Below are 65,840 nucleotides of genomic sequence, written 5' to 3'. Positions count from 1 at the left end.
TTTCTGGTTCAAAAAGCGACTTTGGACAGAAGTAAGAGAAAACACCCCTCTCCCCTTCCCAGCTGGTCTGACTAGCAATGTAATTTCACGGTATTAAGATTGTGTCGGGGGGAATGCTGCCCTCCTCGCTTCTGTGTTTTGTGAAACTCTCATACAAATTCCACCACCACAGCTTGGTGATATTAAAACATATACAATAAAGCAGTCAGAATGATTCTGGGAAAAGAATGCAGGTGTGTCCCGCCATTCATAATAAAAGGCAAAAGAAGTAGAAAGAAACTGTGAGACCCACAGTGCCTCCCTTTTTGGTTCTTTCTTCTGTTTTTCTCCCCAAGCACGTCTAATCAGTCACCCACCAGTTAGTCATTCCCTTTTGTAGCTGTAACAATGACTCCTTGCATTTCAAATGCTTTGCGATAAAAAAGAATGAATAATAATGCAAAATGAAGGAATTACATCTGACTGGTATTATTCCCAGCTTTATTAAATTTGCTCCGTACAAATGTTTATGAAGTCGGAGAGTTGCTTTTCCCCTGAGCCGCAAATTCCACATTAATAAGTGCTGGGGGATGGGAGCTTGAAAGGAATGAGGAAAGAAAGACCCCTCGTCAGTGGTCTTGGGTTTGTTTTTTTTTCCCAACTTTAACTCTCCCTGCTAGCTGCTTGAGCCAAGATGTGGTCTGCTTTGAATGCTACTAAAACCATGAAACCAAAATTTCCCCACTAAGTGTGGGCTTAGGCGTAATATCCAAGTTGAGCCAAAAGGCGCCTAGGAGTTCGTGTTCCAACCCTCCCCTTTATGGGCAGAGACCAGCGAGGTGAAGGGCTTTATTTGCTGCTGCGCAGCCCAGCCAGGAACCCAAGCGAGGTTTCCCGACCGTCTGCCCTCCTGACATGTGCCCCAGTCCAAATTTTAAGCAAATGCGTCTGGTTGTTAGCGTTGACTGCACACAGCACACGCCCTTTGATGTCTGCTGCCACTGTTTGGACCTAATTCTCGAAACCCTTTTGATTTACAACTGAGCAGTTCTCATTCCTGATGCCTTTTGGGCATCAGGGTGGAAGGCTGGTTGTGTCCTCTGACACCCCGAACGTTTCAAATGCCTTTGCTGTGTGCAGACTCCCCACCATATTAGTCTCTCCACCCGAGGTGGCCAGACCTAGGGCTTTACCCAGAGTCCTTTGCAACCAGGACCCTGACACTGACTAGACTCCACCGTTGTGACCTACACCATGAGAAAGAAGGCGGCCCTGCAATGTTTTACGGGAAAGGGAAGCCTCCGATGTTCAGCCAGGGCAGGGGGCGGGGAGGAGGGGCCCTGCAGTGGGTACAGTTTAAGTACCTGGGACATGATTGCTATTGGTGCTGGTGACAGTTGTGGGTTTGGCCCAGGGTAACTGGTACATTGTTATGTGGTGAGAGCACTTCCATATAGTGGGAGTGATTTCGGGGGGAGGTGGTGGGGGGAGCTTCAGCCTGCAGCCACTTGAAGCAGGATTTTGGCTTCTGGCCAGAGACTGGAGTCAGGCCGCAGTAGTGAGAACACCGAATCTCAGCCACTAGATTGGTGGCCACGCCCTGCCCGTATGGCTTTGCATAAAATGGGTTTCCACAAAGAAATGGAGAATAGTGAAACAAGCGAAGCTTTTATTAGAAGAGTGTGTGTGGATAGACACACGGTGGGCTCAGAGAGAGAGCAGCGCCCTCGGGGTAGCTGGAAGCAGCTCCTTTGCTGGCTCCATTTATTCACATACCCCAGTATCCTCCCCTGTCTGCACACACATCTCTTAGCCAAGACAGATTCTAGCGAAAAAGCCTATGAGTAGGTTGACAGCACTCCCTTTTGACCTCCAAGAAGCCTTCCTGCGCATGTATGGTTGGGAATGTCTCCTTGACCTTGAGAATGAGAAATACGTGGTGTCTCATCTGGGCAGGGCTCAGCTCCTCCTCTTCATCTTGGAGTGTCTATCCAAAGGGGACAAACTCCAGCTGTTCAGCCTAGGGCCCATCTATCTCCTGCCTCGGGAGCATATCTGAATGGTAGAAGCATCTCTGTGGAAGGAGCACCTCTGAGCAGTAGGAGCATCTCTGAGTGGTAGGAGCATCTCTGAGTGGTAGGAGCATCTCTGTGCAGTGGAAGCATCTCTGAGTGGTAGGAGCATCTCTGTGTGGTGGAAGCATCTCTGAGTGGTAGCAGCATCTCTGTGTGGTGGAAGCATCTCTGAGTGGTAGGATCATCTCTCAGTGGTAGGAGCATCTCTGTGCAGTAGGAGCATCTCTGAGTGGTAGGAGCATCTCCCTGTGGTAGGAGCATCTCTTGTGCCTTAGCAGCCTTCCTGTGCAATGGGAGTATCTCTATGGGGTGTGAGCATCCCTGTGCAGTGGCCACAGTAGTGGCAGCTTTCCCACCAGGCCTGTCATATGCGATGGTTTGAGGCACTGTTCCTGGAAAGAAAGCCTCTAGCTTGGTCCTCCCCACCTCCTGACAACTACATGCCTGCAGTCGGTCGTTTAGTCAAGTCCAACTCATTGCAACCCCATGGATTGTAGCCCGCCAGGCTCCTCTGTCCATGGGATTCTCCCTGTAAGAATACTGGAGGGGTTGCCATTTCCTATTCCAAGGGATCTTCCCAACCCAGGGATCGAACCCGTGTCTCTTGCGTCTCCTGCATTGGCAGGCGGGTTCTTTACCACTGTCCTGCATGGGAAGCCCCGACAACTCTAGGAACTCCCAACATCCTATGACAAACTCCTTCTCTGTGTAATATGCCAGAGTCTGCTTCCACGGCTTGCAAATAAGAGCCCTGCCTGGCTCTGCACCCTCCTATTTCAGACTACCCTGTCCCCCCTCCCCTGCCCAACACAGGCTGACATAAATTCCCACAGTGAAAAGAGTAATGTCAGCATGAGAAAATTTTTTTGTGACGATGTTGATGATACCTTACCTTTTTATAGTTTTTACAGCTGTTAAAGCAATTCTGAGCACTCTGCAAACACATTCGTCAATGAGAAGGGGTCTTGGGGCTGAAACCATCAGTTCATTCACCCATTATCACCTTCAGGTCAAAACCCATTAAGTGCTCGCTCGGCTGCACACTGTCAACTGCACAGAGCTTCTTCGTGAAGGACGCTCGGTAACTCGGGGTCCATCATCTTACAGCCCCTGCTCTGTGTGCGTCCACAGTGCACAGACGAGCAGAAAAACACCGCCAGTCACAGGATATTACATCTGGGAAGACCCTCACTACAGATCGGGAATCTGAGGGTGGGTGACTCGGCCCAATATGACATAGCAAGGTCATGACCAATTCAGGATCAGAACCCTGGGTCCTGGCTCTGCCCACGACGGGGTATGCAACACACGTAAATATATAAAATGCCATCACCCAGTATCAGCCTTCTCCATATCCACAGACCACCCTCCTCTGGAGTGTTTGGGAAAAGAGGAGTGTATCAGTCAGTCACGCCAGGTATGCTGCAGTAACAAACATCCCCGGTCTCAGGGGCTTACACCAACCTGGGTCTACTTCTCATGCACGCTGCCCATCCGCAGCCCCCTGAGAACCGGCCTACTCTAGCAGCCCCATCTGGATATTGCCAATCTCCACGCAGAGAAAAGGAGAGCTCTGGAGGATCTCTGCCTGGCAACGAAAAGATCCAGTGCCAAAGGGCCCCTTTGCTCAGAACTGGCTGGCCAGAGCTGGTCACAGCACACCACCTAGCCCCAAGGGGACTGGGAAGTGTGGGCCTTCTGTGTGCTTGGAACCCGAGAGCAGCTGGTATTGGGTGTAGCTCACAGCACACGGGCCCCCAGGATCTGGCTGAAACGCAGATCCAGCATCAGCTGGTGTGGGCCGGCCTGAGACTCTGCATCTGAGAGCAAAGGGGAGCGTGGTCAGGAGGGTCCCCTAGAAAACCTACAACCAACCAACCAACAAAACACAAAAATAGTGAGCCGGTCTCTCGAACCCCAGCCCTGGAGATGCAGACAGATGATCCACTGAAGAAGGGTCCATGCTAATCAACCTTCAGTAAACGATGGAACCAACATGTGCCGGGCACTGAGCTGTGGCCGAGGGCTCAGTGGGAACAGGGTAGGGGGCCTTCCTGCTGTGCGGGGCTGCCTTCTTGTGGGGAGACAAGTTAATAATGAACCCATTTTGGCAGGAGGATCTCCTAAGAACTCATGAAGCAAAACCTTCGTGCCTCTCTCGGGCTCCAGGCAGCTATATTAATAGTTTTTCCAGTCTCTCTCCACTCTGCTCTTAAAGACAACCACATGTAAGCTTCTGATCCCACAGTTCCTGTTTTCAGGTCTGAATTTCAGACTGACCAGTGTTGTGAATTGGTGGGGAAACAGGTGGCAGGGGAGGGGTGGGAGAGCAGACCACGGCTCGGGGGTGGGAGGCGGGCAGGTGGAGCAGACACAGGGCTACAGGCCTGCCTTGGCCACAGCTAGCCTGGAGCCTGGCCTGAGCTCCCTGAAGGCCAAAGTGAGACATGGTCCGTGGTGAAACCTTGGGTGCAGGGTTTGGTTCTCGGAGGGGACACCTGGGTTTCACCTTGGACCAAGGCCCACATGTCTATATCTGATAGTTCTGTGGATCTAGAGGCACCAGAAATACCTGGTCTTTGAATCTGAGTTCCCTGGTCCCGAGTTTTCATTCATAATTTACCAATTCATAGCAAGACACTTTGATGCACAGCACCTTAAACTTTTTCTGAACAAGGTTGGGTATAAAACATGGACACGCTCAAGGCCCCCCTTGGCAGCATGCCCCTTAATGGGGGGCTTGGGGATAGCCCAGGCTGGAGACCCCGCCTGAGTGCCCCAGAGCTGCTGTGGGACCTGGGTTCAGCACCTACACCCCCTGGGCTTCTGTTTCCCTACTGCCGTGGATGCGCGTCAGGTGTCTGGGGGTGCCCTTCCTCCCAAGGTGGAGCAACCTGTCAAAGAGCTCAGAGGCTCCTGCAGACAAAGGTCATGCCTGATCGTGGGGCCATGTGCCAGCCGGTGTCAGAGCCCCCAGGGATCAGATGGGCCTGGGGTGCTCAGACCTCCAGCGCTGGGGAGGTGAGGGCAGAACAGGGCCTAAGGGGCCCTCCCCGCCAAGGGCAGAGCGCAGGCAGCCAGCTCCCCACCTCGACCACAGCTCCCCACCTCGACCACCGCCCTCTGCCCGGTCCTTCAGTCTAGAGGGGACCCGTCCCATGATGCACTTGCCCCATCCCAAGCAGGTCCCAGGCCCGGCCCAGGGTTCCGTACGGGAGCTGGGAGCCGGGAGCCAAGCAGGCTGCTTCAGCAATCTCAGCCCCACCAGCCAAGCTGAGTGGCTACATCCTTCTTGGTCCTCGGACCAGGAACAGGCTCCTGGCCCCATCTCCCAAGCCTGCTCTCTTGGCCACTTCTCCCAGGGACCTTCTCGGTGCTAGAGCAGTCACGAGGCCCCGTGTGGTCAGAACATCCCTTAGATCAGACCGCAAAGCTGAGCTCCTGCACGGCCGCCCCCTGGGAACCCCACCCTGGGCTGGAGCAGGGGCTCCTGGCTTGTCTCCCACCAGGAGACACCGCACCCGACAGCTCCACGTGCAGACCCCCAGAGGCTGATGCTTGCCACCAGGCATCCACGTGGCAGTACGCATCACACCAGCTCACCCGCCCTGGGTCCATCCTGTTGTCTGCTCATACGTCACCCAGCCCTCACGTCCAGCCAAAAACTGACTCCACAGGAGGGGAGCCCTTGGAATGGGTCACGGTCTCCCCCCACCCCTGGCCAGAAGGCCCCCATCCGGTGGCTCAGAGCTGACCTGGGAGCCTGTCCCCTCCAAGAACAGGAAGGGGAGGCCCTGCTGAGCCGGTGAGTGGCCTGGGGCTGAAGACCCTGCAGAGATGTCCGCGTGGCCTGGTGTCGCAGACACAGCTCCGGAGCCAGGTAGACAGGTTTTATTCCACCCAATCCCTGCCCACAGCTGCCCTGGGCAGAGCAAGGGCAGGCTGCTTGGAGGGTCTGGGGCAGAGTGGAGTACAGGTGGTCTCGCTGTGGCCCCAGGCGAGTGACAGAGGGAAGGTGGGTCGGCCATCCACCCTGGGGTCGCTCCAGGGGCCTGGCCAAGCTGAGGGGTTCACAGTCTCCGTGGTGTGGATGCTGGAGGGCTGGGGTGCAGGCCATGCCCAGACACGCACACAAGGCTGCCAGGCACCTGCTGGGCCCCCAACGCCCCAGAACAAAGGTGCTGGGGGTGGGTGGGGGAATCTGGCAACAGTCTTTCTGACAAAGACAGGAATGCCAAAGTGGCCGAGGTCGACAGGAGTCTGGACGGGAGAGTAGAAAACGCTCGCGCTCACGCACTGCACACACACGCGGGTTCGGTAGAATCGCGAGGCTAGAGTCACACAACGCTCTGCCGGCCCCCCGCCCCCTCAAACTCGGACGTGCCTGAGCCTCCGCCCCGGCCAAAGTCAATGAAGATCCCCTCTGAATCCGAGTCGACCGACTCCAGGATCTGGTCGACCAGGTTCTCGGGGCTGGAAGAGGCAGGGGAGCCGCGGGCCGCACCCGGGCCAGGCTTGGGGGGCTGGGCCGGCGGGTACAGTCTGTTGGGGCAGGGTCCCGACGGGGGCGACGACGGGGAGGTGCCAAAGGCACCAGCGGGCCCCGGGCCGGGCGTGTCGGCGAAGCCCTGGGGCTCGGGGCAGGACGTCATCTCGGAGACCGAGTGCCGCCGGATCCCCGCGCCGCCCGCCGCCGCGCCCTCGGCCTCGTGCTCCGCCACGGGGTTCAGCAGCGGCGTGTTGTAGCTCTTGGAGCGCACCACCGGGTTCTTGGCCAGGACGTCCCCAGAGCGGGAGCGCCGCAGGTAGTGCTTCTCTGCGGAGAGACAGGCGGAGAGGGCGTCAGCAGGCATGGCCAGCCAGGCGCGGAGCAACCCCGGTTCCTGCAACCATCACGCGCCCGGCTCTGCACCGAGCGGCCGCTCCAGGGAAGGGAGTCCGAGCCCCGCACCCACGGAACCTGCGGCCATCCCGGGGGCGGGGGTCCCTCCTCCTCTCCGCGGCCCGCCCCCTCAGCCTGGACGGGGCGGGGCTCGACGGAATCGCCCGTTGGCACACGCGCACCTGGTGCACGGACCTCCACGTTCCGACCCGCGGGAAGTCACCAGGCCCAAGCACTTGCTACACGCCAGCACCTACCTAGGCGGACAGAGTCCCCACCCTCAGAGCTGCGGTCCTACTGTGTGTGTGTGTGGGTGGGGGGAGAAACCCCTTTTGGGGGCCACAGCTCAGGCAGTGGCAAATGCTGAAATGGGGCAGAGGATGAGGGCAGGGCTGGGGTTTATTCTTAACCCCGGGGAGAGGACGGCCATGGGGGCGGGGCGCAGTCTCCCCAGCTCAGGACTTGCGGTTCCATGCAGCGACCACCAGGTGGCAGGGATGAGCGTGGCCAGCGGCCCACGGGCCATTCCTGGACCACGGAAGACAGGCTCCCTCTTGGCCTGGCAGGGGTCTCGGGATCCAGGGCCGCACGAGCCGGGGCGGCGCAAAGCTTTCCTCCAGCTGCTGGGGCCCACCTGAGCGGAGGCATGCCGCTGGGCAGGTTTCAGACCTGCAGGTGGATGGGCCCTCTGGACATACAATGTACAGCTGGCCCCCGGGTCCTCTTCACGTACCTCGTCCCAGGCCCAGGTCCTCCCTGCCCTTGAGCCCCCGGCCTGGCCTTCCCTGAGCGCCTCACCCATGGCGTGGGTCACTTCATGTCACCTGGCAGGGGTCACCTTGAGCACTCATCTGGGGATGATTTACTCACTTGTCTGCCTCCCCTGGTGGCAAGAACCCTTGACAGTGGGGTGTGGTCCCCCCTGAACCCCAGGACCAACAGCAGAAGCTGGCACCCAGCAGGTGCTCAGCTGACACTGCTGACTGAACCAAGGGGGCCAGCAGCCCCAGGACGCCCAGGCACGCCCACTCCATAATCCCTCCACATACCCCAGGAGCCCCCAAATAAGCCTGAATTTCTTGGGCTCTGGGTCACTGCATGTGCTAGGTCCTAGCAAAACCCCGACCCCAGGACCTAGCACGGACATGACTTCTGTGGCGGATGCAGGGGCCTCTGGGGGGCTCTCAGAGGAGCCACAGCAACACCACTAATGCTGTCTGCCCACCAGGTCAGCCCTTAAGGAGGGACCCCCAGGTGACCCACCCTGTATGCCCAGTGATCCGCACGCCACATGGCCGGGGGGTACTCGGGGCAGACCTGCCGCGTCTGCACCTCTGGTTCGGTGTGGCCTTTCACTGGAGGCTGGGGTTCCCAGGCAGAGGTGTGGATGGGGCCAGGGGCCACCCCGCCCTCCACCCCAGGCCCAGGCGACCCCTACCCAGGATGCAGGAGTGTGTGAAGGCCCCCTCGCCAGAGCAGAGGCCGTAGGTGCCCAGGTAGGGCGACACCACCTTCTGGATCAGCGTCTCCAGGCGCAGGTAGTCCTTCGTCACACCCCGGGACTCGTGCACCCCCTGCGAAAGGGAGAGGGCAGGAAGGTCACTGGTCAGCCTATCCCCTGCCTCCCAGCCCAGCCGGGTGCAGCTCAGAGGCCACCACAAATGGCCCGACCCACCCCCTCTCTTCGGTCTTGGCCCCCATGGCAGGGGCTACTGCACCCTCCCTTTCCAGGCGTCTCTCCGGTTGGAACCTCTGAGCCTCTTCCTGCTTCAACGCTCTCGTGGGGGCCCGCTGCCCACAGCAGCCGGCGTGGCTGGGAGGCTGCGATGTCCATGGAGAAGGCTCTGAGGCCAAATCAGGCCAGGTACCCTGAACCCCCACCCGGACGGCTGTGAGCTGGCTTCCCAGAAGCTCTGGGCAGTCACTGGGGCCAAGCTCATCGCCGGGGCCCCCTACCTCACCCACTTGTCCCACGGAGCACTGCAGGCAGGCAAGGCTGCCCCCAGGGGCAGGGCCTAGGTCCAGGGCAGCATCTGAGCTGGGCGGTCAAGCCCCTCCCATCTGTTAGCACCACCCATCCCCCTCCCAGGCTGCACACTTCCCCTCACCCGGAGCTTTGAAGGGCTTTCCACCTGCTCCCATTTCATTGGAACCAAGGCCTGAGGAACGAGGCTGCCCACGGGACAGCCTTGGTCTTGCCCACCCAGCTGTGAGACCCGGCAGAGGGCTGGGCACACAGCAGGATTTAGTGAGCGCTGCTGAATGAAGCATGTTTCCGAATGAATGGATCATTCTCAAAGGACTGCCAGCAGTTAAGAAACAAGACACACCCAAATTAATGTTAAATGATAGTTCAGAACAGGAACAGAATACAGCTCTATGCTGCCTATGAGAAAGCCACTTAAAGGGCAGAAACACACGCAGAGGAGAAGTGAGGGAATGCAAGAGATTAAATGTGTTAACAGATCACAGCTCACCCACCACGGCAGGAAAAGCCATGTCAATTTCAGACTGGACCGACTTCAGACCAAAGAAATTTAGCAGGAGTAAGGAAGATCATTAGCTATCAATAAAGAGGTTGATTCTCCAAGTTGATACAACAATCTCTAATGTGCACACACCTAACAACAGAACAGGAAACTACGGAGGCCAAAAGTGATGGGGCTGCAAGGAGAAACAGAGAAATCCATTCCCACAGCTAGCGGCTCCAGAAAATAGAGAAAACTCTTGGAAATAGATCCAGCAGAGAAAACCAGGAAGGACTCAGATGGACTCAACACCACCATCAATCAACCGATACAATCGACATCTATGGACAACTTCGTCCAACAGCAGAATCCACATTTTTCTCAAGCTCACATGGGACATTCTCTAAAACAGACCATATTCTGGGCCATAAAACACAGCTCGACACATCTGTAAGGACAGAAATCAATGTCTACTCTCAGACCACAGAAGAACTAAACCAGAAACAGAATAACCGATCATCTCCAAATACACGGAGCTTAAACAACTCACTTCTGATTAACACGTGGGTCAAAGAAGAAATCTCAAGACCTATTTTTAAGTATTTTGAGTTAAATGAAAATGTAACATTCAAATTTATGGGCTGCATCAAAAGCAGTGCTTAGAGGGAAATTTAAAGTACTGAATGGATACATTAGAAAATAAAAAAAGTCCAAAATTGACTGTCTAAGCTTCCACCTTAGGAAACTAGAAGCTGAAGCACAAGCTCAATCCAAGGTAAGCAGGAAAAAAGAAATTGAGCAGAAGTCAGTGAAACGGAAAACAAAAATGGGTAGAGAAAACCAACAAAACCAAAAGCTTTGAAAAGATCAAAAAATCCACAAGCCTCTAGCCAAGCTACTGAAGAACAAAAGAGAAGATAAACATGACTAATATCAGAAATGAAAGAGGGGAGGACTTCCCGGGTGGGTCTGGTGGTTAAGACTCTGTGCTCTCAAGGCAGGAGGCATGGGTTCAGTCCTTGGTTGGGGAACTAAGGTTCTGCATGCCAAAACCCAACCCAAAGCAAACGAACAGAAACCCCCACAAATAAACAGACAAAACAAAGAAATGAAAGAAGGAACATCTTATTACAGACCCCAGAGTGACGTGCGCTCAGTCCTGTCCGACTCTTTGCGACCCCATGGACAGAGGAGCCTGGCAGGCTACAGTCCCGACTCAGTGGTGGAACCTGCATCGGCAGGAGGATTCTTCACCACAGGGCCACCTGGGAAGCCCTATGGATGCCCCCAGAAGTCATCCAGATGAACATGGAGGAACTGTCCCCGCCCCCAACCACAGCACTGTGAGTGAGGATGTTACTGCTGAGCTGTGCTGGCTGGTGCACAAACGGTATGTCCCTTCATTCCCAGGACTTGTTTATGAAGCCTGGTCTCTGCTCCCCACTGCACAGTGAGGAAACGGGGCCCCGGGGCTGGGTTATTTGGGTGAGCTCAGATGCAGGGCTTCTTCCCCGGTGGCTCAGACAGTAAAGAATCTGCTGCCATGTGGGAGACCTGGGTTCAATCCCTGGGTTGGGAAGATCCCCTGGAGAAGGGCATGGCAACTCACTCCAGTATTCTTGCCTGGAGAATCCCCATGGACAGAGGAGCCTGACGGGCTACAGTCTGTGGGGTTGCAAAGAGTCGGACATGACTGCTATTCAGCTTCCAGGACCCCATGAAAAGGAACTGTGACTCCACAGGTGGAACTCAGCAGGCTGGGGAACTCAGTGCGCTTGGAGAACACAGCAGGCCCTCAACACACGCTGACCGGGTCCAGCTGGGGCTTGAAAACTGGGGTCAAGTTCACCGCGGGGCTGGGACAAGGCCATGCAAAGTGGAGGCCAAGGCAAGGGCAGAGGGCCGAGGCTGGTGTGCGGACGGCAGCCAGGCGGGGCAGGACGATGCTGGGGGAAGAGGGGCCCAAGCCCAGAAGCTGCACGAGGTACAGGGACCACCGGGGGTCAGCACTGCCCTGGCTTCGCCCCCACCCAGGAGCTGCTCTGGGATCAAAGTGGAGTCGCTCAGTCGTGTCCGACTCTACCACCCCGTGGACTGTAGCCCACCAGGCTCCTCCATCCATGGGATTCTCCAGGCAAGAAAACTGGAGTGGGTTGCCATTTCCTTCTCCAGGGGATCTTCCCGACCCAGGGATTGAACCTGGGTCTCCCGCACTGCAGGCAGGCAGACCTCTTTACTGTCAGAACCACCAGGGAAGCCCTCCTGGGATCAAAAAAAAGAGTAAAAGTTAGACCCACAGTCACGTCTGACTCTTTGAGATCCCACGGACTACCACCAGCCTGGCTCCTTTGTCCATGGGATTTTTCAGGCAAGAATACTGGAGTGGGTTGCTACTTCCTTCTCCAGGGGATTTTCCCAACCCAGGGATCGAACCTGGGTCTCCTGCATTGCAAGCAGATTCTTTACCAACTGAGCCACCAGGGAAGCCTGGGATCAAGGTGACACCTTATTCCTCAGCTAGAAATCCCAGTGTGGTCACTTCCTGCCCCCAAGAGCAAGCACCATGGAGGACTCCGCACCGGTTTCTTCCCATCATCCTTGAACTTGCCCCCAGGGAGGTGGTCCTACTCCATCACACAGATGAGGAGACAGGCTGAGATGCAAAGTCCCTCCAGGTGCTCCCTGCCCCTCCCTGACCCAGGGCAACCCAGCCAGTTCAGTTCACTCAGTCGGGTCCAACTCTGCGACCCCACGGACTGCAGCATGCCAGGCCTCCCTGTCCATCACCAACTCCCGGAGCTTGCTCAAACTCATGTCCATCCAGTCAGTGATGCCATCCAACCATCTCATCCTCTGTTGTCCCCTTGGATCAACAGCCCTGTCCATCAACAGAAACCCAGCCAGGTCGGACCTAAATCCCTCCGAAATGCCCACTGCAGGCCTGGCACCCTGCTTCACTGCCAGGACAACCAGTTCCCACCAAGAGTAGCCTCTGGACCCTTCAGCCCTCAAGGTTCATCAGCCCCTTCCTTGCTCTGCAATCTTCAACCAGCTGCCCTGGGTCTCCCCCCTGACCAACCTCACAGACCCTAATTTAGGAGGACTTGCGCATGCACGTCTGGGTTCAGGACAGTGAGCTGGGTTTGGAGCCTGTCTGCCTCAGGCAAGCAAGGACTCTTCTTTTCCCTGTGAGCCTGTGAGGTGGGGTGGTTGATGGTGCTCCCCCCGAGCTGTGACAGCAAGGTAAGCTGGCTCACTGTAGGGTGCCGTGCTCATGACGGGGTGTGGCGGTTTGCAGAAAGGTCCAACAGGAAGGTCTGGAATTGCTGTAGGGAGTGGGAAGTGGTGGTCCCCAGCCCCACTGCTGGATGGGGGCATGTTGGGGCCCAGCCCCGGGGACACTCTGTCCACACACCCCGGCTTCCCGCAGGGTTCCAGGCCAGCCTCCTATGTTCCGGCAGCTTCCTCTCCCTCCCAGGTTCTTCCCGAGGGTCCCTGCTTGGTGGGTCTCACATGGACAAGAACCAGGCTCTGTCCCCAGGGAGCCTGCCCCGGTGCCTGGGGCCCCACCCACCTGCAGCACCAGCAGCATTTGCACGATGGCGGGGGGCACACGGGCGTGGGCCCGGGCCAGCGCATCCTCCAGCTTCACGCCCAGGGTGATGGTGTTCCGAAAGTGCAGCAGGGCCAGCTGGCGCACCGACGGCTCCTTGCCCTGCAGACACGTGGCCACCTCTGTCACCGAGAGCCCCCAAGACACCGGGACGGACCCGCTGACCCCCAGGCCCCCGGCCACCCTGCCCTCCTCCCCAGACGACCCTTGTTCCGAGGAGAGAGGGCCCCAGCAGCTTCCTTGGGAGAGGGAGGGGTGACCGTCACACACAGAGACCCTCCTGTGTGGGGCACTGAGCATTGCTCAGGTCTTCCTGGGGTCCTGGGGAGGGGGCTGCCTTCCGTCCATCTCGGCAGGGGGCAGCATGCGCAGGCGCAGACGGCCCACGGAGAGTGGAGGCGCGCCCTCCCCCAGGTCCGGGCCGCTCACCTGCACCGGGTAGAAGACCGCCTGCAGGGTGGGAAGCACGTCGCTGAAAAAGAAGTCCCAGGTCTCCGCCAGCGAGTCCAGCAGCTTCTGTCCTGTGGGCACAGGGATGGTCTCCACCACCCCAGGGGCACCGGCAGATACTTTCTGTCTTCCCAAGTCACGCATCACCTCCTCGCACCCGGGGAGGGCGCGGTCCCTGAAGCTGACGCGGGGCCCTGGAGGTACCCCCCGGACCGGCCGGGTCGATAGACCGGGACCCCTTGCTTCTCCTCCTGGTGCCTCAGTTTCCCCACAAAAATAATGGGGTTTGTGTGGAGGGTGCTGCCCTGTGGCCCAGGGCATGGGGCTCCGAGCTCCCACTGCAGGGGGCCTGGGTTTTATCCCTTGTTGGGGAACTAAAATCTGCAAACTGTGCGGTGCGGGGGCGGGGGAGGGGGGCGGGCGCCGCTGTTAATACTCCTCTCCCAGAGCTGACAGAAGGAAACTGGACAAAGCAGGGCCTGGGGCAGAGAAGGTATGGAGGTGTGTGTTCCTGTTTGCACCACACACAAGCCCCTGGGTGCTCCACTCACACCTCGTCTCATCCACTGCCCCCCGCCACCCTGTCTGTCTCCTCCAACAGACACTCGCAGGGCACCTACACTGTGCCAGGCCTGGCACCAGGGACCCAGCTAAGCCTGAACTGCCCGAGTCCCACCACGCTGACAGATAGCAGCAATCGGGGCTGGGAGCGGTGAGGGGCGGGGAGTGACCCCACCGGGTAGATGAAGAGCTGGGCTTCGGAGAGGGTCTCTTCCTTCAGGGCCCTTGTCCCCACCACCTGGGGCTGCCTAGGGTGGGCCCTGGGGAGCCAGGATGACGGCCTTCAACAGCTGAGACCCGTCGCAGGCAGGAGGGAGTCAGGCAGGGAGGGCTTCCTGGAGGAGGTGCTAGCCGAGGGTTTGCCTGGTGAGCTGACACCCTTGGCACAGAAACCACGGAGGCAGACACATGGGAAGCAGGCATCTGGACAACAGGAAGGAGCGACGCCAGCCACAGGGTGGACAGACCCTCAGGGGAGGGACATTTTGAGGTACTCCTGCGCTGGCTCTGGGCATCCCCAGGAAATGCCAAGTGCTGAACCCTTAGCCCTCCTGCCTGGAACAAGCGGAGAGCCGGGGTGAAGGCTGCCGGCTCAGGACGAGCAGGCTGCCGGGGTGTGTCACTGAGGGCTCTGCTGCTGGCCGGGACCCCCAGCGGGAAGCCAGACCAGCAGTCGGCTGGGGACACAACGGGCGTGGTGGGTCAGTGTCCCTGGGAGCCGAGTGGCCAGGGCCGCAGACTGCAGGTTGGCCAGCCTCCCAGACCACACCACCCACACCCGGCTCCTGGAGGTTTCCCTGGGAACCAGGTTGGTGAAGGGCCCTTCCTTTTCAGTTCCCTTTCCCTGCGTTCTGGGGGTGCCCCCAACCTGTAAAGTCCCCTGGTCTGTGGAGGTGCCAGGCTCGGAGAGGGCAGCCTGGCAGGGGGAGGGTGACCGTGGGGAGGAGGGGGTCTCTGCATATGACCCGTCTGCCTGGTGGCCAGCTCCCGGTCTTCCCCGGGGGCTCCACGGCGGGCTGCATGGAACCCAGGACGGTGGGTGCCCACCCCTTGAGGAGCTTGGCCTGCACACAAAGGTCCCTTGAGGTCCCTGCCGTCGCAGGCGAGAAGAAAGGCAGCTCAGTTCCCGGGCGGCCGTGGGGCGGCTCTGGGCTCGCGCCAGGCCCGCGTCTGGCGGAAATGCAGGGGAAAAGGAGACCTTGTAAAACTGAGCACGGGCCCAGGCAGAGCAGCACACAGACCAGGGGTCAGGAGGCTCGGCCCTGTCTCTTGGCTGGGCGCTCTGCCGCCCGGGGACTGGGGGCGGGGGGGCGCTGGGGTTGTCAGCGGTGAGGCAGGCACGTGGCGTTCAAGCCTGGCCCCGGGAAGCCCCCATCAGCCCAAGCCTCATACGGTCCTTTGTGAAATGGGCATGATCCACGTGTCCACGCTCAGTAGGCTGAGCGCTGCCACGTAGCAGGCACTCGCTGTTAGCCTGATGCTGACCGGTGGACCTCTGTGGTTCGCAACCAACCCAGCAGGACCTGGACTGCCCAAGGGTTGGACAGCCCTTGAGCCGGTTCTGGGATGGGGGTCTGGTCAGCCTGTTTACCTTCCTTTGGTTTGATCATGCAGGCCTCGGAGACAGAGATGTGCCGGGCTGACCTCTGCTCAGGTCTCAGTCCGAGGCAGCCCGGGGATAGCAGTGACCCCAGGGCAGCTGGAAAGGCCACCGAAGGGGCTCAGAGGTGAGCATGTGAGGGTCACTGCAGCGGAGGTGGGTGGCCTGACCTCTAACCGGCCGGGATTCCTGCAGGACAAGGCCGAGTCCAAGGCCTGGAGCCTACGCAAGACCCTTGGGTCCCCCTGAGACCCTGAGTGTCTGCCTGCTGAGAAATGACCCCAGCTGTAGCTGAGTCCTTGGAACTGTCACCTTGAATGTGTTCCCTGGAGGGAGGCTGCCATTTCAAGGCCCCTTGGAGCTTCCCACATTTCCAGGAATCAGTCTGCTCAGGAGCAACGTTCAAGGCCTCACTGGAGGCTGGAGTGGGCAGGTGGCAAGATCCTGGGGCTGCCCTGTGTGGGGCCACCTGCCTCCCAGCAGAGGCATGGGCTGAGGACATGGCTGGCCACAGGGAGCAGTCTTTGGGACTTAAACTGGGGTAGAAGGCAGTGGGGTAGGGTGGGCTCCCAAGGCTGCCTCTCAGGGTGTGGCTGGCCCGTCCCCACCGCATGGGCTGAAGGAGGCCACATGTCCTCCTGAAAAGACCACGTTTCAAGGCCTGACTCCATGCAGCCCTCCCTGACTGCCAGGTGGAGCCAACCAGCCCTTCCCCAGGGCCTCCCTTCCTCCTGACACCGATCACACTGGACTGTCGCTGTCTGCTCCATGTCTGTGTGCCCAGCTGGGCTGTTAGCCCCTGCCAGGCAGGGCCCAGGTCCACCTTCAGCTCCCCAGAGGCGCCCCCTGGGGCCTGACCTGTAGGGAGTGCACTGATGGAGCCTACCTGACCCCCAGCACCGAGGTGGGGACAGAGGGAAATGACGTGTCTGCGGCTAGCTGGGGATTGGAGGCCAGGCCCTCTGGCCCCCAGCCTGGAGCTCCGTGCCGGTCCCCGAGGCCAGGGGAGGTTAGATGGGGCTAGTGCTCCCTGCTGGGTGGCCTGGTGGCCACAGCCACCATGGGCAAGACTCCACCAAGCTGCACAAAGCGCCTCTTCTCCAAAGGGCCCAGCTCCCTTGGGCCGGAGCTGGTGGGAGGGCAGGCATTGCTGGAATGTGCCGAGTCAGGAGAGGGGTGTGGGAGGGCCCCTCCGCCAGGAAATCCTCCTGCCGGCTCAGGTGCCACCTCCTCCAGGAAGCTCGCCCAGATCCCCAGTGGCCTGTGCCTCCTGTCCCCACATCTGTGGTTCTCACGGCCGTTCTCAGGCTCCTGCCTTGGCCGCTTCCACCCAACAGACGCAGAGCTGGTGCAGAAGGGACAGAGGACACAGCTCTGAGTTAATGCTGAGTGCCCCAGGCCTCAGTCTCCTTCTCTGTGAAATGGGCTGAGGCCCTTGCTTTCCAGGGTCAGTAAGGATGCGAGGGGGAACCTGGAGCAGCAGAGAGAGGAGTGCAGATTCGGGCACCAGGCTGCCAGGGAGGGGCCGTGTAGCCCGGGCGAGTGACTCAGCCCCCCTCTGCCTCAGTGTCCCCAGCGTTCAGTGGCTACAACGATGGAACCTTCTGCATGGGTCTGTCGGGCGAGTTGGGCGATGGAAGCTGCTGGGATGAGTTCAGCACAGGGGGGCATGTGTGGGGCTTGGCTCTGGCACAGAGGGGCCTGGCCTGCATGGGGTGGGGCACACAGCAGGCCCGCAACAGCACGTAATCAGCCTGAGCTGGGTTCTCTGCATAACTCGATTCATCTCTATGCCAAGTCACCCCTACCAGGAGGCGAACACCCTGCATTTATTACCCTCCAGCCCACAAACATGGGGAACCCAATGTTTCTGGGACCTGGCCTGTCCTTCCAGAGCTCTGGGCCTGGTCAGGAGCCCCCCTCTCCTCGCTGAGGGCCACCATGGGTGGAGAGGCCAGCTGTGACTCCTGGCCTGGTCCCTAGAAGGGCAAAGGGGATATGCTCTGGACCCGGATGCCCTGGGTTCCAATCCCACCTCCACCTCTTACACACACTATGGTTCTGGATGAATTGAGGGCCACCACTGCCCTGTCCCCAGCTATGAAATGGGTACAATGACCCAGAGGCCTCACGGGGCCCCAAACCTCGGCCGGGAGCCCAGGTCAGCTGCTCCTCTGGATGGGGACTCCCCGCTCTGCCATGTCCCGGGTCTAGACCACTCCCCATCTGGTCCTCAAAGATCCTGATGGGGGTTCTCCCAGGCTGCTGGGACGGGGTCCCTGGGGGCCAGAGAGCCTCGTGGGCAGTGAGGTGAAGCAGAGGCCTTCTCCCCAACATCCTCGGCCCTCCAGGGCCCCATCAAGGTCCCTTCCCAAGATCAGATCTTGGCCCCGCTGCCCTCGAGGCATCACTCCTGCCCCTCTGAGCCCCCTCGCCTGGGAGGGCCACCCCACCTCCCCAGAGCCCTAGGTGGAGCCCAGGTGAAGCCAGGGTGCCCAGGCACCACGCCCTCAAGCAGCCAGCAACCGCTCCTGGCCCCGAGCTGCCACACTCACCCTCGTAGAAGCGGATCTTGTCTCGCAGGATCACCATGCCTTTCGTCAGCAGCTGGTTCTGCAAGGCACACGTGGAGATGCCGTCACCGCCCCGGGGTGGGGGGACCAGGGCCCCCAACACTTTCCAGCAGGCAGCCGAGGCCCCGAGGGGGAGGGGCCCACTGACGACCCACAGCCCGCCTGCCCCAGAGCTGGGATCTCAGCTCCCCTAGTGGACACAGGCGACTGACCCAACCAGGTTGTTCTGAGACAGAAGTGGGTAAGGAACCCCCAACCTGCCCCCCAGAGACAGGTCAGGCTGGGGTCTCCCGCTCCAGGCTGAGCAGGTGGGCAGGTAGCTGCCCCTGAACCCCACGTGGAAGGAGGGTCTTTCAGGCAAGAGGGGCTCCGTGACCGAAGGATGGCGTGAGCGTGGCCATGGTCCACCTGAGGCTCAAATGGCAGCCCCCGGGACTACTCCTCGAGCAACACCAGGTGGCCTTCGCAACAGCTGGAGCAGCCAGAGGGCGGAAACAGTCCGGGGGTCGAGGACCCGGGAGCAGCCCCGGCCCACGAGGGCACGTCACTCAGCTGCAGAAAGGGACGGGGCTCTGACAGGCACGACGTGGAGGAGCCTCGAAAACGCCGTGCTCGGTGAGAGAGGCCAGGCTAAAAGGCCACAGCTATGCAGTCCCACCGATGCGAAATGTCCACACAGGCGGATCCAGACAGAAAACAGATTAGTGGTGGCCTGGGGCTGCGGGGAGAGGGGAAGGGGGTCGAGGACAGGGTCTCCCTTCGGGGTGACGGAAAAGCCCTGGGATCGGACAGTGGGGACAGCTGTCTGTGCCCCCGAGAAGAGCTGTGAGTATGCTGAACACCACTGCACTGCGCACTGTTCAGAGGACAGGCCATGCAATGTATCAGTTCACACCTCAATAAAGCTGTTAAGTGGAAAACCAACCCTACACCCACAGGATGGGGAGGAGCCCCAGGCTGGTTCTCACCTCCCCTCTCCCGGGGGGGGTGTTGGGGAGCCTGCATGAGGACACCCCTGCATGCACCACCTCGGCCTTCCTGCCTGTGCGACCTCGGGGGCCCCGGGGCCCAGTGTGTTCATTCTGTTTGCAGGCCTGTGGCTTCTGCAGCACCTGGGAAAGGGTGACCTCGGTGCCACGCTAACACTGTCACCACACGGCTCAGGGCGACACGGCTCAGGGCGACATGGCCCGGGGCTTGTAGATGAAGAACACTGGGACTCTGGAAACCAACCCTGATCTTCCAGGAAGAGGCGGGCAACCAGTCACAAAACTGACCTTGAGCCTCGTGCCAGGCAGGGTTCTGAGTCCTCACCTGCCTCTGATCGCGTAAGCGGCCCAACAACCCAAGCTGGCTGGCTGGGGAAACTGAGTCACACCCAGGTAGACACCTCGAGCCCAGCGCGCCACGCGCCCACCAGGAGCAGGCTCCCTCTTCCTACCCCGTCTTTTCCGGCCGACTCAGGAAGCAACCCCGGGCCGGACGGGGAGCAGAGCACACCCACCTGTAGGTACTCCGTGAAGAAGGACCCCAGCTCCGTCTTCAGCAGCTGCCTGTGGGGGTTGGGGGGAAGGAGTCAGAGAACCCACGGTGCTGGTGAGGGTGGGGGTGGGGTGGGGGCCTCCTGCAGTGGGAGACCAACCCCCTCGGCCCAGAAACCGGAGGATGTGGCCAGATGCTTCTCCAAGATAGACGAGTGGCCAGTAATGCGGGGGAGACGTTATCAGTCAGGTCAGGGGGAGGCTGACCACTGCCAGTCACCGCTGGAACCAAACCCAGACCCCGATACCCACCCCGGCACTGTTAGAATCAAGGCCCCAGGCTGTAACACCTGCCGGGGAGAAGCTGGGGAAACCGACCCCTCACACTCGGTGAGAAGGAACACAAGACGGCGCGGCCACTGCAGACAAGGGCTGGGCAGCTCCTCAAAAGGTTCAGTGTAGACCTGAGGTTCGGTGTGGACCCCCGAACCCCACCCTTAGGTGCAGACCATGGAGCAGCGGGAACAGAGATCCACGCAAGGTCTCCTACACGGATGCTCCCAACAGCCGAAGGGTGCACACCACCCAATCGTCTGTCAGCACAGGACTGGGGAAACAAAAGGGCGTGTTTTCATACAATGGGGTATTATCCAGGCATAAAAAGAAGTGAGGCGCTGATACCTGCTCCAGCCCAGTCAAGCCCCGGGCATGGAGGCACACCGGGCTGAGGGTAAGAAGCAGACGCCAAGGCCATGTGCATTATCCTATGACTCCATTTATAGGGAACATCTGGGCAAACCCATGCAGATGAGGTGGGCTGAACCTCCCAGAGGCTGGCGGTGGTGGTGGGGGGTGATAGGGAATGACTGTTAAGGGGTCTGGGTGGGGAGGGGTGGGGGGTGATAAAAACGTCCTGGAATTAGATAGCGGTGATAGTGGTACAAGCTGTTCAGTTCAGTTCAGTCGCTCAGTCGTGTCCGACTCTGCGACCCCATGAATCCCAGCCTACCAGGCCTCCCTGTCCATCACCAATTCCCGGAGTTCACTCAGACTCACGCCCATCGAGTCTGTGATGCCATCCAGCCATCTCATCCTCGGTCATCCCCTTCTCCTGCTGCCCCCAATCCCTCCCAGCATCAGTCTTTTCCAATGAGTCAACTCTTCGCATGAGGTGGCCAAAGTACTGGAGCTTCAGCTTTAGCATCATTCCTTCCAAAGAAATCCCAGGGTTGATCTCCTTGCAGTCTAAGGCACTCTCAAGAGTCTTCTCCAACACCACAGTTCAAAAGCATCAATTCTTCGGCGCTCAGCCTTCTTCACAGTCCAACTCTCACATACATACATGACCACAGGAAAAACCATAGCCTTGACTAGATGGACCTTAGTCGGCAAAGCAATGTCTTTGCTTTTGAATATACTATCTAGGTTGGTCATAACTTTTCTTCCAAGGAGTAAGCATCTTTTAATTTCATGGCTGCAATCACCATCTGCAGTGATTTTGGAGCCCAAAACACTAAAGTCTGCCACTGTTTCCACTGTTTCCCCATCTATTTCCCATGAAGTGATGGGACCGGATGCCATGATCTTCGTTTTCTGAATGTCGAACTTTAAGCCAACTCTTTTGCTCTCCTCTTTCACTTTCATCAAGAGGCTTTTTAGCTCCTCTTCACTTTCTGCCATAAGGGTGGTGTCATCTGCATATCTGAGGTGATTGATATTTCTCCCGGCAATCTTGATTCCAGCTTGTGTTTCTTCCAGTCCAGCGTTTCTCATGATGTATTCTGCATAGAAGTTATATAAGCAGGGTGACAATATACAGCCTTGACGTACTCCTTTTCCTATTTGGAACCAGTCTTTGTTCCATGTCCAGTTCTAACCGTTGCTTCCTGAGCTGCATAGAGGTTTCTCAAGACGCAGGTTAGGTGGTCTGGTATTTCCATCTCTTTCAGAATTTTCCACAGTTTATTGTGATCCACACAGTCAAAGGCTTTGGCATAGTCAATAAAGCAGAAATAGATGTTTTTCTGGAACTCTCTTGCTTTTTCCATGATCCAGTGGATGTTGGCAATTTGATCTCTGGTTCTTCTGCCTTTTCTAAAACCAGCTTGAACATCAGGGAGTTCACGGTTCACGTATTGCTGAAGCCTGGCTTGGAGAATTTTGAGCATTACTTCACTAGTGTGTGAGATGAGTGCAATTGTGCAGTAATTTGAGCATTCTTTGGCATTGCCTTTCTTTGGGATTGGAATGAAAACTGACCTTTTCCAGTCCTGTGGCCACTGCTGAGTTTTCCAAATTTGCTGGCATATTGAGTGCAGCACTTTCACAGCATCATCTTTCAGGATTTGAAACAGCTCAACTGGAATTCCATCACCTCCACTAGCTTTGTTTGTAGTGATGCTTTCCAAGGCCCACCTGACTTCACTAAAAACCACTCATCTGTACATTGTAAAAGGATAAATTGTATCTTAAAAAAAAAAACAAACATATATGGGCTTCCCTGGTACCTCAGACAGTAAATAATCTGCCGGCAATAAAGGAGACCCAGGTTTGATCCCTGGGTCAGGAAGATCCCCTGGAGAAGGAAATGGCCACCCACTCCAGTATTCTTGTCTGGGAAATCCCATGGACAGAGGAGCCTGGTGGGCTACAGCCCATGGGGTGCAGTCAGACACGACTGAGCGACTCACACTTTGAAGGGCCATCTTAGGCCTTCGGGGGGGGTGGGGTGGGGTGACCTTGTCCCAGGCCCTCGTTTACTCCTGCCCCGAGCTGACAAAGAGGTTTGCTGCCTGTTTACCCCAGGGTGCAGGGACAGGGTGGCACCGGCCGGGGCGTGAGGGAGAAAGAGCACGGAGGTGGGAAATGCCTCCTTGCACAAGGTAGCTGTGAGACCCTGGGCAAGTCTCTCGACCTCTGAGCTTCAGCCTCCTCCGCTACAACGTAGAACTAATGCCTCGGCCTTCCCAGATGCCCTCGACGCTGGTCTGTCCCAGCTCCCACAGCCGAGCTCAGTTCTCAGCCGTTGGCAGGAAATAAGGGGCGTTCAACTGAGCTGTAATGGCCTTTCTGGGAACAAAACTCCTGTCATTAGGCAGGTGGGTCCTTCCTCTTGTAACAGGATAAATATCCTTCGCGATGCTCAACGGCAGCTGGGAATGTGGGCGTCATCTTGAACCACTGCCCAAGTCCCTCCCTATTTCCCCTGCAAAGCGGTCCTGGACCAGAGAGTGGGGTGCGAAGGCCATGGGACACAGCTGGGGTCAAGGGTCACAGAGCGGTCACCGCCCACCTCAGCTCTAAGGGTAGAACCTGGGGCTAGAGGACAGGGGGGCCTGCCTGGGGTGCCCCCTTCCTAGCACGGCCCTCCTACCGCTCCCAGACCTGGGCCCGCATGACGGGACGGACGGCCACTCACCGGACACCTTCGTTCAGGCTGAAAAGCTCCTGGTCCGGCAGCCCCTTGCGCTGGAAGACGGCGATCACCCCGTTGTGGATGCTGAAGGGGAGGTTGGAGGGGGAGAAAAAAGGGTTGCTGACCAGAGGTCCTGAGCCCCAGCCTGCCTTCCCTCTCCCTTGGCGCCCCGCCTGCTCGGCTTGAAGCTGGGCAACGGCCTCTCGCAGAGAAGGCAGGCCTGGAGCACACAGATCGGCTGCCCCACGGGACCCCATCGGCCCCAGAGCCTCAGATCCCATCTCGAGCTCCAGCCCTGCCACGTCACCGAGCTCCCAGGTACCTTCCACACACTCTGCCTCCCTTCCTGTATCTCTGAACCCTCTGCGCCCAGGCCAGAAACTAGGGAACACCCTCTGATGGCCTCCTGCATCCCTAAAGATAACCACCTTGTGCTTCCAGGTGCCCTTGAGCTGGCCCCTGACTGCCTGAACTGGGAATCTGTGTTGTCTGCCCCTGGCCCCCCTGGGGAGGCTGCCCTCACCGCAGGGCCTTTGCATATGTCCCTCCTTCAGGTCCCAGGTGGTCTGTGTCTACCTTCCGTCAGTGCGCAGCTACGTGTTTATAGGTGACTTGTTTCATCGACTGGTTCCCACCACTATCTATAAACCTCAGAGCACAAGGCCCTGTGCCATTAGTGGCTGCGTGCTCTGGCCTGGCTCAAAAGTGAGCCTGGTAAATGCTGTTCGGTCCTTAAGTCGTGGCCAACTCTTTGTGACCCCATGGACTGCAGTGTGCCAGGCTCCTCTGGCATCTCCAGAAATTTGCTCAGATTCAAGTCCACTGAGCTGGTGATGCCATCCAGCCACCTCATCCTCTGCTGCCCCCTTCTCCTTTGGCCTTTAATCTTTCCCAGCATCAGGGTCTTTTCCATGAGTTGGCTAGTGACATTCATCCTGACTCTCCCTGGCCCTCCACATCCAGCTGGCCCTGAAGCCCTGCCCATCTCTACCCCCGAGATCTCCGCTGCACCGTCTTTCCTTCACACTCACCTGACCTCTGACTGCACAGCCGGCCTCCTCACTGCACCTGCCTCCACCCAGGGCCCTGCAGATACAGCCTAAAGCCTGAATGTGGCATCCAGGGCTTGTCTGGAATGGTTCCTCCCAACCAGGCAGAGTACTGGTGCCATACCTTAGGGTCTTTGTATTCATTTCTCCTGTGGGGGCGGGTGGTCCTTATGCTATCTACTAAAGTGAAAGTGAAAGTGAATGTGAAGTCGCTCAGTTGTGTCCAACTCTTTGCGACCCAGTGGACTGTAGCCCACCAGGCTCCTCTGTCCATGGGATTAGGCAAGTAACTATTCACGCTGGAGCTTTGGCTCAGGGGCCACCGCCTCCAAGAAGCCCTCCTGACATCCTCTCTTTCCCTCATGTCCTGCAGACTCACGTCCTGGCACTTTGCTGTTTACTTCCATGTTAGTTCCTGCCACCGGCCATAAGCTCCCAAGAGTGAGAATCAGGGCTGGTGGCTCCACCGCCCTCCACTTAGGACCCGGTTGCTGCTGTAAGGCTCAGCACCATAGACTGCTTCCTGGTGTTTAGGGACAGCTGGACACGTGTTGCTGTGCACACCATGGAGGAGGCGGCGGCTACCAAGCTCCCAGAGCCCTTGTCTGCTCTCCCCAGCCCCACCATTCCTAGTAACGTGGACTGGCCACCCACTTTGCAGATGAGGAAACTGAGGTTCAGAGCGGCCAGGTTCCAGGAGGCCACTGAGCACCCCCAACAGCTGTCCCTACTTTCTGTGGAGCCAGCAGTGGGCAGGGCTTCCAGCTCGCACCCTAGAAGGGGCAGGGCAGGGGCAGGGCCCCCACGCCCCGGGTGGGTGAAGGCAGCTCTGAGCAGTGCAGGGACACACCTGGGGACCAGGCCAGGTGCCTCGTCCCCTGACCTGAGGCCCGACCACCCAGGCTGCTTATTCACATGGCCAGGGCCACACGCTCTCCCACTTGTTTCCTGCCTGAGACATAGGGGTCACAAGCGTGACTGCCCCCAGGACCGGGGGGATGAAAGCCTGGCCAGGCCCGAGCCTCAGTGTGGTCCCGGCTGGGATCGCGCTTGCCTCCAGCAGGAGGCCTGTGTGGACCCGGCCTACAGCTCTGACACAGGCCGGCTGTTCCCCATTTACAGGCTAAAAAAAGTAAGAGTCTGTTGGGAAGTCAAACGGCGGCAGGAAGCCGGACAGCAGCTGCCACCCTGACATCCGAACAGCCGGGGACCTGCGCCTGGTGGGGCTGTAGGGGGTCAGCCCCTCCCAATCCTGCCAGAGGCGGGAGCCCAGGGCGCTGGCACGTGGGGCCCTGTGGGGCCTGGCCACTCCGGAGGCTCAGAGGGGCCTAGCTGAGTCCTCCCTGGGGCCCAGGCCTCCGTCAGGCTGAGGGGACGGCCTGGGGGAAGGCCTCGTCAGCCTCCCGGGCCTGGTCCTGCTGTTCTCAGCAGCCTCTTCAAATCCTTCCTCCTGCCTCCAGTGAACGTTCTGGAGGAACCCCAGCCCGCTCTGGTCCGCCACGCAGAGGCCACCCTAACCACATGCCTTTGGATGGGAAGACCGGCTTTTGGGGGAAGCCTTCCAGAGGCCCTTGGGGGTCCAGCACCCACTGGATCACCTGCACCGCCCCCTACCCCGCCTCAGGCCTTCATCCTTGCTGTCCCCTCTCCTGCAGGCTCACCATGAAGTCAGGACCCTCTCCCCTCCCACCTGTGTGGGGAGTGTATTTGACCCTATCTTCTTTTGCAAGAGGAGAGCTCTGTCTGGATCATTGCCTGCTTCTCGCAGCCCAGGCCTCACACCGCTCTATGTGTATGTGAGCAGCACCCTGCCCAGCCCTGGGGTCCCCCTTGAGTTCCCCAGCCATCCTGGCCTCCTGCTCTGTGGACCCTGATCCTGCTCCACCCACCTCTAGCCCCAAGGCTGGTCTCAGTTTGCATCCCAGCCCTGGGTTCCCCGGCTGCACACCTCTGCCAAGATTGGACCGCTCGTGCCTCAGTTTCCCCATCCATACAATGGGACTCATATAATCACAGCTGCTGCAGGAGACACTGGGAAACAGACAGCACCCTGTGGGGTTACGTGTGTCACACATACAGCATCAGAGTTGACTGTGGGGGTGGGGTGGGGGGCAGGGGTGCCCCTAGAAGCATCCCCCATGGCTCTACCATCTGCCTCGGGGTTTTCTCCATCTCCTAGCCATGCATGAGGTGGGGACTACGATAGCCCAAGCTGCAGAAGGAAGGTGAGGCTCAGAGAAGCCAGGGCACGCCCAGCGTCATACAACTTGACGCTTGGTGGGGCCAGAAAGGAGCCCGGGGCCCACCGTCCTCCCACCCCACGTGGCTGCTCCAAATGGGGGTGGCGGCCAGGCAAGGTCCTGCTGCTTCCTATTTCTCTGCAGCTGACGTTCCACGCAGTTTGTAAAGTTTTGAGTTGGGTCAAGAATAAAGCCCTGCTGGGATAGAGAGGAGACCGGGGCAGGGGTGGGGTGGCGGAGAGAGGACGGGAGTGGAGAGGCAAGGCCCCTGTAGGACTTCTCCCCTCAAACAGAAGTGAAACCCCAGCCCGCGGCCTCCCCGAGCACGGCAGGCAGGCCCAGCTGGGACACGGGCAGTGGCCCAGTGGAAACCGCAGGCGGCCAGGGGCCCGAGTGGAGGCCGACCCATCACCTCTTCTTGCTGGGAGGCCCTCTCCAGACCTCCCGCCCACCTAGGGAGACAGGACAGCAGGAACCAGTCTCAGCACCTGTCATCCGAGCACAGGGCGAGGAGAGAAGCCCAGGACCCCTGAGTGAGGCTCCACGGCCCCCACGATGGGGCCCAGACCTGCTGCCCTCAGGGCTGGCCGGGGTCCCCGTGCTCAGGCCGGGGGGGAGGCAGGGCTGACTGTGGGGCTCCGGGGGGACCTGCCTTGGCTGCCCTGGCGTGGGGCTGCCAGCAGGTGGGAGCCCAGCAGGGCAGGACCCTGGCCGCACCTCTCCCTGTCACTCATCTGTCCGTGTAGGAAACCCTGGCAGAGAGTGAGCAGGCGACAAAGCCCTGGCAGGTCACACAACACGTCTCCAGGGGTTCCTGGGAAGGCTGGGGCCACGGGCGAGGTCTGGAGGTGGAGGCCTGCTCTGCTCCGGACCTGCCTCTGGAGCCTCAGGAAACAAGCGAGGCATGCAGGCCTCCGCCAGGTGTGCCCCTCACCCTCTTAACTGCCTGGTGCCCCAGACTGAGTAGGTAGGGGCGGCGGGGATGCCAAGCACAGGCTCCCACTGGCCTCCCCCTCCCGCTCCCAAACACCCGTCACCCTGGAGGCTTCAGCCAGCCTCCTTCGGCCACCCAGAGACCCCCATGAAGTGGTGGCAGGAGCTCTGAACTTAGAACTGGACAGGTCTCCTCGCCTCCGAGCCTCAGTGTCCTCATCTGCAAGGTGGGGACAGGAGTCCCACCTTGCAGGCTGCTGCAGGGAAGGAAGGCAGCCTTTTCCATGCCCAGGGTTGGGACAGGGCCCAATACCGGTTGGGGGTGGGCACCCCCATCGGAGGGATGTGGCGTTCAGGGCCCAGGAGGAGAGCTGGGCACAGGACACTCTCCGCCCCCCGCCTCGCCCCTCCAGGACCAGGGATGGGTGGACGAGCAGGGCGGGCTGCAGCCTCTGGGCTCCCACTGCCAACTCCCGCCTGGCCTGGCCCCAGTGGACACGAGCCCTGGGCCGTGGCTTCAAGTCAGACCAGGGTTCAGACCCAGCGTTAGCAGGGGCTCTTGGTCAAGTCCCTCTCCTTCTCTGGCCTCGGTTTCTCTGAAGGCCGCCATTGCAGCCTTGGAGCAGGAATGAGAGGGCCCCACCCCTGCATTGCATGGGCACCCACAGCTGGAAGGCAGGCAGGTGACTGGCTCAGGCATTCGGGCGACGAGTAGGGCTCCCTAATAGTCTATACCTGTGGCCCAAATGCAGGACTCAGGCCAGGGTTTGGGGGGCTCTGCCTGTCCCCCAGCTGGCCCCTCAGCTCAGGGACATGACCTTTGTACAGCTCAACGCCCTGCACACACAGAAGGGTCCAGACCGAGCGAGGTGCTACCTGGGGCCAGCACAAGGACAGACAGGGACAGAGCATGCCACCTCCCAGCCCCTGGGGAGGGGACGAGGGGCTGTGGGTGGGGTGACAGGTGAGGCGCCTAGCCCTCTGCAGGGCCAGCCCTGGGACGGGCCCAGGCACAAGCCCACCCTGGAAAGCAGCCGCAGGGGCTTAGGAAACAGCTTCCGACGGTTCTGCTCTAGTTTCTGGTTCATGAGTGTGGCCTGGTGGGCCAGCCCTGCACCCAGAGCTCCCCTGCGCACCCACGGGAGAAGGGAGGGCAGTCCCCTGCCGCGCATGGCCAGTGTTCACACTCCCCCATGGTTGTGTCCTTCCTAGCACTGACTACCACCTGCTCAGGCCTCGTGGGTTTACCTGCGGCCCTGTGTACCTCCTGACCCCCTTCCTCGACTCCCGACTCCATGCCTGGGGCTGGGACAGTGCCAGTGGGTGAATGAGTGGACAAAGGAAGGAATGGCCAGTTGGCGCGTGGGTGCCCCCGTCACGGGCACATGCTCTGTGTTTTGTCCCACATCCAGATGAGGGAACAGAGGCCCAGGGAGGTCAGAGGACTGGCCCAGGTCACTGCAGTGGGTCTCCAAGAAATTCATGTCCTCCCAACGCCCTAGATCTTATTTGTAAACAGAGTCTTTGCAGACGTAATTAGTTAAGGACTCTGAGACAAAACCAGTCTGGATTTAGGCTGGGCGCTACATCCAACGACTGGTGTCTGTATAAGAAGAAAGAGAGGGAGGACAAGACACAGGTGGAGACAGACACAGAGAATGGAGCGGTGTGGTCAGAGGCCAAGGAGCCATGGGGAACTGTAAGAGGCAGGAAGGACACTCCCTCCCCTGCAGCCTCCAGAGGGAGGGAGGCCCCGCGGACACCTGATTTTGGACTCCTGCACTCCAGACTGGGAGAGAAGGAGTTTGTTGTTTTGAGCCACCAGTTCAGCTCAGTTCAGGTCAGTCGCTCAGTCGTGTCCGACTCTTTGCGACCCCATGAATCACAGCACGCCAGGCCTCCCTGTCCATCACTAACTCCCGGAGTTCACTCAAACTCATGTCCATTGAGTTGGTGATGACATCCAGCCATCTCATCCTCTGTCATCCCCTTCTCCAGCCGCCCTCAATCCCTCCCAACATCAGGGTCTTTTCCAACGAGTCAACTCTTCACATGAGGTGGCCAAAGTACTGGAGTTTCAGCTTTAGCATCAGTCCTTCCAATGAACACCCAGGACTGATCTCCTTTAGGATGGACTGGTTGGACCTCCTAGCAGTCCAAGGGACTCTCAAGAGTCTCCTCCAACACCACAGTTCAAAAGCATCAATTCTTCGGCACTCAGCTTTCTTTATAGTCCAACTCTCATCTCACATCCATATGTGACCACTGGAAAAACCACAGCCTTGACTAGAGAGAGGGACCAAGTTTGTGCCAATTTTTTTACAGTTGCCCTGGGAAACTAACATGGCCACACAGAGAAAGGGGGTTCACTTTGGACTCAAAATGAGGCATCCACAGCTCAGCAAGGCAGGTCCTGCACTGCCCTGCACCCCGAGGCTGTTGTCCTGGGGAAAACTGCAAGGAGTGGGGTGGACCAGCAGGCAGGCTGCAGCTAGAAGAGGCCCCGGCCCCTTGGTGATACCCGTGGAGCGCCGGTGGGGAAGACCCTGTCCCTCGCTGACTCAGGGCTCTCTCTGCTAGGGGGAGGACAGCAGGCGCTGTGCTGTGCGGCATCAGTGCGGGCAGGCCTCCTGGTCCTCTCCTTCTTCCCCTCTAAATGGGGGTAATCGTATCTCCCTCCCCGGGTTATGCTGGCAGCAGGCAAAGTGAGCCAGGGGCCCCCTGCAGGGGCTCAGCTGCAGGAGTGTGGCCGGGCAGGTCCAGCTGCAACGGGTGCAAGGCCAGGTGGTTAGGAGCCTTGGGGGAGCTGGCTGCCGGCCGGGCCACACCCTACAGTCCGCCAGGGATGGGGCACAGAATGGCTCTGAGGTCCTGAAGTTCCTTTAGGTTAAGAAAAAAAACAGTGGCGGGGAGGGGGGGCGGGCCCATGTGGCCTCTCCCTACAGGCACCCCCCTGGGCTCCGGAAGACTCAGAGCCGATCCTAGGGTGCCCCCACCTCTGCCTGGAGACCCCCGAGTAGCGGTGAGCACTGCAGGAGAAAGTTGCTGTTGGTGGAAGTCAGGAACCAGTAGACTTCTAGCACGCACGTGCGCTCAGCTGCTCCAGTCGTGTTGGACTCTCCGTGACCCTGCGGACGGAAGCCAGGCTCCTCTGTCCATGGGCTTCCCCAGGCAAGAATGCTGGAGTGGGTAGCCATTCCCTTCTCCAGGGGATCTTCCTGACTGAGGGACTGAACCCGTGTCTCTTAGGTCTCCTGCACTGCCAGGCGGGTTCTTTATTAGCAGTGCCACCTGGGAACCCATGAGAGGCCCCCCCTAAAACCTATCCCTACAAGGCCCACCCTGACATGTCCCCAGAGTGAATTTGAGCTTGAGTCGTGAGTTACCAAACACCTATTACGTGCTAGACACACGCTGAGGGCTTGAGTATAGATCTTCACCTTTAATCCCTACAACAGCCTAGGAGGTGGGCATTTTAAGGACAAGGAAACTGAGGACCAGGGAGCCTCAGTGACTCTCTCAAGCAGGGAAGAGGCAGACTTGGAATGTGAATTAGCTCTGTCTCCTCCGGCTGGATCAGGTCAGAGAGTCGAGGAGGGGGACTGCTTCTCTCTCAATGCTGCGCGTGGAGGAACTGTACGCGGGCACTGGGCCCAGGAGATGCCCCAAGGGGAGTCCTTCCCTCCCTATCCCCACACCAGTCCTGTAAGAAGGAACGCTGACCCATGGGGAAACTGAGGCCGACAGGTCCCTAACTCTCAAGCCGCTCGCAACCTGGTAGAGGACAGAAGCGAAGGGCGCAGAGGCTGGTCTCAGGCTGGCAGCCCCGTGCTTCCCGTCGCGCTCAGGAATAGGTGAGTGTCCACGCTGACAGTTGGTTTCCTGGTGGCCCAGACCACAGACGGTGGAGCATCTGGCAGGGCGTGTGCAGTGGTGGGGGCGGTACACATCCACAGCCCCCCTGGACAGCCTGCGCCCCTCTCTTCTCCTCCCCTCCCACTTTCCTTTCGGTGGAAATTATCTGTTTTTGAAAAGGGCTCCTGAGCAAACACGGTGGGAAACCCCACTAAACAAATCGTCTCTTTTTCCGGATTCCCTCAGCCTCGCTCTTCAAACAAAGCTGGTGGGGTGGGGGTGGGACTTCCCACGGCCCCTGCTTGTCTGGGAAGGGCTCGCTGGGGGAGGGTCGTCTCAGGAATGCCAGGCAGCTGCTGCTGCTGCACCCCTGCTGACAGCTGGGAGGGCAGGGGCCCTCCCCCCGCGCTCAAGGGAAAGCCGGCCGCCCCCACTCCCGACCAAAGGGACCTAAACGCAGAAACAGGAAGCAGAGCAACCCATCGACTGCGCCCGCGAAGCTCATCTGCGAAATGGGATAAATACTTCCTGCTCTATTTACCTCCCAGGTTGCCATGAGCAGGGGCATGGGGGGCGAAGACGTGGGAAGACCCTCGGAGGAAGGCAGGCTTGCGGGATTCGGGCCCACCCCGCCACCCACTAGCTGCGGGGGTGGGGTAGGGGTGTCCCTGGGACCAGCCCTGGGCCCGCGGTCTCGTCCCTCCGTTCTAGAAACACGCTGCACTAAACTTCCCTCCCCGCCCGCATAACTCCGGCGGAGCGAGTTCTCCGCACCCTAGGAGGCGCAGAGCTGCCCCCCGGGCACAGTCCTTCGCTCCAGGCGCCCCCGCCGCCCCCTGGCTCTGGGATCCGCGGGGGCCGGCCGGGAGGGCGCGGCCTTACCTGTTCCAGGTGGCGTTGGCGCAGGCCCGGCGCTGCTGCGTGCCCCGCTCGTCCGCGGCGGCGGCGGCGGCCGGCTCTCTCTTGCCCAGGTCACTGAGGCTGGGCGAACTCATGAACTTCAACCTGCGGAGAGTCCTCATGGTGACCTCCCTTGGCGGCGGGCTCCGCGCCCACGCGCGCTCCGCGCCGCGCCCTGCGCCACGCCGCGCCGCGGGCCCCAGCCGGCGCTGCGCCCTCTACGAGGAAACTTGGGCGAAAGCAGGAAGCCGGGCGGCCCTCCCGGGGCCCGCCCCGGCCCCGCGCCTCCGCCCCGGGCCCCACGCCGGCCGCCGCGCCGGGTTAATCATTGCTCCGAACGGCCGCGGCGCGCAGCGCCCGGAGCTCGGCTGATACCGCGCGGACCCGGCGCAAAAGGGGCCCGGGGGCGGGGCCGGACTGAGGGGGCGGGGTGCTGGGCCGGGGCGGGGCGTGGGCGTGGCCTCTGAAGAGGGCGTGCACAGAGGCGGGGCCTCGAGCTGGGGGCGTGGCATCCAGAGAGGGCGTGTGTAGAGGCGGGGCCACGAGCTGGGGGCGGGGCCGGCTCCTCCACGGCAGCCTTAGCGGTAAAAGGCTTTAGCGCCTGAGTCCGCCCTCCTGGAGTCGCGCTCTGGGTTCCCTCTGTTCTTCCAAGGGCCACAAGTGCCCACCAGAAACCAACACGCACGACTGCACAATCAGACCCCAATCGCCCACCCCGCGATAGGCCCTGCGGCCACATCCCGACGGTGCTCTGCTCCGTGCCCGGCCCAGGACCCCTGCTGCGGTTGGTGTACCAAGTGCCTCCTACCTCTCCATCCCTCCCCACTAAAGGCTGCGCCCAGACAGATTTATCAAGACCCCCCCATGTGGACACAGGCTTCTCCCTGGTTCTCATGAAGGTTAACTAGGTCGAGGTCTTCAGCCTATTTTCCAGTTGAGAAAACCAAGGCTCAGAAGGTGAAAGAACCTGCCCAACGCTATAATGAACAAACAGCAAAGCTGGACCTAACTCAGGCCTCCTGAGCCCATGGCAAAACATCCCTCCAGCTTCTGGGATGCCCATGGGGCTCCCTGGCCCTTGCCCTCTCCATCAGACAGGGCAAGACAGTGTCGCACCCCTCCTGCGTTCCCACGGCCTTTCCCGAAGCAAGGCCTTTACCACTAGAGGCCTGGCCTCACGTCTTCCTGTAAATGTGTCCCGTGTGCATCACTGGGGGAGAGGAGGAGCAGAGCCTAGAGTTTCAGCATGCGAAGGAAGGGTGCTCAGACCCCCTTTCCCCAACGCTGTACAGAAGATGGAACTGAGCCCCGGGGGCCTCCCAGGCCCCCATCCAGGCTCTCTGTATGAGATACCTGCCCCCCTCCCCCTGTCAATGACAGAGCCAAAGCCCCTGCCGCCACCCCTCCCTCACTCCGCTGGTCTTGGTAATTCAGCCCGACACAGTGTAGGTCCACATTACCGTCCCCACTCAGAGGCTAGAATCTGTACCTCAGTGTGGAAGAGGTGGTGATGGTGGAGGAGAGGTCTGGCTCAACCCCCTGCCCCCTCAAGGCTGGGGCTCTTTCTGCTGAATGCCCCAGGTGGGATGATTTGCCAAGCGCAGGCTGAGCAACCAATGAGCGTCTTTTGTGGCTCCAGGAGCAAGGAGAGCCTCATATGAGGTGTATGGACTGGGGAGGAGACACTGTCCAGGGAAAAGCAACCGACGTTTCGCAAGCACGTACTGCACACCAGGCATTACCCTCACCCTCGGGAGGCAGAGTTCTGCCCAGCAAGCCCCCTGACTCTGAGCTCAGAATCAAGGGGTCAGAGATCTCTGACTCCCCCAGAGGACATCACCCCCAAGGCTGAGACCTGCATGACCCAGCGTGAATGACAGGCCAGGAGGGACCTGGTGGTTTCCACGCCCTTGTAGAAACAACTGTGGATCCTGTCTGCTCCTTCCACCTCCACTGTCACCTCCCCAGCCCAGGACAACAGACACCCCGACTGGTCTCCCTGGGGCCACCCAGGCCACGGGACAAGCCCGTCCTCCAGGTGGTGACCAGGGTGATCCTCGGCATACCATGCGCCCTCCTGCGCTTGGAGCTCCTGCTGGTTCCCACTGCCCTGGGGATCAAGTCCAGAGCCTGGAATCCTTGGAGGACCATCCTGCCTCTCCTCGCCCCCCCCTTCTGACTGCCTTCACCTTGGTTAGGCTCAGGGTTCCCTCTGGTCATCTGATGGCTTCTCCATGCGATGCCTTAAGCCAGGGGGTCCAGGACTATGATATAGTTCACCACTGCATTCTTGAGGTCAGTACACAATAGGTATGCGGGAAATATTTGGTTAAATGGATGGATAAATATCTGTCTCACAGGTGGGAGGGGATTCAGTGCACTGTGAATATTGCCACACTGAGGCTTTCCTGGTGGCTCAGTGGTAAGGAATGTGTCTGCCAACGTAGATCCCTGGTTTGGGAAGATTCCACACACCTCGGAGCAACTAAGCCCCTGCGTCACAACTATTAAGCCTGTGCTCTAGAACCGGGGAACTGTGACTACTGAGCCCACGGGCCACAACTACTGAAGCCTGCACACTCCACAGCGTGGCTCTGCGATGAGAAGCCACGGCAACGAGAAGGCTGTGTGTGCAATGGGAGAAGAGGCCCTGCTGGCAGCAGCTGGAGAAGGGCCCTTGCAGCAGAGGAGACCCAGCAGAGTCAATTAATGAATAAAATTATACATAGAAAAAGAGTTGCCGCCCTGGACAGAGGCAGAACCGCTGTCACTGCCCCTGGTGTAAATGCAGCAGACAGCCACCAGGGCCCGTTCACATCCCGGTGGACAGGGTGAAGGGCGGGCTCCCGAGCTGGAGGCAGGCTCTCGGGGGAGGGCGCTGGCTTCGTGCGCTCGGTGCCCTCAGATGGGAAGAACTCAGCCACTGGCAGGACCTGGCTGGCACGAGGGGCCAGCTCAGTGCAGAGGGAGGCTGGACTGTTCTGGATGTGGGCGGTAAGGGCAGTCCAAGGAGCGGGGCAGGAGCGGGGCTAGAAGAGGAGGGGCCGGGAGAAGTGGCCAGCCAGAAATGCCGGAGGTGGGGCTGGCTGGCTCAAGGATTTAAAAGCCATGCCCCGTCGGTGCTAAATGCTTAACTGCACCCCCTAAGCCCAGCAGCAGACCTCTGTACGATCCGTCTGCAACCAACGGCCCAGTGCTGGGGGTGTAGTGGAGACCCAGGGGTCTTCTGTGTTTGGGCTGGTGACAGGCAGGGAGGGGTTCGGGGTGGGTAGGGGCTGGACAGGCAGGGGAGCAGGCAGCCCCCAGGGCCAGAATCTGAGGCAGAGGCTGGGAGGAGACAAACCATCCCAGCCCCTAAAGCAGAGGGCAACGGGGAGGCCAAAGACCAAGTCCGGCCCCTAAACGTGTTCTGCACAGCTCGCGGTGCGGGGGAGAAAAACAAAACACCCAAACTGCCCACAGCCAGGGTTTCACCACGGAGCACTGACACAGAAGCCCTGATTTCTGGCTTCCTGGGAAATGTCAGATGACCGGGCCTCCCGGGCCTGAGGCCCCACATGACCACTCTGACTGGGATGCTGCCCCCGCAGGCAGGCAGGAGGTCTCCCGGTGCCCACTGGGCCCTCCACTCACTCATGGAGGCTTCTGCACCAGGTAAGGGGTTGGGGACTGAGCAACCGTACGGCGGGGTGGGGCTGGGTTGGGCCCGTGTGTGCCTGGGATGCAGGGAAGGGAATGCCCTCTGTTCAAGGGAATGGGAGACAGGGGTACCCATTCATGCACCCCTGAGGCTGCCAGAGTAACCTTGCTGCAAAAGCTGTGCCAGGCCTGATGGCATCAACCACATCCTCTCCTCCTTCAGGAGCGAAACTTCATCCCAGCCCCTCCCCCACCAGCGGGAGGTCAGTACCTGGTGCAGGACCCTGGTCACTAAGGGGGACCCACAGGGCTTTTCTTTCTGTTGGGGGAGGGAGCCCTGGGCAGAACGGGGGTCCACTGGACCTGCCATCAAGTCTGGTGACCTCTCGGATCTTGGTCTGCCCATCAGTAAGATGGATGGGGTTGAGGGACATGGGACTGAGATCCCATAAAACCCTTCTCCTGCAAGGAGATCAAACCAGTCAGTCCTAAAGGAAATTAACCCTGACTATTCATTCGGACTGATACTGAAGCTACAATACCTTGACCACCTGATGTGAAGAGCCAACTCATTGAAAAAGAACCTAAGGCTAGGAAGGATTGGGGGCAGGAGGAGAAGGGGACAACAGAGGATGAGATGGCTGGATGGCATCAGCAACTCAATGGACATGGGTTTGAGCCACCTCCATGAGATGGTAAAGGACAGGGAAGCCTGGCGTGCTGCAGTCCACGGAGTGGCCAAGAGCTGGACACGACTTAGTGACTGAACAACGACAAAGCCCTTCAGGAGCCACATGCCCCCTGTAGCTGTGGCAGGAGATGGCGGCCCAGGTGTCTTCGATCCTCGAGGTGACTGTGCTGAGGGGCTGGTCCAGAGGTTTTGTCTTCATGGTCAAGGTGCAAGGACTGGCAATGACCTTTAGGATGGGCTCAAGGCACTGGGACTTGGCATCAGAAAGTCCTTCGGGGCTAGGAACCCCGGCCAGGATCTTTGAGGGTGACGCCTGGGGTTGCTCGGAAGTATCTCAGGGACTCTGCAAACCCCTGGGCATGGCTCAGTCATGTGCCCACTTCACAGATGGACAGCCTGACACCTGGGAGCAGGATGCCAGGAAGTCCGTGCGGCCCTGGAACCCAGGCCTCCAGGCTTCTAGGCCACCAGGGGTAGTACAGGAGTGGAGAAGAGGCAGCCAGCCGCCAGCTCCGTGGACCTCTTGCTGGCGCTGACCTCAGCCGGCTGCACCCTGCCCGCTTGGAGGGGCACTTCCGCCCCCTGGTGGCAAAGGCTGGTGCTCCCCACAGCAGGCTGGGACTATCCCTCCAGTTCGCTGAGGAATCCCACCGGCCAGTGGCTCTGCACTCTGGGGGCATGGACACCCGGGAGGGGCCCCACCCAGGCACTGAGAGCCCTGAGGGGAGTACCTGACCCATGTCTCCTTTCTCTGAGATGGGCAAGACCCCCGTGCTGAGGGGAGGTGGGACGAGACCATTCACATGGTTGTGGGATACACGCCAAAGGGTGGCTTACTGTTGGCTGACAGTCGCAGAAAGAGACTGGAGTCAGGCCTGAGCCCCCACCACCCACGGTGACACCAGCATCACCTGGCGATTAGACTGGTCATCTCCGAAGGCTTTGCAATGCGATGGTTCTCAGTGACTGTCCCAAGGCTGGACAACCAGTCCTCAGGCTGGATGGGCACCAGGCCATCAGAAGCAGAATGTACTGTATAGTTCATGAGTGGGGGGACTTTCAGAGGCGCCCCTGTGCCCAGCCTGGGGTGGGGGCACCACCAGCAGAGGTGGGTGGGTCCTGCCCTCGAGGTTGTTGTTCAGTCACTGAGTCATGCCCCACTCTTTGCGATTCCACGGACTGCAGCAAGCCAGGCTCCCCTTCACTATCTCCTGGAGTTTGCTCAAATTCGTGTTCACTGAATCGGTGATGCGATCCAACCATCTCAGCCTGTGCCGCCTGCTTCTCCTTCTGCCTTCAGTCTTCAGACTTGGGGAGCTTTTCTCTCTGGCTTCATCGTTGTTGCTGTTCAGTAGCTCAGTTGTGTCCAGTTCTTTGCGGCCCCATGGACTGCAGCACTCCAGGCTTTCCTGTAATTCACCATCTCTCAGAACTTCCTCAAACTCATGTCCATTGAGCTGATGCCATCCAACCATTTCATCCTCTGTCGCCCCCTTCTCCTCCTGCCTTCAATCTTTCCCAGCATCAGAGTCTTCTCCAATGAGTGGGCTCTTCACATCAGGTGGCCGAAGTATTGGAGCTTCCGCTTCAGTCCTTCCAATGAATATTCAGGGTTGATTTCCTTTAGGATGGACTGGTTGCATCTCCTTGCAGTCCAAGATACTCCAGGGAAAAGTGTCCCTTCTGGTGATTTCAGAGTCAGTACCAACTATTATTACCCCTGTTTCAGAGACGGAGACAGTGAAGGTGAGGGGGGGTGAGCTGTCTGCTTGAGCTGTCAGCTAAGAAGCATGGGGGCAGGGATGCTGTACTGCTGGGGAGACAAAGCTCACCTCCCCAGGGCTTTAATAAATGATGGAGACATTTATTGAGCACCTACTGCATGCCTGGCATTAGGTGTTGGAAACACAGCAGGGGACAAAAAAGCCAGGGTCTCTGCTGTCAGGGGGCGCTCACCATTCCATCCGAGCTCTGCCATCTGACATCTCCTGACATGTTCACGGTCCCCTCAAGCCTTCTCCCTACCAGCAGAGCTCCTGCCCCCACCCCGCTGCCACCAGGACCCACTTGGGCCCCCCTTCCCCAGACTAGCGGCCTCTCTCCTCTGCTCTCAGAACCCTCCCCTCCTCCTTCTGGATCTGGATCCCAGGCCTGGGGTGGGGTGGGGGTGGGCATTCTGACCAGGAGACGTCCCTGTTCTTAGATCCCAAAACGGCATCCACTAGAGACTCTGGCAAGCCTCAGTTTCTCATCTTCAACAATTGGTTCTCAAGGTCTCTCCCGGGAGAGTGCTGTGCAACTCTTGTCGTTATTCAGTCGCTCAGTCGTGTCGAACTCTTTGCGACCCCAAGGACTGCAGCGCCAGGCTTTCCCGGCCTTCAGTATCTCTCGGAGTTTGCTCAAACTCCTGTCTGTTGAGTTGGTGATGCCATCCAACCATCTCATCCTCTGCCGCCCCCTACTCCTTTTGCCCTCCATCTTTCCCAGCATCAGGGCCTTTTCCAATGAGTGGGCTCTTCGCGTCAGGTGACCAAAGTATTGGAGCTTTGTTTTTTTTTGTGGAACCCTGATTCTGGTCTATAGGTAGGTCCCTGTGGTAAAGCAGGAGAGATTCCAGGCTTCCCGGTCCTCCAGACTGGCTCTGCTCCCCACTCAGCCGCCTCCCCTGCAAGCCCCTATGCCCCCAAGTCTCGGGCTGTCCCTGGGAGGGTTGAATGAGCCTCCAGAACTATAAGAAAGTCGATTTCAGTCTATGGCAACTGATGAAGGCAGCCCCGACATACCAGGGCATCAGCTTCTCCAGACAGAGCCTGCACCCCGCCCACCCAGACCCCGGCTTTGACCTCTGTGTCCAGGAAACCTCACAGCCGAATGTGGCAAGGTCGGGCCCAACGCCCAGCAAAGCGGAGACACGTTCGTCCCCTACTCCCGGCTTCTCTAACAGGCACTCAGACTCTAGGAGACCGGAGGTGACAGGTAACTTCTGGCCAAAGCATCGTGGCCCCTGAACGCCCACAGAGCGGGGGGCTGCTCTGCCTTTCCCAACCCAGATAAATGCAGCTCCAAGCCACATCCCCACTGTGCAGCCAGGTGGACCGGGGCCACGCTGGGCAGAGCTGGGTGGACTGGGCTTGATGTCCAGTTTCCTCTCCTCCCCAGGCACTTTCCTGGCCAGCAGCCTTTTCTTAGAAGAATCCTTGGAAAGAGCAAGGACTGCACGGGCAACCAGAGTTCAGACTGACGATGGGAAGCCCAGGAGAGGAGCCTGCGATTGTGGACCAGGGCTGGGGGGGACGGGGGCTCTGGAAGGGTCTTTTCACTTACTTCTTCCAAGAATGACTGGTTCCAGGGGTGGTGAAGGTCAGTGGTGGGGGGAGAGCCTGCGTCCTTGACTTTGTAAATAAAGCTCACAGAGCCCAGTGAGGAGGCAATGACGGTGGGTCAGCTGGACTCTGCTGAATCTAAGGCCTCCGCCCCAGCCACCATCCTCCTGCTTCTGGAGGACGTGGCTCCGTCCACCAGGTGATACATTTAATGCAGGAGAAGCTGCTGCTGAGATTCACTGGGAGGTGTGAAGGGGAGCCCCCCACCCTTCCAGCAACAGGGACCCCTTACCGAGGGCTGGCCCCAGCCGGGCTGGCCCACAGTCCCCAGCTGGGGACCTGATTCTCTGCCAGCAGGGTGGTCTGATTCCCTCACCACAGTGGACGTGGGGGCCCCAGGTCCTGATGTCACCTGGCCGGTCACAGGCCAGGATGGACACTGGAGTCCCCATTCCAGTCCTGGCTTCCTTCATAGTGGGCTGTGGACTGAACCCTGGCCTGATCCTGGGAGAGGCTAGGACCCTCCCCATGCAAAGCCTGGGCAGGTAGCACCCCTCCCCCACTGACCCCCGGCCCCTGCTGTCCCCCAGCCCCTGCTGGACTGGGGAACCTGCCCACCTTCAGGGCCCAAGGACTCGAGACTTCACCACCTCCCCTTCCCCTGACCTGGCCTCCTGGCCTCTCAGTCTACAGGACTCCACCCTGCAGCTGGCCGATCAAGCCACTCTGCCACCCAGACATGACCTGCCTATTGGCTCTGAGGCTTCCGCGGAGGCCCCAGCCTGCGGGATGAGCTGCAAATTTCCAGCGAGGTGGCCAAGACTCCTGCAGACCGCGGCCACTGCTCCTTGGTCTCCGCTGCAACTCCTACGAAGCCCCTCCAGGCCCCCTCCTGGAGCGCCCCCAGCCCCACCCCCGCTAGGAGACAAGGCGACCACTGTTCCCCAGTCTTTCTGCCCACTACCTATCTCCGGGCCTCTACCCAGCCTCTGCCCTCGGTCTGGATGCCCCTGTCCCTCCCCTCCAACTCGTCTCTTGTACAGTGATTATATTAATAGTAAAAGGCAGGAGAGAGCCGTGATTTGGGGTGTGGACTCTGGAGCCAGCTGGCCTGGGATGGATGGTGGGGTTATCCGTTAACAGCTGACTGTCTTGAGCTGATCACCTCTCCTCTGTTTAACTGTGCCTCCGTTTCCTCATCTGTAAGACTAGAGTCAGAAGAACACCTTCCCCGCAAGGATCCCAAGACTGTAAATGCATTCAGCGATGTCAGAGGCTCAGGGTGGGCCTGGTGCACAGTAGGTGGTCATCAACCTTAGCAGTCATCACCAGCTGGCCTCTTGCTCTCCATGCCCATTCCTCCAGTGTCCCCTGGATCCCGAGTCCCCAGGATCTTTCTCCCCTCAACCCAGCTCAGCCAACAATCCTCAGGCTGCCCGCCTCTCTCCTTGTGAGGATCTCAGGACTGGGCCTGCCTCCTCCATCAGACGCCCCCCGCGGCTGAGGCTCCTCCAGGCAGAGGTGAAAAGCAAATGCCCAGTGGACACCGATGAAGACTTCCCTCTTGACCTAGCTTTAATCAGTCTCCTTGGAGCTCTCTGCTGGATGAGGGCTGACCTTGGGCTCCACTCTCTGTCCTTGCAGAATCCACTTTGAGCAAGAATTCTGAGTCAGTTTAGTGAAAACCCCCCACCCTGCTATCTGAGCTCCCCGTGTCTCACCACTTGGCTGGCCTTCAGCTAGAATTCGGTGGAGTGGGTCAATGAGAGTCCCCCTTCCCCGCATGTCTCCTCTTCCAGCTTTCCCATCCACTGACCCTCACCCTGCTTCTTGGCTACAAACCCCCACTTGTCCTGTTCACGCTATACTACGCTCAGTCGCTCAGTCGCTCATTCATACCCAAGTCTCTGCGACCCCATGGACTGCAGCCCACTAGGCTCCTCTGTCCATGGGATTTCCCAGGCAAGAACACTGGAGTGGGTTGCCATTTCCTCGTCCAGGGGATCTTCCCGACCCAAGGGTCAAGCCCATGACTCCTGCTTGGCAGGTAGGTTCTTGACCACTGAGCTCCCTGTGAAGACTCGCTGGAGTGGGAGTCAGGTCCAGTCACTTCCCCCACCACTGCAAGACTCCATCTGAGGTTCAGATATGCCAAGAACTTGGAAACTCAGATGTTGTCAGGGCTCATTTAGCCACAAAACCTGATCTGACCAGAAGCGAGGCTATTTAGAGTCTCTGTCTACCTGACGTGGTGGAGATCTTGTGCAAAAACATCCCCAGGCTGCCGCCCTGACGCGTTCCACAGGGCAGCAACTGACTGCGTCATCATTCAGAAATAACAGGAATTCCGCCGTGACATCTGGCCCTGAGGATGTTGGCCAGATGAGGGCTGGAGGATTTGCACAGATGCAAGATGAGTCAGAACTGAAGGACTTGCTTTCGGAGATTAGCCTCATTTTTCCACCTGGTTGTTAAGTTAAAAATTATAACCTTACAGAAAATTAAAAGGATGGTACAAAGGGATTTTCCTGGTGGTCCAGTGCTGCCACTGCAGGGAACATAGGTTTGATCTCTTGAGGAACTAAGATCCCACAAGCTGTGAGACGGGGCAAAAAAAAGATAAAAGATGGTACGAAGAACACCTTAGTCTTTTAAGATAGCAAACCGTATGTCGTTAAGCCCTCTTTTAGGAAGCAGTCTTTAAAAATCTGAATTTTAAATACATAAAATAAGATCACTTCTTTATTTTACAAAAGGAATCACTTGAATTGTGATTTGAAAGTGTGTAGTTGACTTCACTTTCACTTTTCACTTTCATGCATTGGAGAAGGAAACGGCAACCCACTCCAGTGTTCTTGCCTGGAGAATCCCAGGGACAGGGGAGCCTGGTGGGCTGCTGTCTATGGGGTCGCACAGAGTCGGACATGACTGAAGCGACTTAGCAGCAGCAGCAGCAGCAAGATGAATCAGAGCTGGCAGGTATGTGGCTGAGCCAGATTCCACCAGAGTCCAAAGATGGCCTGCAACTTAGGAGAACTAGAGACAGGTATATACAGGCTCTGAAAGTGCCTGGGAAGAAGCAGTGATACCTGGAGGATATGGCAACTATTTTGCATTCACCACTTAAAAGTCAATTTAGGGAACTACACAACCTGAAAACTCTTCCCTACATATCCCCTAGTATTGTTGCCTAAAAAATTATACATGTCTAAATGCAGAACTGAGCTTGTAAAAAAGTGAGGATAATCACCACAGGCCAGAATGATAATAATATTAGTATTATCACTAAGATATTCCTTATCAGTATATTTATACCATATCTGATATTAATTTACATAATTAATCTAATAATTATTATATAATTAAAATATTAGCACCACTGACTCAATGGACATGAATTTGAGCAAACAGCAGGAGATACTGAAGGACAGGGGAGCCTGGAGTGCCTCAGTCCTTGGATCGCAAAGAGTCAGACATGACATAGCGCCTGAACAACAACAATATTGATTTTACTGAAGGCCAGCATAATGCTTGCAATATACAATAATTCGATACGGAGTGATCTCAAGTATCTTAACAGAAACCTCATTTAACATGGAGCCAGGAGGCCAGAAGGGGGAGCCCTCACATCCTAGCACTCCCGGTCAGTCGCAGACCCAACAGTAAGAGGCATACCATTGCATCTCCAGCAGGAAGAAGGTTACTACTACCCAGCTGGAGGAAGGAGGAATTTCTCCTTGCCTGGCAACAGCCCAGCCAATGAGAGACTGGGACAATTCAGCCAATGAAAAACCACTACACTTGGAACTCCCCGTTTCCTCCAATGGACTTTTGTTTACAACAGCCCCTCCAAACTCCCCTTCTCTCTTACAAAAGAATGGTGCCCTGGACTTGCCTGTGGTTTGCCATAGGTTGCACATCCTGAATTGCAATTCTTTGCTATTCCCGAATGCACCTATTTTTGCAAAACAACCGGCGTTCTTCTGTTTTCTGTCAACACCCTCTAGCGCTTGAAGCAGCTCCAGCTCTCTGCTATCCCCATTTCACAGCTGAAGAGACGGAGCACATCTCATGCTGGCGGAGCAGGGATTCAAGCCCAGGCAGTCCAGCTCCAGAGTCTGCATTCTTAACTATTATACTCCGAGAGTTGTACTCAAATTAGCATAACAATTAAACCACAGGAAAAGACTGTCAACTAAAAACCCAGATGCTAAATGAAGGTGTGGCAGCCTTGTGGGGTAGGGAGAGGGGGGCTTCCCTGGTGGCTCAGATGGTAAGGAACCTGCCTGCAATGCAGGAGACCCGGATTGGATACCTGGGTCGGGAAGATCCCCTGGAGAAGGGCATGGCAACCCACTCCAGTATTCTTGCCTAGAGAATCCACATGGACAGAGGAGCCATGGACATGGCTCCAGTCCATGGGGTCGCAAAGAGTCAGACATGACTGAGTGACTAACACTTTCACACGCTGAGACAGAGAGGTGAAAACCAGCAGCTGGGAGATACGACGCCAGCAAGCAGGACGATGGAGGGCGCAACTGAGTCCTTCCCAGAAAGCCAGAGGTCTCGGGGGGCGGCACCCCTAATAAACGGGCAGCTGGGAGAAAGATCTGCCTGGTGACAGAGAGGACAAGAAAACTTGTCTCTGGCCACATGAACTTGAGGTAAGAAAAAGCCTGTACATCTGAGAATCTGTAGTCAAGGGTCTGCCTTCAGACTGGGGTGGGTTAGGCGGGAGGAGAGAGCCTAAACTGACTGGCATAGCAGTGGCTCCAGGCTGTGCCCGCCCTAGGCTTCTAGGCAGAGCAACCACAAAGCTGCTCTGGAGGGGCAGGTGCACAAGCCAGGCCTCTGGGGTTTCCACGGATAAAGCCTGGATGGAAGTAACCTCATGGCCCAAATTATACAACACACAGGGAAACAGGCCACCACGAGGCAAGGAAAGCAAACACAAATGTCGGGGTGAAATTCCTAGAACTTCAGCCAAGAAACTATTGGAAAGAGACTGTAACATGAATTTAACGTAATCAAAGACAAAAGAAACAGTGAGTAAGACACGATGTCATAAAATCCGGGGCTGTTGCTGAAGCTCCCAAACTTTGCCACCTGATGCAAAGAGCTGACTCACTGGAAAAGACCCTGATGCTGGGAAAGATTGACGGCCAAAGGAGAAGGGGGCGGCAGAGGATGAGACGGTTAGAGGGCATCACCAGCTCAACGGACATGAATCGAGCAAACTCCAGGAGATAGTGGAGGACAAAGGAGCCTGGTGTGCTGGAGTCCATGGGGTGGCGAGGAGTTCAACACAACCCAGCAACTGAACAACAACAGCAACCCACTTACTGGACACCTCCCCAGGTGTAAAATGGAATGGAGATGCCTACGCCGCCTCAGTGCTGACTTCCCTGTCCTGCCCTGCGTCCCGCAGTCACTGTAAGAGTGCCCACCAGCTCAAGGGCCTGGTGTGTCTAGGAGGGTATTAGATACCAAGGCCCACTTCTGTCTGGGTCATGCTGAAAACATCTGAGTCTGTACGGAAGAGAGTTTCTTGGTAAATTTGAGCTTTCTGTTGCTCCATGCCTAACAAAAGCCCAGTTGCGAGAAATAATATTCATGATCTTGGTCCAGAAGATGCATTCCCCTCCATCACCCCAGATCAGAGTTTGTCAAGACAGGGTCCTGGAGCTTTCCAGGATCTGTGAAGCCTGCATCACTCCTGAATGTGAGTGTGCTTTTACTGGAAGGGTGTGGGGACAGAGGTGTGGTATTCATGGGCTTCTCTGAAAGGGCTGAGATGCCCTCTTAAGGCAAAGTCGACGAGTGAGCATGGCCCATCGTATGGAGCATCTCTGTTACCCAAAGATTTGGAATGGAGGCGGGAAAACAGCTGTTCTTTTGGCCAGGCTGTGCAGCATGTGGGAGCTTAGTCCCCTGACCAGGGATTGAACCCGCACCCGCCGCAGTAGAAGTGCAAGAGTCTTAACCACTGGGCCACCAGGGACATCCCGGAAAAAGGACAGGGAAGCCTGGCGTGCTGCAGTCATGGAGTGGCAAAGAATCAGACCCGACTTAGCAACTGACCAGCACCACCGCATGGCTCAATGACAGACTTGAGGCGAGATCCTCATATTGAAGATGACACAGGACACTGCAGTCATCTCAAGGTTATGGACCTCACTGAGTCCTCCTTGCAGACCAGCTGGGGGGTCCCTCTCCGTCTCCCCTGCAGTTAGGAGAGCCTGAGTGTCCGGCTCCAGACCCTCGGTCCTTGGATACAGCCAGTCAACAGGAGGACTGAGATGCTGCTCACAACATCACACCGGGAGCCCTTACAAGGGTTTCTAGGAGGATTGTCCCTTGGGTTTCATTGCCAGGAAAGGCTCTGTTTTCATCTCAAGGGCATTATAAATCTAGTGAGTGATCTTCTTTCCCTCTTTGTTTTGGTTGCCAGGAAGCTCACAGTTAAAGGCTCACAGTCCCTGCTCATATAGGAACTTCCTTGGTGGTCCAGTGGTTAGGACTCAGTGCTTCCATTGAAGGAGGCCCAGATTTGACCCCTGGTCAGGAACTTAAGATCCTACAAGCCATTGGGCATGGCCAAAAAAAAAAAAAAAAATCAGTCCATACCTCACATGTGATCTCTTGGTATGTGTTTGTTTTTTAATCCAGGAACATCTTGATAATGATGATAGCCATAACACAACAGGTATTATGAGCATTTTCTAACAGCCAGGCACAGCCCGGAGGGATGGACATGTACAGTCCTGCCGTTCCAATGCCCTCTCATGCAGGTTCTGCTGCTCCTGCTTCACGGACAGGGCTGTGAAGCTGCAGGAGGGGTGCTGGCGGTCCCTGTGATACCCGAGGGGTGAGATCAGGGCAGTGGGGCCTCAGACAGGGCATCTTCCCTGTGGCCCGCACAGCAGGGTGGCAGCCGCCATCAGACTGCTTCCTGGGGAGGGACTGGGGGTGGGGGTGGACAGGGTGGAGGGGAGCAAGGGACTCGGACAGTTCCACTCCCAGAGGTGTCTGGAGGGAAGGGACACTTGTCCCAGGCCCCTGGGGTCCCTGAGCCTTCCGCCCTCCTTTACACTCTCCTCCCGCGTCTGCAGTTCCTATATGTTCTGGTTGATGAACTTGGTTTAAGTTTGGCAACTGACACAAGCAGCTCAGAAAGGGCATTTAACAAAACCCACCTGGCCCTCCTTGCCTGCGAGAAAAGCCGGTCAGTACTGTAAACATGGGAGGAAGTAAGAGAAGGGGCTTCCGACAAAGGATGCTGCGTGGCCTGGCTCCAATGCTGCCTCCCAGGCCCTCAGCACACACCGTGTCTCCCAGGAAGCCAGGCCCAAAGGTCCCCAGAGTTTATGTAGCCCATCTGTCCATTTTACAGACAGAAGGACTGAGGCCTCAAGAAAGGGCATGCAGGGTCACTCCCAGAGCAAGGACATCCTGACGCGGTGAAAAGGCTCGAACACTGAGGTCCTACTGGGACCTACACCCTCCCTCCTGGGGCACCCCACTCAGGTCAAATTCACCCTCATTTTTCCAAGGAGGAAACTGTGGCCCCAGAGGAACAGACCTGCCCAGCTGCATGGCAGGCAAGTGGAAGTGCTGAGACTGAGCCCAGCTCAGACCTGGAGGCCACACACCTCACACTGTCACTCTGGAGGGACCCCCCCCACCCCTCTGTCAAGTCATTAGTACTAGTGAGCACCAACGCAGGCCAGAGCCTGTCCCCAGAGGCTGCCACGTTCCCCCTTCCCTGGAGAGTCACAGGAGGCCAGTAACAGAGGAGGCAACGGGTGGAAGGTTCTGGGACCCCTGAGGACCCTGACGGCCTTGGGGAGCTCTGACGAGCCACCAAGAGGCAGTGACATTTTAAACAGGCCTGGAGGCATGACCTCGCCCAGCAGGGCCAGGCGGGGGTGCAGACTGGGTGGCAGGAATTGGGCTGAGCGCGGTGTCGATGAGAACACTGGCTGAGCCATTGGCAGGGGAAGGGCCCTGTGCTCAGAGGGGCTCTGGGCTCTGGAGGGGACAGCACATGGCCCCATGGGCAGAGCAAAGGCAGGAGGTGGCCTTCTGGGGTGGGGGTGTTGTGTGTGGGCTATGGCTGGTGCTCAGATGGGCAGGGTCTCTCTCCAGGCCGAGGCGGAGGGGCATCACAGGGGAGGGAACGCAATATACAGAGCAGAGGACGGAGATGCAGCCTGGGGAGGCGGGAACCAGAGCTCCAGGGGCTGGGAGGACCGTGGGCACCACGGCGCCGCCTTGGGGTGCAAGAGGGGGTTGGGAGGGGAAGGTTTCAGGAAGGACCCCGGGGTGAGTCTTGAGTTGCCCAGGTATTCTATAGGGTGACCACCCTGCTCATGCCCCAAATCTGGATTATCCAATAACGGCCTGAGCTCGGGATTCCCGCCCCGAGTTCCTACTTTGCTTTCCCAGCGAGGGCACTTAGAGTTGAGCCTGAGAAAAGTCAGTGTCCCCCCGCCCCGAGCCACAGGGGTGCCCTCCAGCCGCCCTCTGTCCTGCTCACCTGTGACTGGGGACGGGGGCTGCCCCCCACATTTCTGGGATCTGTAAGTAATGAATCTTGTGACTTGGCTGTCTCAGCGTGAATGTATCGAAACCGCGGCGTCAGGGGTCCCGGGCCTCAGCTGGATGACTTGCCAGCTGCACTGGGATCAGGGAAGGGCCTCCCCATGGGTCCACAGGTTGCCCAAGTGACCGGGCCTAGGCAGGGGGGCATAGCCCAAGGGGGCCGGGCCAGAATGGGCGGAGGGACACGGTGCCCTGGCATCTATGCCCCCTGGCAGCCTCCCACTGGGCGTGGGAGGGCAGCCCTGCCCAGCACCCGGCCTGACCCCCGAGCAGCTCCTCACTCAGGTCTTGGCAGTTTCTGTTTTTGAGTCACGGAGGCCCGGGCTCTTTCTCTGTGGTTCCTTGTGTGAGTGGCAGAGGGGGTGGGGACCGAGGTGAGAAGTCTGCCTGGGAGGGAGACTGCCGCCTCCACTGCGCGCCGCCTGGCGCCTCTTGCACTGGCTGGGCCCTCGGGATTTCCCCAGACTCGGGGGTGGGGGCAGGAGGGGGCTCTCCTGGGCTCTGCCGCAGGGATGAGACAACAAGGAAGCAGCCAGTCACAAGCGCCCAGCCCCTCCCAGGGAGGCTGTCCCCTCAGGGGTTGTCTGAAGGCAGGGGAAGGGAGCCGAGAGCCTCCCTGCAGCCTCCCGAACAAATGAAAGCAGAAGTCAGCGTCCTGGTGGAGGGTGCAGTCCTCAGAGGCCAGGTCCAGTTCATGTCCACATGCTTGCCCTTCACTGTCTGGGATAACTTTCCCGAAGCCTGGTCTGGTCGGCCAACTCCTATGCATCCTGCAAAACCCTGCTCAGAGTGACCTCCCCCACCAACGTCTTCTCCACAAGCCCTGCCCCACCACACACAAGTGTGTTTGAAAGGCAGTACTGTCCAGGCCACCTGCTGCAGTGGCACATTCCCCAGAGGCTCGGAGAGTGAGATCCCTCACTAATTAAGGACAGGCTCCTGTCTCCTTCCTTAGCTGGTTCCTGCAGTTCCAATCTGGCTAGCAGTTCAGTACTCTCCACATAGCAGGCCTGTCTGCACAACATTCCCGGGTTTGGGGGCAGCTTGGCAGCTCTCTTCACTGAGGACACGGAGGCTGCAAGGGCCACACAACTTGTCAAAGGCCGTCTGCACTTTCCTCCTTTCCGCCCAGGAAGCACTTCTTGAGAATCTAATGTACACATACCAGCCCCTGAGCCAAGCGCGATCTGAACCTGACCTCGGCCAAACCTGGTACCCTGTGGCGGTCTCAGTGTCTGCTTGGCCTCGTAACTGCTCTGGGAGGGAGCTAGGCTGTGGGGGAGGGAGGGAAGTTGTCCTCACTCTTCCAGCAGGGACGGAGGCCCACACTGGGCACATGGCCAGGCCACTGAGGGGGCGGGCAGCCTACACTGGCTCCTCTGCCTGCCTTGTTCACCCCACTGACACCCGCAGGGAGCAGGGGACCATCACCCTCTCCTGGTGGAAGCAATGGAAGGAAAAAGGTGGGCCCTGGCTGGGGCCTGGGCGGGCCTCTCTTTTGCCCCTTCTCCCCTCTTGCCCATCCATGGGTGCCTACAGCACCTGCCAGAGCCTCCTGTGTCAGCAAACATGCAGGGAGGAAACTCATCTGAGCTCAGCGACAACCCCCACACCCACCCTGCCCTGCACCAAGGCCTGCAGCCGACAGACCAAGGTGATGGCCAGTGACCTTGACCGTCAGTACAGAGGCCTTTCCTCCATATTGCCTGGTTCTTCTCTGCACCTTCAGGCAGCTCAGAGGGCATCTTACCTGCACGGGCCCTGCCCCCACTGTGGGCCCCCGTGTTCCCACCTGCCTCAGCTTGCTGGACCCAGAGCATTCAGAGGCGGCTCCCTCTCTGACCCGCCTGCCTTGTTTCTGCTCCTGGGGCGCACTGCCCATACTCCCCTGGGCCCACATCTGGGGTGGTCTAAGCTGACGTCCTTTGGGCTGCTTGAAGCTCGTTCCCATTGGTCTTAGGACATCAAACTCATGTCCCATTTCTGTGGGTTCTCCTGAGAGCCCTGTCCCCAAGGTGCCTTCCGTGCTTACGTCTGTCCCCCTAACTCGCCATCCTGGGTGATGTTCCAACCACAGGAAACAGAAATCCTGGAACTAGTGAATGTCAAGGGCTGGACTTAACAATTAGCTCTACAAAGGGCACTCACTTGGTCCAAGACACCACGTTCTAATCCCCACCCTACAGATGACAAACCGGAAGCCCAGTGACGAGCAAGGGCTGCAGGAGAGAGGCCAGCCATTCCGAGCTGGGCTCTGGGGACAAACAGACCTAGACCTGAAGCTTGGCCATTTACTGCGCTTGGCCTCACTTTCCCCATTCTGTAAAGTGGGGCCACAGCCCGGCCAGCCCCCTAGGGTCCCTGTAGAGGTAAGGGTCACGGGGGCTCCTTAGCACACCATGCCTCCCCTCGGGGCGGGGGGCTGGCGGGTGGACCCCCAGGGGAGGCAGCCAACTGTGACTCTAGCAGGGGCACACACCCTCCCCTGCCCCCATCACTCAGGATCTGGTCCAGCCCCTTGCCGCGTCTCTCACCATCCTCAGCTCACCCTCGTCCAGGTCCAGCCAAACAGCCCTCCCAGCCCCAGTGCACCTGCCTCCCTAGCAACTGCCCTGTACCACCACCCCCGGCAAGGTTCCAACTTCACAAGGCTCTTTAAGCTCCTGCTGGAAGATGCCCTCCTCCTCCAGGAAGCCCTTCTGACTGCCTTGTGTCCACTCCAGGCACAGCCAGGAGTCTCCTCTGAGCTTCCCTTTGTGACAGCTCCATCACACCCTGGGTCTGAGTCCCGGCAGCCTCCCCGATCAGGCTGCGTCAGGTCAGTCTGTTGACAAAGGACTAATTCTCCATCAGACTGAGTGTCCCAGCAGCAGGGCCTCTGTCGCCCCGCAGGGTTCATCACAAAGCTTTCAACATACACGTAAAGTCACTGAAAGAACCTGAGAAAACCAGAAAAAACACGAAATAGTTGGAAGAGGAAACAAACTACCAGAGAAAGTTACTGCCCTCATCTCGGGGCATTTCCTTCCGGTCCTTTTTTTTTTCTGCTGGGCTGTGAGTGTTGGATACCACCGTGAGCAGCCCACAAACGCAGGCCTGCCTGCTTCTCTTCCACGAATAAAAGCTGGGCTTGCAGAATGGACCTGAGGCCTGACGGAGGGACTGAGTCTCTCGGGGTCATGCAGCTCCATCAGGAGGGGCCCAGCCCTCTTGACCCCCAGGGCTCTGCACACCCTGCCCCACAAATCTCAGTCCCGAAGTCCTTATCACCTGCTGTGTAGTGGAACATACATCATCTGTGAAGACCAGGAAGATGGGGGTCCCCACAGAAACACAGCAAGTTCACAGGCGGAGCACATGTTACAGGTTTGCTACCGTCTCTCACGACACATTCCTAAAGCCCCAATCCAGCTGTGATGTCGGTCACTCGCTCGCTTGTTCTTCAGACACTCCTGGGGTATGCCAGCCCTAAGTTGAGCCCTGGGACCCAGAGATGAATCAAGCAGAATTCTGCCCTTGGAGTCCCAGGCTGGTGGGAAGGAGACTGGGGAACAGGTCCAGCGCTAGATCAAAGACAGGAGCAAAGATTCCAGAGCACGGGGGCACCTACCCACTCTGCCTGGAGTGGTCGCAGGGCAGTCAGAAGGGCTTCCTGGAGGAGGAGGGGATCTTCCAGCAGGAGCTTAAAGAGCCAAGAAAAGCCCCCAGTGAAGAAGGGAGGGAAAGAATCCCAGACAGAAGAAGGGCAGGAGACAGTCTAGAGGGAAAGGTGGACAGCAAATGAGAATACAAGATGACCTCTGGGCAGTGACCTCAGAGGAGCGACCCCAGGAGATGGCTCCAGCCACCCACAGGGCTCCCTCACACAGCTGCAGGCAGCGAGTGTGGCTCCTGGGGCCAGGATTCTTCAGAACCAGGCTTGGAAGAATCTTCCACCTTCAACCATTGGATCTGCAAGGGCCTGGGGCACTGGCTATGGGTTATTTCCTGGGAGAACCAGCTGCAAGGCCTTCCAGGATCTCTCTGGAGACCAGACCTGTCCCAAAGGCCAATGGATGCCGTCAGGCCGACGTGAAGATGTGATGGAGCACAAGGACACGGGTGCGATCCTCGCTTGAGAAAGCAGGGTGTCCCCTACCCCCTTCACAAATGGGAGAAGGAGGCTCAGAGAAGTGGAGCAACCCGCCAGAGGTCACACAGCACGCAAGCAAGCAGTATGTGGGCCCAGGCCCAGAATCCAACTCTCTCTGGCTCTGGGGGGCAGGGCCCACCACAGCCCCAGTGTCCCCCACCGGTCTCCAGGCCTGGCCACCGCACCCAGAATGTATTTTATGAATGAGCGAACAAAAGAATCCGAAAGCCCCGTCCTTCTGCCCACAGCAAGCAGGAGCCGTCTGCTACTGTTTTTGTTGGTGCTGTTACCCTGCAAATGAAAAGCACAAACCCGAACTCACAGCTCGGTGTAACCTAGGGGTGAGCAGAACACCCAGGCCCTGGCGCGGGGCTGGATGGGAGTCCGGCACCTCGGGGGAGAGATTGGACAGCCAAGGGCCAAATCTGTGCTCGCCGCCCTCTGCCTGAGGCCTGCCCGTCGCATCCCTGCTCTGTGCCTCGGGGTCTCCGTCACTAAACGGGGGTGCCAGGGACCTACCTCGCCAGGGGCAGTGAGGACTGAGGAGCTGGGGTCCTGTAGGGGCGGGTGCAGGGGGACCCCGTCCGGTTGGCAGCCTCTGCCCGTGACCCTGGCCACCGCATGAGCTCTGAAACTCTCAGCCCTAGCCTCGCTGGATGCCCGGGGCGCTGTGGGTAGCCGAATGGCTTACGTATTATGAGGCCTGCATGTGGCCAAAGGGCAGAGGGGCTGAGGAGGGCGCAGGCAGGCGGCTCACTGGGCTCCCCCGTGACTCAGCGGAACTCGACAAGGCGGCAGGCCCGGGGTGAGCCGCCTCCAGCGGTACCCTGTGCAGGGAAGCCCAGCCGCCAGCATCTCTGATAAATATTTTATCACTGCTCACAGAGCAGGCCCCAGGAAGATGCCTGCAGCCTCCGATCCCGCAGAGCACCCGTTCCTGCCTGGACAGAAGGACGTGGTTGGGTGAGGAGTGCAGGTGGGGTCAGGAGCCCAGATGGCTAGCTCAGTCCCGCCCTGGCGTCATGTCAGGTCAGCTCAGCTCAGCAGATGCACTCCCCCAACCCGAGCCTTACTCACACTCTGCCCCCCACTGTGCTGGGTGCTGGGCTCCACCCCGCCCTAGAGAGCTCCAAGGGTCCTCTGCAGCACCCCCAGAACACCAGCACTCTACCCCTCGGCCTGGTCAGACGGCCCATGCTGCCGGCCGAGTGCCACTGCCGCCTCCTCCAGGAAGTATTCCTGGCTCTCTTCTTCCCACAGTGTGGGCTTGGGCAGGGCCATCACCCTCTCTGAGCCATTTCTAAAATGGGGCTGATGATCGCCACTCATGGGGGACCCGGTGAGACTATGTAAGCGAAACATCTCCCAGCTCTTCGCCCACATGGAGACTCATTCTTTTTGAAGGGGCCTGAATGTCAGGAATGAAATCAATAGATACAAAGGAGTATGTCTAGGAGTGGGAGGCAGGAAAGCACGGAGCCCTCCTGCTTGCAGGGCTCCACAATTTAACTGGGGAGATAGGACCTAAATAATAATAATAATAACAGCAGCAGGAATAACAGCTACCATATTTCAAGACCCTGCCACTGCCAAGTAACTGACATCACAGCCCTTCGTTTACTCCTCCCAGGGGCCCTGTGACGGGAGGTTCTTACCCCTATTTCATAGCAGAGCAGGAACCTGAGACTCAGAGAGGGGCAGGACTCTGCCCAAGGTCAGACAGCTCAGCAGGACTGACCTGCTGTCCTGCTGGACCTCTGGGGGTGTGACCTCAGGGTCAAAATCTGCTCTTCACATCACTGTCCATGTGGACGCCACCAAAAGGGGGATGGTCCAAGTCAGATGACGAATATCCACGGGATATCATGCAGCCCGTAAATCGCCACTCTTGAGAACTAGTGGACTTTTGAAGGAAGGCGGGGGAAACGCTCGTAGGATCACAGTTAGTGAAAAAGAACAGGATCAGGGCTACGTGTGGTGTGATGACGTCATGGGAACAGAGTTCTACATCAAGACGCGTTTATTTAAACCAGACTGGAAATGATATACAAAATGATGATGCGCAGGGGACAGAGTTTACAGGTGAAACTGCGGCCTATTTTCCAGACTTTGTACAACACGGCTATGTGGGTTTTATAATTTAAATTTTCCTTAGAAATAGGGCTGGTCTACTGCAAGGATTTATTAGGCACCTTGTGTCTGCCCTGTGCTGAGAGTTTGCTCCTCACTCAGCCTCACATTGGGTCTGCGGGAGGGACGACCACCAGACCATCAGACCATCTTCTTTTCTCACCACCGTGAGAAAAGAAGAACCTGGAAACACCCTTCCACCTCTCCATGGTTGGGCCTGCCAGCAAACCCAGCACGGCCAAAGTCAAGCTCAGGTTCTTCTCCCATGTGGAGTCTCCTGTAGCAGGGACTGTCACCACCACCCACTCAAGTCCTAGACTGACAATCAACAGGAGCTCATGAGGTAGTGAGCTCCCCGTCACGGGGAAAAATCAAGCAAGGGGCTTCATAAATCTCCACCAAGAAGTGGCCTCAGTAGCTGGTTTTCAGTCCATCTTAATCAGACCTAAAGCCTTACCACCTGTGTGACCTTGGACAAGATCCTGCCCTCCTCATCTGACACAATGACCTCAGGAAGCCCCAGAAGGTTAAATGAGGGCAAATACAGAAGATGCTTTCCAGATACCTGTCAAGGGCTATACTGACTATTACTATTTCCCAGCATTACCTATCCACCAGGGGAAGCTAGGGAGTGCAAATATAAAAATTCCCATTCCACAGATTTGAAAACTGAGGCACGGAGAAGAAGCCACTGCAGACTCAAACAGGTATAAGTGGCTCTAGGCAGACTGATTTTGCTGGAGAGACTGTTTGGCGACACAAAGAAGGCCTTTAACCGGTCTAGCCGACAGCACAGAAAGCAAAACTTCAAGAACCTTCTAGAAATTAGCAGGACCCCCGCTGGGGTTGGCGAGCCCATGTTGGCAGCTCCTGACGGTGAGGTGTCTTGGTGACACTCCCTCACCTTAAGGCACATAGCATCATGGAAAGCAGCAAGCATACCTCAAGCCAGAGACCCAGGGGTTTGAGCCCCAGCGCTGCCTCTTGCTGCCAGGGTCTCCGGGCAGCTCTTGGCCTCTCTGAGCCTTAGTCTGCCCATCTGTTAACTGGGCATGGCCACGATTGCCTTCTGGGTTGGCTGGGATGGTGGGTGGGATGGTGCCTGGGGAAGACTTCGCACAGGGCCTGGCACACAGTTAAGTGCTCAGGGAATGGCCAACCCCTCCTTTGGAGGTGAGTCCACGCTTTGGAGTCAGAATCCCGGAGGGCAATACCTGTCGTTGCAACAAACCACACAGATTTTCTTGATAACCTTTTCAGAAGGGACTTGGCCCCAGCCCCTTCCCACTTGCCTCTGGGTTTGGTCGGCGGTAACTCAGTAGCAAATGTGTCCTCGGTCCCCTCTGCTCTCCCCAGAGGGTAGAGATGGGGGCTGGCAGCACTCGAGGGCTTCCCCACACTGGGTACTGAGGGGCCCTGCACACGTTTCAGCCCCCATGGTCATCACGTGACCCCAGATGCGGGCTCCAATGCCAACATTTACACTGATCCTGATAGGAGGTCCAGGCCGGGCCAGCCTGACTACAAGCCACTGTCACTGCAGGACCGTGTCACTGTGCAGTCAACCACGCTGGGACAGGGCACCCTGTCCTTCTGGGGCCCTTCCCTGGAGCCACGTCATCCTCACGAGTACCCTGTATGGCAGGCGCTGCCATCAGCTCCACTTCACAGATGAAGAAACTGAGGCACACAGAGACGTCTGGTGACTCGCCGACGTCACACAGCTGGTGAGAGGAGAGGCTGAGGTTTGAACCCAAGCAGCCTGTCTCCAGAACCCAGGTCTTCACCTAAGCTGAGTGTTCCAATCCACGCTACGCAAATGAGAGCACTGAAGCTCAGAGAGGTTAGGCAACTTTCCTGCAGCCACACAGCTATAAACTGTGCCAGGTGGACCTGGCCTTCAGGTCTCCAGCCTTTGCAGCCCTCCGTCGGCCCCTGCTGGCCCCTCCTCCAGGGCACCCAGGACTTGGGTCTGGGGTCAGAGCCAAGTCTTATGGGCAGTGCCATCCAGGCTACTCCCCTGAGACATTAGGATTCCTGAGTCACTAGAACTCTGCTCACACCGACTTCAAAGCCCCCGCCCCCCCCCCCAGGTGCTCCCCCCACTGAAGTTCGACTTTGAGACATAAAAGAGGGATGTGGTTAAAAGAAAAAAAAAAAGGTTATACTGTCACCAGGAAGTCACCTCCTTGTCCCACTAACCCAGGTTGTTATCACAGCCCACAGTCCTAATTCACATCTCCCGACTCCAACGCTGGTTCTCCTCCGTATCCGTATCCCTCAGGGCCACCCTGGGCCTTGGGGTGAGGCTTGCCCTAGGATGTCTTGACCCCGATTTTCACCCGGAGGACCACTGACAGCCCATCTGAGCCAACAGATCCCCAACCAGCTTGTGTCTGCGGCCTCCCCCATTCTGGGTGGGTCTCTCTGCCTCCCTGGGGACCATAGCTACCCAATAGGCCTGGAGAAGGCTCTGGGGAATGAAGGCATGAGTGAATGACTTTTTCTGTCTCTCTGTGGGCATCTCAAGAGCTCTACTCCCCTCACAGATGTCCCAAAGATGATTTTGTTCACATCCACGAATGCCCACCACTGGGGGCACCAGGCTAGGGCCCAGGGCTTTCTCCTTCCTCTTCCACCCCGGCCGGTCCTGGGTTTCTGCTCTCCTGACTCTGCCAGGGGTTGCCCGGAAGATAAACGTGCCGTCTCCCAGTGCCTGCCTTGAGCAAGAGAGCTGGCACAGGCACCCAGCCGGATGCCATTAAGTGCCACCCGACGCCGTCTGGGCAATTCCGCGTGGCCATCCTCAGGCCCTTTTAGCCGCCCGTTAGAAACCAAAACCCCATTAGCTAACAAACGTTTCTGCACAGATCACTTTCCCTGCTGATGAGAAATTACGTCCATGTGACTGTTCCCATCACCAGACAGGGAGAACAGATGAGACACAAGTAGTCCCAGCCACTCGCACGATGGGTGCCCACCCCCCAGCCCCCCACAGCCAAGGTGTACTTTTGCTGTGCCAGGGCGTGGTGCCCCTTTGGATCCCGACCATCCCCTAGGAGTCGGTAATGCTGTGGTTCCCAGTTTCCAGATAAGGAACCTGAGGCCCACAGAAGCTGAGTGACTTGCCCAGGGCCACACAGCCAGCCAGCGGGGGTCCTGGGATGCTGATCCAGGCCTGCTTGGGTTCATAGCATCTGCCTCACCTTCATTTAAACAATGCCTCAGAACCCCAGCCCATTCGGCAGTAAAGTTGCTGAGGAGGCCGGAACCTCCTCTGATCGACTGGACTTGGGCTCAAAGAGGGCAAGTGGCTTACCCCAGCAAGGCCATGCCCCTAGGATGGGCTCCTCCTGGGTCTGCCCCACCTCATGCCAGGCAGACGGAGCCATGTGACCTCGTCTGATCACCCAATGCCACCACCCAGCGGCGCTCACACCTGATGGTGCATCAGAAGGGGGCTGAAGCTGTAAAATGCAGATGCCTGGTGCCCCATCAGAGGTCAGGACAGGAGCCCAGGGGTCAGCATTATATTAAGCACTGTCGTTAGACAGGATGGTCTAGAGTTGCCAGCCTCTCCTCCCAGAGCTCCAGGAAGAGTCGGGTTGGGCCTTGCAGCAGGTCTGAGTGGCCACAGGGAGCTCCCCTCCCCCTTCAGATGCAGTCCAGGGACTGGCCTCTGGGATCCCGGGGTGCAGCTCCGGTCTTGCCATGAGCATACCTAATCACCTGGACCCGATGGCCGTCCCACAGGGTCCTCATGGCGGCTGCCTGCAGCTCTGACCGCCGCCCCAAGCCACGGAGGGGGAAATGGAGGTCGCCCTCAGGAAGTGGCCTGGCCGAGCAGGGCTGGACCACACCCTAGGACCGGGGGAACAGGGACCCTCCCCCGCCCCAGCAAGTTCTCCCCTACCTCAGCTCCATTGGGAAAAAAAAATCTTAGAAAGCGGTCAGGCGCTGCTCATGCCAACCGGGTCCAGGGCATGATCTGATTTTGCCCGAGGGCAAAGGGTCCAGGGTCAGATCTGATTCTGACTGGGCAGGTCCGCCTCAAGTGCCACCTCTCAAAAGATGGGAGGGGGCTCCCCAGGTGGAGGGCACAAGGCTCTACATGCTCCTGCTGGAGGCGGGAGGCCCTCTGCCCTCAGACGTGCCTGCTGCCCCCAGCCCACCCCCACAGCTCTGCAGGCCAGCTCCCTGCAGGAAGGTGGCGGCAGGCCCCGGCCAGAGGCCAAGGGGTGGGGCCCCCGCGCTGAGCCAGGACAGGGCTCAGAAACGAGGTGTCTCCCTCCCTCGACCATCTTTGTTTGCTCCATTAAGGGGGGGCAGTGGAAAGAGAGGGGAGAGCTGCGAGGGGGAGGGGGCAGTGGCGGGGTGGAGTGGGGAGGGCGATCAGGAAAGAGACAGCTGGACGAGCTGCTGGACGGACATGCAGAGACCCACCCACAGAGACAGAGAAACTCAGAGACAGAGAAGCCGGCGGAGTGGGGCGAGGTGGGGGCGGGGGGCGCGTCCAGAGAGAGACTGCGAGAGACGAGCTCCGAGGTCCCGGGAGACCCGGGTGGGAGAAGCTGGATCCCCAACCAAGGGGACAGCCCGACCCCCACCCCACCCCGTGTCCCCGCACCAGACGCGACACGCGCGCGCGCGCGCACACACGCCACTCCGGCGGCGCCGCCAGGGCCCCCCAACCCTCCGAGGGGCGCGCGCGCCTCCCCCGGCCCCCTCCCGCGGCGGGGGCCTCCCGGACCCGTCGCCGCCGCTCACCTTGGTCACCGCGCCGCCTCCGCCGCTGCTGCCGCCGCGCAGAGCCGGAGCCCGGGGCCGGGGGAGGGGGCCGCGGTGGCCCCGCCCCGCTCCGCCCCCCGGGCCCGCGCAGGGCGCCCGACGCGGCTGCGGCCACCGGGCCGCCGGGGCCGCCGGAGGGCGGCGGGAGGCGGCCGCCTGGGCCGCGGGCACGCCCACCCACTGCGGAGGCCGGGGGGCCGGGGCCCGTCCGAGCTGGCAGCCGCGAGCCGGGGGTGCCCTCCCCGGATCCCCCCCATCCGGGTGCACTGCGCAGGCTGTGGGCGGCGCCCGCCGGGGAAGGGGGCGTCCCCGGCCACCCGGGCGGTCCCATCGGATCTCTGGCCAGTGATCCATCTCTCCTCGGCTCTCTCCCACGCCCACTGAGAGCCCCCTCCCCAAGTCGCAGCCTGTGCGGGGACCGGGAGCTGAGAGGAAAGATCAGACGCTCAGATTCAATCCCTGCCCTGGGGCTTGGGGTTTTGCGGGGGGTGGAGTGGGGCCGTGGGGTGGGGCAGAGAGGGGAGGGATGGGACAGACAAACTCTTCCAGCATCTAAATATCCCAGGGCTTCCAGTCGTCAAAGAGTGGGCGACTGCTTCATGGGCATCACCCCGGAACTTAATAGAAACTGGAAATTCTCGGCCTCACCCAGACCTACAGAAACTGGAGACGGAGCCTAGGAACCTGGGATTTAGCAAGCTCTCCTGGTGATCCCCCAGCTCCCAGGACGTTTGAAAAGTTCCGCTGCGGTGGAAATAGCCAACACCCCAATACCCCACACCCAGCCCTCTGCACCCAGCGCCCAGGTCCACACTCCAGAGTGTCTAAAAAGGATTCTTTTCACCTTCACTTAAAGACACTACCCTTGTCTCCTTTCTGACACTGTGTTGGGGGGTGGGAGGGACTCCTGGACCAGAATTCTCTGGCAGGGTTAGAGTAACAGGCAGTGCTGGTTGGAAGCCGAGTCACTGAGCGCTGCCAGGGCCAGGCGGCCTGGCTGGGGTGGGCTGGCAGAGATGGGTACCGGTTTTTGTATGTTTTAACCTGTAGTGATTGTTGTGAAGTTTTGAAATGCAGTTATGCAAATATTTATGTCTATGTTCAGGACTAAAACATCTTTCCCATCCTTGCACTGGTTGCAGCTAAGCCACCCAACGCCCCGAAGTAGTGGCATAATGGGGCCAATCGAAGGGCAGTCATTCCTGGTGCCCAAGTCCGGGAGAGGGAGTGTGCTGAAGGGGTGCTCCAGGGCCCTGGGATGAGCACCTCTGCCTGGGCAGCAGGCCCTGGCATCCCTGAAGGAGGAGGGGGTATCAGGACGGAGGGGCCAGCTGAGCAAACCCATGGAATGTGCCCTGGGAGTTTCTAGCATGTTTTCTGGACTCTCTAACATTGCCCCACCCTTCTCTTCTCTTCTCTTGCTTCCTTTTACTTCTTAGTACTTGCACTTGGCATTACATTCTGCAGTGGGTTATTTCTTTATTATATAGTTTGATTGTTGTTGTTTAGTCACTAAGTTGTGTTTGACTGTTTTGCAACCCCATGGACTGTAGCCCACCAGGCTCCTCTGTCCATGGGATTTCTCAGGCAAGAATACTGGAGTGGGTTGCCATTTCCTTCTCCAGGGGATCTTCCTGACCCAGGGATCAAACCCTCCTGCCTTGGCAGGTGGCTTCTTTACCACTGAGCCACAAGGAAGCCCATAGTTTAATGGTAGAATGTAAATTCCCCAAGGTGGGGCTTTGTCTCTTTTCTTCCTCCAAAGGGTTCCTGGTGCTTAGCGCAGTGTTTGGCACTTGGAAGGTGCCAGATAGATGTTTGTTGAAAGAATGAGTGGATGAATGACCCCACAATGAGCAGTGCCAGTCACTCGTCACTTGTGGCCTCCCTTGTCCCCCCTAGATCCAGACTCTGTGCCAGTCCTGTGGACTGCATCCCCTACTGATGCCTGTTTGGGTTTGGCCAGTGGAGACAACAGCTGGAGATCAGAGGGGGAGGGAGAGAGGATGGGGCCTCTCTTCCTATCGCCACATGCTGCGCATGGGCACCATCTGCTCACCTCCATGACTACAACTCTGGCCGGGAAGCCCTCTGTGACTAGCTCCCACCAGCTTCCGCTGGAAACATTATTTCCTCTGCTATTGATAGTTCTTCCAGCCCCAAGGATGGCGGCAGCTTCCTGCCATCACTGGTCTCTGGGCGCTCCTGATCCTGTCACACCTCTGTAAGTAGTCTCTTTAGTCACGTGACTTATTTGGACCACCTGGGGCAAATTCTATCTTCTACTGGGACCAGAACTAGAACAGATAGATATTATTTTTGCCACTTTACAGAAGTGGAAACTGAGGAGCAGAGAGGTTATAAAACATGCCCAGCCAGAGATCCTAATAGATGCCTGGCCAAAGAAGATATTCAAATGGCAAACAAGCATATGAAACATACCTTGCATCCAATATTATTAGGGAAATGCATTACCACTATGCGATACCATTATATACCTATTAGAATGGCCAAAATCCAGAACACTGACATCACCCAATGCTGGCAAAAACATGAAGCAACAGGAGTTCTCATTGACTGCAGGTGGGAACGCAGACTGGTGCAGCTACTCTGGAAGACCGTTCATTGGTTTCTTACAAAATGAAACATACTCTTCCCACACAACCCCCACTCCCTCTTGGCTCAGACGGTAAAGCGTCTGCCTACAATGCGGGAGACCCGGGTTTGATCCCTGGGTTGGGCAGATCTCCTGGAGAGGGAAATGGCTACCCACTCCAGTACTCTTGCCTGGAGAGTCCCATGGACAGAGGAGCCTGGTAGGCTACATACAGTCCGTGGGGTTACAAAGAGTCGGACACGACTGAGCGACTTCACTTTCACTTACCATACAATCCAGCAATCACTCTCCTTCCTTGGTATTTACCCAGAGGAGCTGAAACTTAAATCTGTGCAAAATGTGCATACGAATATTTTGGGGAGCTTTAGTCATTTTGCCAACACTTGGAAGCAACCAAGGTGTCCTTCAGTGAGTGGATAAACTGTGGTATAGCCATACAATAAAATGTTATTCAGTGCTAAAAGGAAAAGAACTATTAATATTAAGCCATTAAGAGTCAGGAAACATAAATGCATATTACTAAGTGAAAGAAGCCAGTTTGAAAAGGCTACATCCTGTGTGAGTCCAACTTGATGACTTTTTGGAAAAGGCAGAACTATGGAGACAGTACGATCAAAGGTCACCAAGGGTTAGGGGGAGGAGGGATGAACAGATGGAGCGCGGAGGATTTTTCTGGCCGTGTAACTTCTCTATGATGTTGTCATAGTGGATACATGTCCTTATAGGTTGGTCCAAACCCAAAGAATGTCCGTCCCTAAGGCCAACTATCGACTTTGTGTGATAAGGAGGTATCAGTGTCGGCTCACAAATCGTAACAAATGTACCACCCTGGCCTCCGCTGTTGACACTGGGGGAGGCTCTGCAATGTGGGGGCAGAGAGTACACCGGAAATCTCTGTACCTAAATTTTGCTGTAAACCTAAAACTACTCCAAAACAATAAAGCCTTTAAAAGATATCCTGGACCACATGCGGTGAGTGACGACAGAGCCAGTCGTCCCAACCCAGGACCCCCTGGTTTAAAGTCTGTATCTGGCTTTGGGGGATTTTGAGCTCTTCTCCTTTGAGGGGCGCAGGACTGGAGGGTAAGTGTGAAGGGGTCCCAGGTTATCCAGAAGCAGTCGACCCCCCAGAGCCCCATCCGTGTCCTCCAGCTGCTGGGTGAGAACTGAGCGTTTCCCTGGGCCTGGCAGGAAACCCCAGCCTGCACATGTGTCTCCTCTGAGCTAATCTGCAGGTCACGTGAAGCCGTGGGAAGCCGCAGGCGGCTCAGGTGAGGCCCCAGCCCTGCGGTGGCCGCCGACCTTCCGTTTCCTTCCCCGCCCTCCGAAGGAGGTCAGCCCTGCTGTGTGCCGGGTCGGCCCTAGTGTGGAAGGACACAGACTCTGCAGAGCCTCAGGCTCCTGTCTGTGCAGTGGGGGAGGGTCGCACTTGTCAATTTGTTCTTTCACTTATTCACTGGCTGATTGAGTCACTGAACATCATTTAGTAAGCTTTTGCTCACCGCCTGGCGTGGAAGAGGCATACTTAGCAGATCTAAAGCCCTGAGACTTCTTTGGTGGTCTAGTGGCTAAGACTCCACGCTCCCAATGTCAGGGGCCCGGGGTTCGAGCCCTGGTTGGGGAGCTAGCTCCCACGTGTTGCAACAAAGATCAAAAATCCCACCTGTGGCAACTAAGACCCAGCACGGTCAAATAAATAAATCAATATAAATACTAAAACCAACCAAAGCCCTGTGGAAAGCTTAGCTGTCTGATGGGTGAGTCTTGCTATCTCCAACACTGCCCCTGTGGATCTGGGACCCCTTCTGGAGTCTCCAATACATCCCACTTGGCCAAGAGGGGGTTTGGTGCTTTTGTGGGATGTGGAAACAGCCCAAGGATTCCGAGGGCTCTCTGAGCCTCTTCTGCATGGGGCAGACCCTTGGAGACACCTATCCAGTGACGGCAGACAGGGAGATGGAAGCCAGCAACGTGCAGTGACCTGCCCTGCATCGCACTATGTGCCGGGCTTGTAACGGCCCCAAAAGAGGTCCCCGTCCCAATCCCCAATCCCTGTGCAGGTATCGCCTTTCACGGCCAAAGGAACTTTGAAGATGTGATTCAGGAGCTTCAACTGGGGAGATGATTCTGGTTACCCAGTGGGCCTGATACCCTCCTAAGGATCCTATGAGAAGCAGGCAGGAGGGAGAAAGGGTGCTATGGCAACAGGCACAGAGAGATTGGAAGATGCTCCCCTATGGCTTTGAAGACATAGGAAGGGGCCACCAGTCATGGGATGCAGGAGGCCTCTTAAAGGTAGAAAAAGTACAAGATGAATTCTTCCCTAGACTCTCCAGAAGGCATGTGGCCCCGCTGACTTCTGGCCTCCAGAACAATAACAGAATAAACTTGTATTTTAAGTCTGTGGCCGTCTGTAGCCACGGGAAACTAGCCTAGGCAGTGAGACCAGGACTAGAAGCCAGGTTTCCTGAAGCTGAGTTTGGCTTTACGATAGCCTGGATCCCTGTCCTACGGGCTTCTGTCCAGGGACTCCTGGACAGGAGATTGGCTCAGTGCTTTAGGATTAATCTTCCTCTCATGAGGTGCTTGCAATGGTACAAGAATATTATACACATAAGACTGTAGCCTGCCTGGCTCCTCTGTCCATGGGATTCTCCAGGCAAGAATACTGGAGTGGGTTGCCATTCCTTTCTCCCAACCAGAGGATCTTCCCAACCCAGGGACCGAACCTGGGTCTCCTGCATTGCAGGTGGATTCTTTACCATCTCAGCCACCAGCGAAGTCCATTATACACATAAATACTATGGAAGAAACGAAATGCTGTGAGTGTCCCCAGTTTTGAAGCCTCTGGTGCATTCAGGACTTTCCCTGAATGTTCAGGGGGCCGTGCTCCATGCAACTCTCCTCTTTTTCTGGGGACCCCTCCCTCTCCAGAACAAACAGCCTGCCCTCCCACAAAACACACACTTGCACAGAACACCGACACCAGACAAAGCTCATCAAAAGCAGCTCGGTGATCACTGAACACGATGACGGTATGAACATCGGCCAGGCCACAAAATGACCAAACCTCTCCCTTCCCGGCTACAGGAGTGACTCCTGGAGCCAGGCTCCCCTCCCTGTGGAGAAGGTTTACCAAGATTCCTGATCACAGCACCATCCGCCCTTCCTGAGAAGGTCCAATCTGGGACGCAGACCTACCAATCACCCAGCACACGCCCAGCGCCCGGAAGTCCTTTCTTTCAGGCGCCCACGGCTCCCAGGTATGTCCTCTCTCTAGGCGACAAGCGAGCCACTCACCCTGTTTTCCCACCGGGGTGCTCCTGGCCATCTTGAGGGGCGCTTTGGTAGTGGGGACTCTCTCCCTGGATCACCACGAGACAGCCCCCTTCTTCGACCCTCAGACTGAGAGAGACAGGGCAGGACAAGTTGTGAGACGTAGGAGCCGAGCTGAGGCTGTGATGACGGGGCCAGGCTGGCTGGGGGTAGTAACCCGGCCTGGGCAGTGGGTAGACTTGCCAGGTGGCCGGGGGGGTGGGGGGCTCTGGCAGAGAGCTGCAGCCTCCTGGCTCTGCACCCGCTGGTTCCAGCTCCAGCCCTGGAGGAGTGATCTGCTCCCAGCCCTGGCCCCAGCTGAAAGCCGGGCCTCTCTCTGCCTGGCTTCAGTCTCTCTGAAGACTTGGCCCGGCTTGCTGGCCACGGTCACAGAAGCCTAGTGTGGTTCAAGTCAAGGAGTGTTTTCCACATGCCTCGTCCGTGTTAGGTTCTGAGTTTGGGCCCAGATGCAGGGGGTAGCCCTGAGGACCTCTGAGGTGGGGGCAGGCGAACCAGACCTGGAAATC

At 58.1% G+C, this 65,840-nt stretch overlaps 1 protein-coding gene across 6 annotated transcripts; it reads right to left on the bottom strand.

Moving 5' to 3' along the window:
- Positions 1-5,930: 5,930 nt before the first annotated feature.
- Positions 5,931-59,511, bottom strand: PRR5 (proline rich 5). 6 transcript variants are annotated; one of them, XM_069581756.1, is made up of 9 exons: positions 59,361-59,511; positions 32,057-32,179; positions 23,101-23,181; positions 19,706-19,754; positions 18,184-18,241; positions 13,447-13,557; positions 12,979-13,119; positions 8,375-8,510; positions 5,931-6,870 (listed from the first exon to the last, which is right to left on the bottom strand). In XM_069581756.1, exons 2-9 carry the CDS (start codon positions 32,167-32,169, stop codon positions 6,462-6,464), a joined length of 1,098 nt encoding a protein of 365 aa, XP_069437857.1. In that variant the 5' UTR covers positions 32,170-32,179; positions 59,361-59,511; the 3' UTR covers positions 5,931-6,461. The 6 variants fall into 6 exon arrangements, with proteins under 6 accessions (XP_069437857.1, XP_069437856.1, XP_069437854.1 ...); XM_069581755.1 differs by having other exon boundaries at positions 13,447-13,538; XM_069581753.1 differs by lacking the exon at positions 59,361-59,511 and adding an exon at positions 52,983-53,155.
- Between the last annotated feature and the right edge of the window lie 6,329 nt (positions 59,512-65,840).

Source organism: Ovis canadensis, chromosome 3 (genome assembly GCF_042477335.2).
Source record: "Ovis canadensis isolate MfBH-ARS-UI-01 breed Bighorn chromosome 3, ARS-UI_OviCan_v2, whole genome shotgun sequence".
NCBI lineage: Eukaryota > Metazoa > Chordata > Mammalia > Artiodactyla > Bovidae > Ovis > Ovis canadensis.
This window is presented reverse-complemented; position numbering and strand designations above follow the sequence as displayed.

Bases quoted from the DNA above. Each gene is read 5' to 3' on its own strand.
- PRR5 (XM_069581752.1), bottom strand. From the start codon at position 53,086: ATGCGGTGGCCAGGGTCACGGGCAGAGGCTGCCAACCGGACGGGGTCC. The intron at 32,180-52,982 runs GTAGGTCCCTGG...GACTCTCCGCAG, and splicing joins TCCTCACTGCCCCTGGCGAG to GTTGAAGTTCATGAGTTCGC. The intron at 19,755-23,100 runs GTGAGTGGCCGT...CAACCCCCACAG, and splicing joins AGCCTGAACGAAGGTGTCCG to GCAGCTGCTGAAGACGGAGC.